Genomic DNA, 63,947 nt, shown 5'->3' on the forward strand with positions numbered 1-63,947 from the left:
TGTCTTCATGAGGTGGAAGGTAAGCATTGTACTTTGAGTGGTCTCTCAGGGAATTGGGCTTTACTATATTGTCTGTAATTTAAGCCATGTATCCATTTTCTAGAGGGAATTACTCATAACCAAAGATTTCTTCTTATTTAATATTGAGTACATGTTGCCTTCATGTCATTATTGGCTAATTCAAGCACAGATCCAGAAGAAATTATGAAAGCATACGCACTACTAATCTCCTAAATAATTTCTGTAGGTTGTCCCAAATGTCTTAGTGCAATTTTAAGTTGCTAAAGCCTAAAGACATTTCGGACACTCTGGTATTTGATTCAGACTATAGTGATTAGTTGCTTATTCTTACCTAAGTTAATATTCAACCACTCTCAGGATGCCAATTTTTTTCCTAAATTTAATTTTATCCCCTAAGAATTATTCTCCCCAAACTTGTATCATATTGTATTGCATATTCTTGGTTAAGGATGATCTCAGTCTCCTTAAATTTAGTGAACTGTTGATAGGTCAGCAGGAAATATCAAATGATACTTAAACAAATCTTTTCTTTTACTATATGCCATCCCTTTGGCTTAATGTAACATCTCTAATCCATAACTAATTCAGGAAATATGGAACCATGGATTAGTGTTTGGGTTTTTCCACTCAAGAGTCCCAGTGCAAACCTTGGACTTTTGTTTCAGAAAGTATCTGTGTGCTCTGACTGTAGTACTTTGTCTGTTTTTGTTATTTAGTTGTAGTATATAACCATGTGTTAGCAAAATTGCCAACCAAATTTCCTGCCATGGTATATGTTCTTTCTAATCCAGAGTGATCTTTTATTGTGGGAATTCATCTACTTCTTGAAAAGGTGGTTTCTATAGAGTGATAATTCTCAGACTTAGTTATGTGACACTTTAGTATATTTAATGATCTCAAAGAATCCTGTCAAACTCATAAGACAAAAATTTAATTCATTTAAGCAATAAAAATGTTTTCTGATGAGATGTGATGAGAGAATGTGAAAATTTCAAAAAAAAATTTTTTTAAGATGTTCATAAGGGGGCAGCTAGGTGGCTTAGGGGATTGAAAGCCAGACCTAGAGACAGGAGGTCCTGGGTTCAAATATGGCCTCAGACACTTCTGTGTGACCTTGGGCAAGTCATTTAATCCCCATTGCCTAGCCCTTATCACTCTTCTGCCTTAGAACCAATACATAGTATTGATTCCAAGATGGAAAGTAAGGGTTAAGAAAAAAAAAAAAAAAAAAAGATGTTCATAGTTTGGGTCAGAGAACCTGTCATATGACACCTGAGAATGCTCCAAGTGGTCACCTGTCTGATCTCTAATAGAATTACTTCTTTATCTGTCTGTCCTTTGGATTCCAGCATGAAATAATAATAACCCTCCTTTTATCTTATTCTGATGTATCATCAAGAATGATTGATTCTCTTTTCCTCTTGATGTTAGTGAAGGGTTTTTTGGTGATGGTGGTTGTTTCTTTGGTGGCAGGCTAGAAGGGGTTTAGTAAATTGTCTTCTGGGATCTTTGCTCTTCCTATAACTGCATATTGACTCAGAAAACCACAAATTAGCATTACCTATGTTGTACTGTATTTTATTAACTTTGGTAAATATTTCCCAATTATATTTTAATCTGGTTCTGGCCTATGGTTGGGGTAGAGGGAAGGGGTGCTCTCCAATTAGACACTTCTGCTATAGATATGCTTAAAATATTGGCCTGATTGCTTTAGTGTGAAGTAAAGACTTATTTTAATTGGGTCATTTAGTCTGTGGTTTTGGGGGAAAAGACCACATAGTACCTTTTCATAGTTTTTGTTTATGCTTACATTACTTGTTATTTTAACATATGAAAACCAGCATGTAGATATTCTTCAAAATACTTAAACACATATAGTTACCACTCAGTGCACACACAGTTGATTGATTTCAAACCAACATTAGTATTCCTTTACTGAAGGTATTGAGGACAGAATAATTTAGGGTAAATCACCAAGAAAATCAGATTCATTGTTGGAAAGCATTATCTATTTTACAGTGGCTTAAATATTCTTCTCCATCTGTACAGGAACAGTTCCTAGTTCCAGATCACACAATCAAAGACATCAGTGGTGCTTCCTTTGCTGGGTTTTATTACATCTGCTTCCAGAAATCTGCAGCCTCTATAGAGGGCTATTACTACCATAGGAGTTCAGAATGGTAAGAAAAATCTCCCTTCTTTTTCAAAATCAAAGATAACAAGCTAATGACAAAAGAGTTCTTGCTATTCTCAAACTCTGGTATCCAATCCAAGTTTTTACTCTGTGCTACAAGAATAAAGAAATCTTCATAGTATGAAGATTCATAAGACAATTTAAATTGTTATGCTTCATGTGTTTGACTGCTATTGAAGGTCTTTTAAAAAGTGTTTACCTTCCAGTGGTAGGTGTTCACCTGTCCATATAAAGTAGGTAATATGGAGCAAAGGAATTAGGTGATAGACATACTTAGGAACACAAGATTTAGACTAGAAAGAACCTTAGAGGTCATTTAGTTCCATGGTGGTGAACCTATGGCACATTTGCCAGAGTGGGACACTCGGAACCTTCTCTCTGGGCAATGCATATCATTACCCTAGCAACAGAGTTTGTTACTAGAAAGCCAGAGGGATGAGGAGCTAGGCTGCTCCCCTCCCCCTCTCCAGGGGCTCCTAAAGACATTTCTCACATCATTCATCCCTCTAAGAGGTTTGCCATCACTGATCTAGTCCAACCTCTGAGCACTGGGGTTTGGGGGGGGGGTGTATTATATTCTTGCTGCTTTGTCAATATTTTTGCCATGATTAGCAAATGACTAGGACTCTGGACAGTGTCAATCAAATTGTGAAGAATGTGCCTTTTGATATTTAAACATAGATTGCTGCTTGATTTCTACAAAATCATATGGACCTCTGATCCACTCATTCTTATAAATTTTATCTATTGTCAATTTTTATATTTTGGAATACACAGCATATGATTATAACATGATTTTACTTCATTCTAATGACATATGGAACCTTTTAAGCCTGGTTAAAGAGCTGAAGGCCTTTAAAAGCACTCATCTTGCATGTACGAGGACCTTTTACTGTCCCTGCTCCATTCCTAATGTTTTATTTGGGAGTGTTCCACTGTGGAATGATGACCAGATGATGGTCCTCAATCAAGAGAAATAGAATTGCAAGACGGAGTTGGTGCTGTTCCAGTAGCATCTTGCCTTTGGGCTTTCAGTGTTTGCTCTGGTAAAGCTATAAAAGTCTTTTGTATTGCCTTTCACAGACCTTTATTACCTTTTTAAAATAAAATATTTCAAAGAACAGTTGAATACCAATAATGTGTTATTCACTTTACAGAAAATAACATGTTATTTCCATGTGGCTCTGTTAACTTTACAAATGTTCCTTTATGAATTATGTAGGAAGTTAGGAGGTATCCTGTATAGTCAGTTCATGATTTCTTTAGTGGGTACTTAGCCAATTTGTGGATTATCTAGGCCTTTGTGTATCCTTTTTCCTGCTGTCCATCCTTTAACTACCTTCCCCTAGAGCACAAGAAATGGATGAAAAGCTTTAATCTCTCTGGGTTATTTTTACCTGTAAGCAACATTAGAGAAGATTTGGCAAGGGTGAAGAGATTGAAACTAAAACAAAAATTTGTTGGATTAGATATGAATTTAATTTATCCATACCATAAAAATTGAGACATCAAAAATTGAGTTAGCGTACAATACCCCAATATTACTTGATACTAAGGTTCAAATAGGTTGTAATGTAAGCTATATATATAGTGAGTTAGTGGAAAGAGTAAATCATTCCCCTTGAGGAACTTCATATGTTGAGGTAGGCATGCTATCATTGCTTTATGAATGACAGAATGCTTAATAAATTTTATGCATTGTTGAGAATCAGCTAGAAAAACAGAAAAATACTCAGTCTTCTTAATTTGGGGAAAATTAAAATGAGGTTTCCTACGAATTTGTGAATTTAATGTGTCAAATAGTTGGCCTCCTCCAACCTAATATTTTATTTATTCAGGCAGGTTCAAACTTAGAGTCCTTTGATAACCACCTCCCATCCTTTATTCTCTCTTTCTCCCTTTTGCAGGTATCAGTCCCTAAATCTGACTCATGTTCCTGAACACAGTGCCCCCATCTATGAATTCCGGTGACATTTGACTGTTCAGAACAATAACCAAGTAAAACTGAACTTGGCAGAAAAGGTTCCAGTCGATCAGGAGAATTGTGTACCTGCCAGAAGCAGGAGATAGTGTGTGCCAGTCTCCTACCGAGCAGATGCACCAGGAGGCGTCAGTGGCAACCCATAGAACTCAAGAGATGCGGCTGATCAGGGAGGGGGGAGGGGAAGAAGCAAAAGGAGTTCTTCCTGCTTCTGAGTGGCAATTTAATTTTAATCTGGTTTTTAAGATACCTTTAAATGCACTTTTCCTTATTGCACAGCTATCTTCTGTATTATGGAAATGCCCCTTTCCCCATTCTAAATCTGAGCAGAGTTGATAGTTTCCAGGATGACACGTCAGCATTGGCTTGGTGTGTGCAGTGTTTTGAACTAACTCTTTCTGATCACAGATTTATGGTTGCACCCCAGTACCCCCAGTCTTAATACCTTGTCTGGTAGCTCAGAAGGAACCACAGCCTAGATACATCTGTGTATCAGCAAAGCTTTGTGCAGGGAATTGGCGAGCCACCACGTCTGCTAATGAAGCACATGGCTGAGGCAGTACTGATTCTTGAAGGGCCTAATCAATCTTTAGTCCCGATTGGTTAATGGGGTCAACCCAAGCTGCAAAAGCATTGGAATATTAACAACTCAAAGCTAAGTAAATAGTTGTTAGGTTCCCTTGGCACACCATTGGGAATAACTAAATTCAAGACTTCCGAGCCCTCAGTTAGGAATGGATCAGAATTCTGCTTACTCAGTACATTTGCTCTGAACTTAACAGATTTGAGGGTAAAACCAAACTCAGTAAAAATGAGATTTTTTTAATTACAAAAATTATTTTTATGGTCTCTTTAACAAGGACTCTATGGCAAATGCACAATTACTCAGAATTACATTTTATCGTTTTCACATTGAAAACAGCGAATGTTGACTTATTAATTTTTATACCTATATATATATATATATATGTATATTTAATCAACCAGCAGTTTTTGAAACTAGTCATCCTGGTACAAAAGTTTGCAGCATTGCATAAATTAGTGCTAAATAAGAGAACTGTTTTTTGGTCAGTTTAACATTTGTACCTCCTCCTTTTGCTACACAAAACAGTGCTTGACAAACCTTTTTATCAGGCAGAAGGAGCAGTTGTTCTCCTATAACAATGACTTTGAGACGTTGGGGAATGAGGGGAAACATTAACCATGTTCAAATAATAACTCGAGGCTTGCGTGCGTGCCAAAGTGTGCGTGTGTTTGTTTTTTGTTTTTTTTTGTTTTTTGTTTTTTGTTTTTTTTTTTGTGTTTTTTTTTTTTTTCGAGATTTCAGAAGCTTCAAAGTTGGCATCAGTTGTATATTTGATGTGTAGCTGTCAGCTTATGTGCAGGGCTTTAGAGATGGCATTTTCTCGTGGTTTCTAGACTTTGATTCAAAGAACAAAAAAGGGTAGCTTTAAAACAAAATGGTCTGTAACCCAAGGGAACAAACCCATATGGAGGTTGTTTGGCCACTAGCAGTATGAGAAAATGCAAAGCCTTTCACTTAATTGAGTAGTAGCAAATACATTTTATTTAGACAGATACACAAACCAACTAACTTATAATTAATGATATATGTACTGTAACATATCAAAAGGCTGAGTTCCTTCAAGGAAATATATTTGGGGAAGTCGTCAGTGGGCATGTGTTAATGTAATTCCAAAATTTAGGGAGCCTGAGAATTTTGTATGAAAACAATAACCAGCTAGTCTGGTCTAATCAGGGCAACTGAACCATCAAAATCTGTCCCCAGTGAATTATTTTTGTATTCAACATGTCTGTTCTCAGAAATTAGTTAAGACTGTCTGATTTTAAGAACAAAGGCACTGAAATAACTGGCATTTCTTCCTTGTTTGTTGCTATGGTTGAACCTAGCTGATTTCACACTAATGAGGGAGACTCCACTGCAGCTTTGCTGATAAGCAGATGAATGAGATTTAAAAATCAAGGCAACAATAACATGAATTGTGTTTGGTTCATTTATTTTAGCAAGTGCTGTTTAATTCCAATCATTTCTTACATTGCAAATTTTTTCATCATTCAGGACCTTACTAATGAATAGCCTGGCATATGCTTCGTAAACATCTCAAAAGGTTTAACATTGTGGAGCCATCCTTACTTTTCTGTGTGGAAAAAAACAGGATGAGACTGCTGCCCTCATGAGTTTGTTGGGTGTGAGATGTTTGGAAGAATTAACTGGTTGTCTGTTGGCTAAATGGAATTAAGGAGAAACTGCCAGTTATAATGAAAAGATAAATAGGTAGTGATACTTTTGCTGGATCTTGTGGACGCCTTTAATGAATATTTGGTGGTCTAAAAATCTTATCTAGTGGGGACAGAGAAACGAATTAAGTATTTCCATCTATTAACGCCTCTAATCATTTATCTTGACTCCTCCTTTACACACAAGAATTTACCTAAAAAACTTTGGAAAACATATCTCCATTTGTAGGTATTTTTATTTTTGATCTGTCAGTAGTTTACATGATTTTGAAACTGTGTGCAATATTTTTAATTGTCACTTGTACCCATAATTAAGAAATATTGCTGAAATTTTCAAATTTCAAATTTTCCATCACTTACTTTCATACCAAACATACCTGATATGTTAGAGATCCCTTGAGGAATTTCATTATTTGTACCCTACTGCCCAGAAAAACTTTTCTTTTGTGGTCATCAGGTCCTAATATTACTGGTTTTTTGGAAAGAATTCCTTTTTCTCTTAACTACTATATAGCATTTCAGCTGAACTCCAAAATAATTAGGCAGTGCTTAAAGCTAAGTTGTCTTAAAGCTGGTTATATTATTATCAAAACTGTAACATCTTGGGTAGCAAAAGGGTATTTAGAATTATCTTTCCTTATGAAAATAGGGAATTTCCTTTCTAAGACCTTGATTTAATTTCCCCCCTCTTATAAAGTGGAGTCCAAGATAATTTTTAAAAGAAATGCCATTAAATATGTTGCATTGCAGTTTGAAACAACTAATGTGTTCTGGAAAAAAAAAAGATTTCATCTTTGAATTTTAAGTTTTTTTATTAGATTTAAGTGAATACAAAATATTTTGTTTCTTTATGGATGAATTGTGGAAAGGGATGGGGTGGGAAAAGTATTTTGCAGAGCTATCAATGTCCAAATAATAAAAAGAAATATATAATAAAGGTAACTGAGCAGTGTGTTTGCCCTATTTTTAAACCAAAACCAAATAAGAAACCAGCAAGGGGCAAAAAAGTTAGGTGCCTTTGTGGATTCAGCACCAGCCTGAAGATGGGATATCCTGGATTCCAATCTGGTCTCAGACACTAGCTGCATGGCCCTTGCCACTCTTCTACTCTGGAACTAATACTTAGTATTGATTCATAAGTCAGAAAATAAGGAGTTTTTTTAGAAAGAAGAAGAAACTAATAGTTGCAACGAGAACAGTTGCTGAGTTTGGAAAGGGAGATATTTCTCTCCAATTGTGACTTTGGAGTCTGGAATTTTTCTTTGTGTATTGAAATTATATTTGATGTGGGAGTTTGTCCAAATAGCATAAAGCTCACTTTAGGTCATCCTCACAGTCTCTCTTAACTTCCAATCCTTGATATTTTCAACTTTGCAGTGCTTCCTTCCACCCCCACAACTCTGTATATGTCTACTTTTAGCTCCTTTAGAAGTTTGAAAGTAAGAAAGAACAATTCTTCTCTTAAACTTAATTTGTTTTTAAATTTAAAAACCAATTTTAAAATCAAATTTTAAAAATTTTAAAAAAAGGAAATATAAAAAAAGTCCTTTCCAATTTTTGTGGTTTTTTAAAATTCCAATTTGTACTTTGGCCTTATAATTAAAAGAAGCAACATCAGATACAAAGCAGGGATAGAGGTTCTGTAATTTGTTTATATAGGACTAGCAATTGATCATTTACATCTATGTCCTTCTTATAAAAACATTTTAAATTCTGTACTCTCCACCCTAGCACTTTTTTCAACACTTCTTTTACCATCATCTAGATCAGCAAAAAGTACCTGTGGTTTTTTTTGTTTGTTTGTTTTTTGGAGATAGATGAAAAGGAGGCATAAGTCATTAGGCTGCAACACAGGACAAAGCTTATAACTATCAACTCAACTGAAAGAAAGGCATTCAAATTGCTTCAATGATGAAATTATAACAAGCTTGATAATTGAATCTGTTGGGATAAAAGGACCTCTGGGAAGTCAATAACAGTCTTGTAATTTTTCCTCTTCCGAAACACCTTTAAAGACAGGAAACTATTTGTACAGGTGGTCTTCCTTTCAAGGCCTTTAACTGCTCAGAAAATCCAAAGTTTCTACTCCATTTTTCTTGTCAACCTTAAAAAAATCAGAACTGTGGTATTTATGATAACAGGTCATTAGTGGGCTAAGTAGAATATAATCAAGAAATATTATTACATTGAGCCACTGCCCTGGGAGGATTATATTCCCAGGGAGTAACACAGACCTAAAGATCTGAGACTTCCCAGCTCTACTGCAGAAAGGTGGGCTGTTTATCTAGATTTTAGGAGAGGGGGGAAGGGTAACATTGACTAGCCAGAGGCTAGAGTGATTGAGAAGTATTTGAGAGCTGATTTTCTTTAAGAGGCTAGGGTGACTGGGAGTGGATCTGGGTTCTTCAGATTTGATTGTCTTTTTTCAGACTCAGTCCTCTGGGGCTAAGGGGCATTTTCTAGAAGCTAGGTGAAACCTACTCAATTCAGCAATTCAGTCTTTTGAGTTCTTGTTTTAACCTCTGGCAGAGTCAGTAATGAGATTAACTAAAATGATGTCCCTTCTTTCCTTGGTTCTCTTATTGTTTTGACCACAGGCAAGTCATTGAAGGTGGAATGCAAAACAGACTGAACACATCCAGGGACTTATTGTTCACTTTTGCCCAACTCTTTATGACCCTGTGGGCCACAGCATGCCATTACTGCCCATGGGGTTTTAGTGGTTTGCCAATTCTTCCTACAGTGGATTAAGGCAGTGGTTCCCAAACTTTTTTGGCCTACAGCCCCCTTTCCAGAAAAAAGTATTACTTAGCCCCCTGGAAATTAATTTTTTTAAATTTTGATAGCAGTTAATAGGAAAGATAAATGCACCCGTGGCCATCACTGCTCTCCCTAGATCACTGCAGCACCCAACAAGGGGCGGTAGAGCCCACTTTGGGAATCACTGGATTAAAGCAAACGTAGGGTGTTACTTGCCCAGGGTCACACAGTGTCTGAGACTGGATTTGAACTCTGTCTTCCTGACTCAAGGCCCAGTGCTCTTTCCACCTAGCTGCCTCCTATATCCAGGAATACCCCAACTTTAAACTCTGTTGATCCTTCAGACCTGATAGTTCTCCCTGATGGAGACTTCATGAGTCCTACTTCATGAGTCCTCTCATCTATGCTGAGTTGTACAACAGTTGTGGTTGGGTAAGATTACAAAAAGAGCAATTGCTTTAGAATCATGGATTTAAATAATGTATTTCTTTTGTTATTTTGCTGCCTCCAAAACATTGTTCACTTGTAGCCAAGACAAAATTTTAGCCCTTCTGATACCTTCCTGAATACTAGAAAGGGAAGTGACTTTGCCCAAGATCACTTAGCTTTTAAGGAGAAATCTATGATTCCGACTTGAGAAAGTAGAACTCACTTTTAGCTATGCAGCCCTAGTTGGACCTGGAGTCAGGAAGACCAGAGTTCAAATCTCTTGACACCTTGAATCCTGGACAATTCACTCTTTCTTCAGTTTTTCTCATCTGTAAAACAGGAATAATAGCATTCCTGTCAGGGTGGTTGTGATAATAAAATGACATTTTCACGGCACTTCACAAATCTCAAAAGGCACTACATGCTTGCTAGTTATTTTCTTTTTTAATGGGTAGCAAAGTGGGTAGGTTATTTTGTTTTGGCTGAAAACAGTCAGTGCTTTTGTATCTTCAAAGGAAATAAGTTCCTTGGCCTTGGAGCTGTTTTTCAGTACTCTTTAGAAATCAGTGGTACCCTAAAACAATCCAGTGAGTTTTTCACGTTTGTGCATATGTTGTGAAAAAAATCTCAGCTCAAAGCAACAAAAGCTTTAAGAGAAAACAAAACCCACCCCAAATTGAAGCCTGGAAAGATTAAGTAGTATTTGCCATTGTCATTCAACCAAGGAGACAAGAATCAAATGGTCAGGTTTTCTTTGTCTTTTTCCTTTTCCTTAAATGTGGTTGATTTTAGTTTCAGGCAGTCCTGGAATTTGTCCACTTTTTCTTTGCTCACATGGTGACTGCTACCTTAAGTCAAACCATTATTACCTTTCCGTTGCCTAATATAAGAGACTCAAAAATTGCTTTCTTACCTCTAGGCTCCTCTATCCATTTCAGCTGTTAGAACTATCTGATATACATGTAAGGCCATGTCATTCCCCTGTTCAAAATCTGATAGGATAAAATATAACTTCCTTGGCCTGGCATGTAATTTCTACCTCAATCTAGTTCTAGCCTGCTTTTTTATCATAGTTTCATATTACTTTCCTTTATACACCCTACATTTCAACCAGGCTGAACTAATCACTTTATAGATTTAATTTTGTTTTTCTGCCTCCCTAAACTCAAACAGTACCCCATCCCCATCCCTTCCCATCCCTGGGCCTCCCTCCTCTTCATTCTCTTTCATGAAGCTTTCCCTGACACCAAGCTAAAAAGCTCTTCATTTATCCTAGACCACTTTGTCCAAATCCTTTACTTCATCCCATTCTTCATCATATTTTACTTATCTACCCCGCCTCCTGTTGAAACATAAACTCCTTGAGGACAAGAACTGAGGCATTCGTCTCTGTATTCCTGATGCCTTGCATTTTGGGATACCCCAGAGTCCCACAGCTAAGCTGCAAAACTATTTGGAAACCTGCATCTCTTGGTCCATAGATCATCCCTTTTTCTGCTAATTTTATGCTGCCTGTGTAATTAGGAAGTAAGGTAAGACCTTTTCTAGAAATTTGTGTCACTTGTTCATTTGAAGAATATAGTATTGTAAGAGTTTGAGCAAGCCTACATTTTGGAATTGACAGATGGAACACGAGGAGGGAAAAAAATGTCAGTTGGGCTGAGTGCAAGGACTTCTGGGAAGAGACCAACGGATTTTTCGCTGTAGGTTGGGGCACAGCTGAGGAGGGAGGTGGATTTTGGGGCACCTTCAAAGCTAATCTGAAGAGTTTTCCTGGAATTTCAGTGAAGATTAACCCTGCCATTTGGTCTCCATCAGTCCCTTAACCCAGTGGAGAATATTAAACAGCCGTTTCTTCACTTTTGGCCAAAGGGGTCTGGACTTTTGGGGGAAGCCGGCCCCTGGGGCCTCATAAATCTTGCCTTAAACATTGCTTTACTACATTCTCTCATTATTTAACTATAATTATAGGTTCAAGAGAAATACTTGGGGATTGGGTCAGAGAAACTGGGTTTTGGGGAATTCAGAAAATATCTGTTACTACCTTACCCAGTTGAAGGACTGATAAAAGGGATTTCAGGGAATTATCTACACCCCCTTTTCCTTGACACCCTCTTCCCTTATTCCTTAATTCATTCCTGAATAAACCTATTGACTTGTTGTTCAGTCAGATCCATGTAATTGAGTTGGGAGGGAGGCAGAACGTGTGGGTAGTGAGGGGAAAGAAAAAAAAATCCATTTTGAATCGGAACCCAGCTGGGGATTGGGGAGGCTTCTGTGGGTACTTGCCCTGCATGAACAACTTGTTGGGGTTCCACTGGTTCTCTATAAAGAACCCTTTAACTACCTAGGCCAGGCACAACCATCAGGGAGAACCCCTAATTTGTCTCCCTAGTAAGGACAGGTGGTTGTGGAGAAGTATTGGCCCTTATTCACAATTCAGGGGTTACCATACCACACCCCCATCACTCATTCACCCCCCCCCTTCTTATAGTATAGACATGAATGGTGAGGACATGAGGTAATATTTGTTTATTGAGGGAATATACCGCAAACTACTTTCTTACCCTGTCTTTGGTCTCTGTCACTTCTATCAGAATTCCTTAAGTGATTATCTCTTTGGAACCCACTCTAGGGAACGTTTGATTTTTGGCCAGATTTTAATTTGTAGAACACTTGACATATTTTGGGGAAAAGAGATTGTATGCCAACATTTGGGTGGATATGTGAAAGGAACAAGGAATTAGAAGTCAGGAGATGTGCATTTTAAGCTCAAATATGGTCTTGACTAGCTGTGTGACTTTAGATAAATAAATTAATAAAACATTTTCTAAGAATCACTATGAAATATCAGTTCCAAGGCAGAAGAGTAATATGGGCTAGGCCAGTGATGGGCAAACGATGGCCTGCGGGGGTGGGGGGGGGTGGGGGGCTTGAAATGTTCTGTTGGGCCAGGCAACATTATTCCTAATCTGACAAATACAATGAGTAGCATACAATACAATGAAACTTCGAAAGCGTTGCCTTAGAAAGAGACTGACAAATAAACATTTCCCTTCCTTTGACCCCCTCTTTAAAAAGTTTGCCCATCACTGGGCTAGGCAGTTAGGATCAAGTGACCTGCCCAGGATCACACAGCTAGGGAGTGTCTGAAGACAGATTTGAACCCAGGACCTCTTGTCTCCAGACCTGGCTCTTTTCACTGAGCCACTTAGCTACCCTAATAATTTAATTCCTCTGGCCCTGTTTGCACATTTGTAAAATAAAGAGAAGTTGAACTAAATGGTCCTTCAGGCCTTTTCCAGTTCTAATATTCTATAATTTTATGCCCTCTCTATCCAGGGCCTGGCCTGGGGGTGGAGAAAGTGATGTCAAGAGTTTCTTTGGCATTTTTCTCTTCCTAGAAAATATTTGCTCTAAGATATTATGACTCCATGGACCAAAGGCACACCAGGACTGGCCTGGGGGTTTTCTTGGCAAAGATACTGGAGTGGTTCACCATTTCCTTCTCCAATGAAGATATTAAATTCAGGGAAGTTTTCATGGAAATGTAATTAGCTGGAGATCTAGGTTCTAAGCCCTGGCCTACGTGCTGTTGGTAGAAGACTATACTCCATCTCCCATTGATCTGCCTTTGCCCTAGCTGTCCTCTTAAGACTGTAATGCCCTTCCTCTTCCCACCTCTTAATTTCTTTTTTTCTTTTTAAAAAACCTTTATCTTCTGTAAATATCAGTTCCAAAGCAGAAGAATGATAAGGGTTAGGCAATTGGGGTTAAGTGACTTGCCCAGGGTAGCACAGGTAGGCAGTATCTGAGATCAAATATGAACCCAGGACCTCCATCTCCAGGCCTGCCTCTGTATCCATTGTGCCACCTAGCTGCCTCCCACATCTTAATTTCCCTGACTTTAAATCTTAAATCACAATTTCTACAGGAAGTTCCCCTTCCTGCTCTCCCCATTAGTGATTTCCCACCCTGAGATTACCCCTCATCTAGCCTATATGCATCTTCTAGCTATAAGATTATCATTTATTTATATTTAGATATGTAATTATAATTACATGGTATTTCACAAGAAAGTGAGCTCTTCAAGAGGTTTCCCCCTTCTTGTGTTTCCTTACTTTCCCTGCCTGGCACATAGGAGTTAATAAATGTTTTTTGATTACATGATAGACACAGCACTTTCTTTACAACCACACGGGTCAATTTCAAATCGTTTCCCCCATTTTATTGAGGAAGAAAATGATGAAATAAGGAAAATGGCAACTACCTAATTTTTAGATAGTACTTTAAGGTTTGTAAGGGTAGCTAAGTGGTTTAGTGCTAGGCCTGGAGTCAAGTTCAAATCCTGCCTCAGACCCATACTAGCTGTGTGACCCTGGTCAAGTCACTTAACCCTGCTTGCCTCAGATGTTTGCTTTCATCTGTCAAATGAGCTGGAGAAAGAAATGGCAAACCACTAGTATCTGCTAAGAAAACCTCAATTGGGGTATTGAAGAGTTAGGCAAGACTTTTTAACAAGTTAATCTTTGTAAGCCTTTTTAACATCATATTTCATTCTCACAACCCTGTAAGGTAGGTGCTTTGGGCATATTATGTCCATTTTTAAAGATGGGGAAACTGAGGAAGGTTTCAGTGACTAGTCTCTTCCGTCACACAGCTAAGAGACTGAGTTGGATTCTGAGTTCCTGACAACAACTTGAGAGCATTCTCTCCATTGTACCACCTAGATGTATAGGATCAGGGATCAGAGAAAAAAGTGCCTCGAGAAGATTTCGAACTCGGGGCTTCCTGACCCCAAGATCATTACTTTATGTAACGCTCCACGTGGTTGCCTAGGCTGGAGCCAAGATCCAAAGCCCTGTCTCCAAGATACAAACAGCGTGCCCTTTGCACGTGCCCTCTCCGGGTTTCAGTTTCGTCCCCCGTAAAACAAAGGGTCGGAGGAAGTCGGGGTTGCCCATAAGAAAAGCTGGGGAAGCCAGCCAGGGAGCCCCGGGAAGGCGTCCGCGCTAGCGCTCTTCGGCAGAGCTCACCTAACTCCCAGGAAAGCACAGCTGGCGGACCACCCCGGACTGCGGAACTCGGCGCGCAGGAGATGGCGCTGTGCGTCGGTCGCCCGAGCACTGATGCTAGGAGCACCCGGCGAAATAGCGGCTTCGTGCCGAGAGGGCGGGCCGTGGGGGGAGCTCTTCGGGGTCGGCTTCCGGTCACCGGCATCCGGCCTTCACTTACAGCTTTTCCTCCGCCGCCTTCTTGGCTGCTGTCGCTGCCCCTGCTGCTGCTACTGCTGCTGCTGCTGCTACCGCCGCTGCTGCTGCCGCCGCCGCCATGGGCATCCTGGAGAAGATTTCGGAGATCGAGAAGGAGATCGCCCGTACTCAGAAGAACAAGGGTGAGTGCCGGGCCTTGGAATCATGGGACGCTCCCGTTCTTTGCGGGCTCGTAGCTCCGCCCCCCCAACTCGGTTTCTCCATCTGTAAAATGGGCGGGACGGTGCGGGAGGAGCAGAGTCAGCGGAGATGACTAAAGTAGGGGCTTCAGCCCCAAAGCCCCGGATTCTTTTTTGAATATGGAGTTGCCTCATTGGAAAGATGGGAAAAGAGCGCAACATGATTGACAACCCGAGGACCTGAATTCAAATTTCGATTTATCTGTTTACTGTGTGGTAAAGTGGGAAAGAGGACCAGATTTTGAGTCTCAGGGCCTTCTGATTTCAATCAGATTCCGGCTTTGCCGCTTATTACCATCATGACCGTTGGCAGGTATTTTCTCTCTGGGCCTGGGGGATTTGAACTAGATGACTGTCCAAAGTTTGTGCCAGTGCGGAATCTTGCATTCTTGTGACCTTGGGCAAATCACTTTTCCCCTAGTCGTGGGGGTGGGAAAGAAAATTGGGCTGGATGGTGGCTCAAATGTCAAAATCCATGATCCTGGGGGCAGCTGGGTAGCTCAGTGGACTGAGAGCTAAGCCTAGAGACGGGGGGTCCTAGGTTCAAATCCAGCCTCAGACACTTCCCAGCTGTGTGACCCTGGGCAAGTCACTTGACCCCCATTGCCCACCCTTACCACTCTTCCACCAAGGAACCAATACACAGAAGTTAAGGGTTAAAAAAAAAAATCCATGATCCTATGAGGAGTTGGAGGGTAAAAATGTATATTATCCCACCTCAGTGCCAATTAATCATGCAGCACACATTTACTGAAGGCCTGCCACATATAATACACTATTCTATTTGCAAGAGGGAGAAGTAATGAAGTATATGTTTTGTTCCCCACCCTGGAAGTAAATAGCTTGGGGAGACCACCACCACCAAAAATCCACATGAAGCAACATTGAATCTAAGGGTAGTATCTAGTTATGTTGTTCCAAAATGCAAAGATAGACCAAAGAGAACTAATAATAGTCAGGAAGGTTGCCTGTAGGAGGTGACACTCTAAGAACCTAGAAGTGTGTCTGAGAAAAAAGAGAACACATAGAGGCAGGAATGAATTTGACCATTTGACAGAATGGTTCTCATTATCTTTCCCTGTGTAGACAGCGTGAGAATGCCATCCCCATGAGATGAAAAGAAAGATTCTGAGGAACTATGGTAAATAAGGTTCTGTATTTTAGGACCAGATTATCAAAGACCTTGTAAAGCAGGAAGAGGAGTTTAGGTGTCCTGTCATGGGAAATATGAGCTATTTAAAGTTTAGGTTTGCCTTCATTATTGGCCCAATGTTTACAGTACCGCCTAGGTCATAAAAAAAGCTTGAAGTCCTGTGTCTTTAGGAAGGACTAGATTTTACCTGAAAGTTATTTGGCATTCATCTATAGTAGCAGTTTAGTCTAGGGATGGAAGGAGAAGAAGGTTCCTTTGGCATAGGAATATAATAGTTCTTGCTCCAAGGAAATGACACTTGAAACAGACTGATGATCTGGTGCTGTAGTTTGAGTAAAATAAAATATAGTAATTGTCAATTGGGTTTGTTCTTTTCCTTTTTAGTTTTGTTTTGGATGTAACCAAAAGATACTACATTTTGAACTTGTTACTCCCATATAAATTGTTATGGTTGCTCAATGACATTTTAAATGCTTTTCTATTCAGTTTAAATATTCTCAGTCAGTGTTTCACAGCATTCATTTATATCTTACCTGCATGTCTTTTGATTACCTGGATTTTGATCTAAAGTGTCTGATTTTGTGATATTTAGCTACTGAGTACCATCTTGGTTTGCTGAAAGCAAAACTTGCCAAGTACAGAGCACAACTCTTGGAACCCTCTAAATCTGCCTCTACCAAAGGAGAAGGCTTCGATGTGATGAAATCTGGAGATGCCCGAGTGGCACTGATTGGCTTTCCTTCTGTGGGTAAGGTCAGTGATTGAAATTATTTGCTTCAGACTCTCATCATGTCTTGTCTGGACGGTTGTGAAATAGCATCCTCATTGGTCACCCTGCCTCAAGTCTCCACTCTCCAATGTTACATTTCCTTACCTAAGAAACTACATTTTTTTCTTCCCTATACTCTGTAGTTCAGCCAGATTGTTTTTCTTCTATCTCTTTCATATAGCATCTCCATTTCCTATCCCCCATGGCACTCTATTTCTTGCCTTTATACTTACTGTCCCCATGCCTAGAATCCTTCCTCGCCAACCCTTCTTAAATTTAAGACTCTTTAAGACCTGTTATAAAAATAAGAGATGGATGGCTAGTTATTATATTGTTGTTATTAATCTGAGGAAGCTGTGTTTGGGATCCCTTGATGGCTGGTGCAGAGACACCCATATCCTGCCACCCAGCTGGATGTTATAATAACTGCCTTTCTTTATAACAGTGCCCAGGCAAGATCCCTACAGGTCAGTGGATGGGTAACCCTTTTAGGCCTCACCTGGGGTTGATTGATTATTACTATTGGGCTCTATCAGCCTTGGATAATGTTCATCTGACTGCGTTTCTCCCTCCCCAGAGTGGTGATGGAATAACTACTCCAGGAAGGTACTTAATAAAATTTATCTATGTTATTAATAAGGGAAAGGAATGATCAGGAACGGATTGGGAATAGGAGACCCTGTCACTAAATCTATGACACTAATCCCTCAGGACTGTAGGCTGTTCAGTAATGCTGGGCTCTTGTTCTTCACCTCCTCTGGCTCAGCCTGGCCATGGCCAAACCAGAGTAAGCACTCTGTTTGGATGACACAAATATTGATGGTCTCTCTCAGCTTCTTACTGCTAGGTGTTGTGCCAGTCCTACAGCCTTCAGGAAATATCACCCTTACCACCCTCTTCTCCTACCCACTTCCCGGTTTCCCCTGGGGCCCGGGGTACCTAAATATCTAGAGGTGGTTTAAATGCCTAAATATCAAGGGAATTCAGAGATTCAGAGGATCCACAGTCTAACCCACAGGTCAATTAATGTCCAAGATCAGGTTGATGTTTTAGTCAAGGATTTCAGATCAAAGCTCTTAAACCAAAAGCTAAGGGTCCCAAAATCAAAAGGGCTTTCTCAAAAGTCTCTCAGGGTATTTATACCCTCTCTGGCCAACTGCCTTTTTTTTTTTTTTTTTTTTTTTTTTTGTCCCTCTCATGGCGAATATTCCGAAGTCTCCAACTGTCTCCAACTGTCTTCAACTGTCAATCAAGGTGTGACTCTCAACTCCCAGAGCTTGAATATGACAGACCCTATAAGACTCAAGTCAGTGGGGCAGCAAAGTGGCTCAGTGGATTGAGAGCCAGTCTTAGAGATGGGAGGTCTTGGGTTCAAATTTGGCCTCAAATACTTCCTAACTGTGTGATTTTGGGCAAACAGCTTAACTTTCATGGCCTAACCTTTACAACTCTTTTGCCATGGAACCAATACATAGTATTGATTCCAAGAAGGAAGGTAAGGGCTTAAAAAAAAAGACTCAAGTCAAATACCACCTTCTTCAACATGCCTTCCCCTGATCCCCCTAGCTCCTGATCCTTCCCCCATTCCCCTTATTACCAGGCCCTTTATTTTTATGTAATCTTTATATATTTATGTACATATTGTATCCTTGGATAGAATATAAGTTTCTTGAATACAGCATCTGTTTACTTTTTTTTTTTTTAATCCTTAGTGTCTGGTATTATAGGTACTTACTATATGGTACTTACTGATTGATTGCTTAGTATGGAACATATTGGATTTATTTATATAAAAGTTAATTATTAATTACATGGGGGCAGCTAGGTAGCTCTGTAGATTGAGAGCCAGTCTTAGAAATAGGAGGACCTGGGTTCAAATGTGGTCTCAGCTATTTCCTAGTTGTGTGATGCTGGGTGATATCACTTAGCCCCCATTGCCTAGCCCTTACCATCATTCTGCCTTGGAACACAGTATTGATTCTAAGATGGAAGGTAAGTGTTTAAAAAAATCAAATTAATTATATTTGCGTCTGTTATCCATGTTGTAGATTCCTAGAATCCTATAGCTATAGGATCTTCAGCATACTACCCTTTAGGGAGACAAATATCTAAACTATTCAGTTTATATTATTGTCTGATTTTGTGAGCCTAACAACTGCAGAATCAATGATCTCCCTTAGAATTTTTGTTTTTTTTTTTTGTTTTTTTTAGCCTAATAGCAAGGAAATGTGCTATTGAAACCCTTTCAATGTAGCTTCAAATCTTATCAGTCAACTGAAATTATTCTCTCCAATCCACACCCCCCCAATCTCTTAAATAACATATCAACTGTTATTTTCTCACTCTTCTTCATTTGACACTGTTGATCAACCTCTTTTCTCAGTTGTCTCTTCTAAGTTTTCATGACACTGCTCTCTATAAATTGTCTTTTCAGTCCCCTTTTCTGGATCACCAACCTTTAACTGTGGTCCTTCCTCAAAGTTCTGACCTGAGGTTTTTTTAAAAAAGATTTTATTTTACCAATTACATGTAATAATTATGTTCCACAAAAGTTTTTTTTAATTATATGAGCCAAATTGTTTCCTTCTCTCTCTCCCTTCCTTCCCTACACCTGGAGATGGCAAGCAATTTGACCTGGGTTATATAAGTATTATCACGCAAAACATATTTTCCTATTATTCATATTTGTAAGAGAATAATCATTTAAAACCAAAACCCCAAAATAAAAACCCAAATAAAGTAAAGTAATAAATAACATGCTTTGATCTGCACTACAACTCCAATAGTTCTTTCTCTGGGGGTGGATAGCATTCTTTGATGAGATTTTACTTTTCTCCTTCTCTACTCTTCTTGGTTACTTCATTAGCTCACATTGGTTCCATTATCATCTCAATACAGGTAACACTACTATGTAAATATCTTTCTCAAGCTCCAGTTTTATCTGGCTATAGGACATTTCTAACTCATATTCTTCTCAAAATCCACCTCTCTTCTTTGTATTTCTATTTCATTGAGAGCACCACCTTCTTTCCAATCACTCCATTCTGAAACTTCTGACTTGTCCTCGATCCCTACCTCTCCCTCGACTCATATATCCAAGTGTTTATTATGTATCTAGGAATTCTGGAAATATGAAGATGAAAAAAGAGCCTACATTCTATAGGGGGGGAGACAATATATACATTTATAAGTGGATACTAAATAAAATACAAGATAATTTTGGGAGGGAGGGTGCTAGAAGATCACAAAACACTTCACATTTAAAGGAGATGAAGTTTGGGAAAATGTGGGTGAGGAGTCTTGTCATTTGTAATTCTACAATCTCTTTTGAACCTGCCCTATTTTCTCAACTCATCTGACCACCACCCTATATTTAGACCCTTCTCACCAAAGTCAGCACCATTGCATCTACTTTTTTTTTTTTAAACAAAATCTTCCATCTTAGAATCAATGTTGTGTATTGGTTTTAAGACAGAAGACTAGTAAGAATTAGGCAATGGGAGTTCAGTGACTTGCCCAGTGTGTCTGGTCAAATTTGAAACCAGGACCTCCCAACCATATTGCACAAAAAGGTGAAGAGGTACTGTTTCATATCTCTTCTTTGGGGCCATCCTTTGTCTTTAAATTTCCCAGCATTCAGTTTTATTTTGTTGTTTTTCTTTCCATTTATATTGTTGTTAGACCAGTGCTTACTTCAATTTATATTATTTAGTATTTCTTCCCATGTTTCTCTATTTCATCAATATTGATTTTTCCTTCCAGCAAAGTAATATTACATCATTACTACATGCACCTCAGCTTCTTTAGCCATTCTCCAATTGATGGGCATCTATTTTGTTTTCAGTCATTTGCTACTATGAAAAGTACTGCTTTAAGGGGCAGCTGGGTAGCTCAGTGGATTGAGAGTCAGGCCTAGAGATGGGAGGTCCTAGGTTCAAATCCAGCCTCAGACATTTCCCAGCTGTGTGACCCTGGGCAAGTCACTTGACCCCCATTGCCCACCCTTACCACTCTTCCACCAAGGAGCCAATACACAGAAGTTAAGGGTTTAAAAAAAAAAAGTACTGCTTTAAATATTTTAGTATTTATGAGTTGTTTATCATTGTTCTCCTTGGGGAATATTCCTAAGAGTGGAATTTTTGGGTCAAAAAGTATGGCCATTTTAGGCCCTTTCTCTTAGCATAATTCTGAATTGCTTTCCAGACTAGTTAGATCAATTAACTTAAAGCTCCATCAACTATGCATTATTGTGCCCAACTTTACCTTCAGTGATGACTATGGAATTATTTTTAAAACAGGGATGGTGGGGAGGGAGGAAAGGGAAATTGCTGTGTAGATATTTGACTTTCAAATGATCGTTTTCCTTCCCTTAAAAAGGCAGAAAATGTGATGGTGAATTTCACTTGGACGGGTTATCACTCAGGGACAAATGAGTGAAATTACAGCATTTTACTTTTCTCCTATCCTTCCCTCTCTGTACATCCCTTCTTCATCCCCCTTCTCTCTCCAGTCTACTTTGTAGCAGGGTTTTTGTTTTGTTTTGTTTTTATTTTGAGTCTGCTGGCCAATAAAGCTAGAGGGGTTGGAAATGTGGCAGTTTGGAATTTTACCTCCTGAATGGATGCTCTCATTTTTCAGTCTACATTCCTGAGCTTAATGACATCTACTGCCAGTGAAGCTGCATCCTATGAATTCACCACTCTGACATGTATCCCAGGTGTTATTGAAGTAAGTTTGATTTAATTGAATTCTAAGGGGAGTAGAGTGGGGAATGCAAGTGTGTGGGTACGTGTTTGCATGTCTGGCATTTGAACTTTTGCTATGGCTTTGTTGAGACTAACTTAGTTGCCCTAAAATTGTCTTGCCTTATAGTTTTGAGGCCTTACAAAATTGTTGACAACATCCATAGGCTATAACAGTGATGGCGAACCTTTTAGAGATGGAGTGCTGGGGCTTGTCCCTACCCCACCCCAAGACTGCCATGCTGCTCCCCACCCAGAGGCCACGTGCTGACCTTCCCTTATCCTACACAGGGGAGGGAGGAAGGGAGGAAGTGCTTCTATTGGGCTGCTGGGCAGAGAGGCAAGTCATATGAGAAATGTCCTCAGCACAGGTTAAGAGGGGGAGGGGAGCAGCTCTGCCCCAGTCCCTCTGCCTTTCTGTTAATGAACTCTGGGTGACTGAGTGCCCACAGAGAGCCCTCTGCGTGCCATCTTTGGTACCTGTGCCAGAGGTTCACTATCACTGCTCTATAGGAATGCTGGATTAGAACTTTAGACTAAACAACTTCACAAGACTACTTCTCCTCACTGCTTCTAGGAATTCTTATTCATTGCATTGAAGTCAAACCAGAGCAGTAAGAACACTCTTCCAGTCATCTCCAGTAGATCTCAGCTCACTAATTAGACCCAGTAAAAAGGATGATTTCATTAAAAAAATTTTTAATGATGCTTTAGATCTTCAGCCTATATTGTGATCTGTTTTAAAACCAGATCATTTGTTTAATTTCAAGAGATATAGGAGGTGGATAGGTGGCTCAGTGGATAGAAAGCTGAACCTGGAGATGGGAAATCTTAGGTTCAAATCTGGCCTCAGACACATCCTAGCTGTGTGATCCTGAGTGGTCACTTGATCCCCATTGCTTAGGCTTTACCACCCTTCTGCCTTGGAATCAATACTTAGTATGAGTTTTTAGACAGAAAGTAAGGATTTAAAAAAAAGAAGAAGAAGAAAGATAGATAGACATAGTGAGCACAGTGCCAGGCACATAATATATAAATGTTAGCTGTTGTTATTATTATATTGTCTTGAAACCCTCTTGATGACCTGATTGTAAAAAGATGTGATGATCTTTAAATGGGTGTAAAATGGAACAAGATAGCTCTTGTCCCAAATCGAAAGTTTTGAAACACTTTTCTTTTTATGCCAGTAGTGGGCTAGCTTTTCAAAGATGGTTTGGGATTGATAAGGTAGTCTATACTAACTTAAAGACTTAAAGAGTTGTTAGTTCATATTAAGAATAACTCTTTTGGGGGCATCTGGGTGACTCAGTGGATTGAGAGCCAGGTCCAGAGTTGGTATGGTCCTGGGTTCAAATCTGGTCTCAGACACTTCCTACCTGTCTGGCAAGTAACTCAACCCCCAATGCCTAGCCCTTACCACTCTTCTGCCTTGGAGCCAATACACAGTAAAGGTTTTGTAACAGACTAAGCAAGTGGCCAAGCAAGACTGCATTTTGATGGAATTCTGAGAACTTAGGAGAGGTGACAGTTGGCTGGAGGCTGAGAATTCTGGGAAGGAAAAACCAACTGAGAAGGACACTCACTGTTCTCTGGACTTTTGGGGAGGACAGGGAGGTGGGAGGCATTGTTTTCTGTGGGATCCTGAATATCTCAAAAAACCTAAATCTGAGATTTTACCAGACCTTTTGTTACTATAGCCAGCCTAATTGATTCTACATCTTCAGTGACCATCTTGGAAGACAAATATTGCAGTTTCCCTTGCTGGCCAAGGAGCCTGAGACTACAGTGGGAGGGAGGCAGCCCTTGGGGGCTAACTAAGCCTAGGTTGGATTTAGATACTACATTCACTCTTTAGCTATTTGTAACTTTTTAGGATAGGAGTTTTACCGAGGTCCTGAGATAGTTAATGAAGATTGAAAGTTACAAAAGAAGTCTTAAGTACTGCTCAGGCCTGGGAAAGACAGAGGCTCCACTTTATCCCTGAATACCTTTGTTCCTGAATAAACCCCTGTTGAGTTATTTAAGACAGAGTTTTGGATAGTGAATTCTAGGAGGGAGGCAGCATCTGGGGGGGGGGGGGGAAGGGGGGGTAGCAAATAGAAGGAGCAACAACCACTCCATATTGGGAGGCACTCACTTTGGGGTTGGGGGAGGTTTCTGCTCAAATAACCTGGCTCTGGGTAATTGACCCGGAACAATTGGGTCTAATTCAACTCACACCTCCCACTACCCCCTCAACCCCAGCACTTCCATTTTGGAGAATCTCCTCAAGTGTTACACACCCAAGGGACTCCCAAGTAAGGAGGGGTGGTGAGAGTAGCTTGGACCCATATACTTTCAGTCAAGGGGGTTTCCAGAGCATACCCCATCTATCAGGTACCCTCCTTCTTACAGTTTAAAAAAACAAAAACAGAAAAATTCTTTCAAGGGGCAATCAACAGAGCATTATCCCATAGCCTCTTACCTTTCATTCCTCTGCTCTAGTACAAAGGAGCCAATATTCAGCTCTTAGATCTTCCTGGAATCATTGAAGGTGCTGCTCAAGGTAGGAAAATTGATTTAATTTTTATTCATCACTGAAGCAGAACCTTGGTAAAGGCAGACTGGAAGAAGAGGTACCCAAGCCAAGCTTTATCTCACAGTGGCTTGAGAGGGGTGAAGGGGATGGTGTTAATGAGATTGTCATGAAGTGCCTCTGTTTTTTCATTTATACTGCTGGCCAAATTTGGGTAATTATTATGACATAGGTCAGAGGTGTTGGAAATTCATTAGGAGTGGTAAGGAAATTTGGACCTGATAATAGTGGTATAACTCTAAGAACAGTCCTTTATTAGAATTATAATCAAAAACTGTAAGCCTCTAGGCTTCTATGTCAGGCTTTAGTCCTAGAATAACATGGTTTAAAATTTTTTTATTTAAAGATATTTTATTTCCCAAATTACATGTAATAATTTTCAACATATGCTTTCCAAAATTATAAGATTCAAACTGCCACCTTCCCTCCTCCCACTCAACGATGCTAATCAATTTGAGCTGGGTCCATACATATATTAATTCATGAAAAGCATACTTCCATATTGGTCATTGTTGTAAGAACACATTCATACAAAGCCAAAATCCCAAAATAAAACTAAATATACTGTAGAACAGGGGTTGGCGACGTATGACTCTTTCTGCGGGAGCCATAAAGTCAATTTTTTTTCAGGCGCTGTTACAGGAGCGCACTGTGAGCACTGTACGGCTCTCACGAAATTACATTTTTAAAAATGTGGCGCTTATGGCTCTCACAGCCAAAAAGGTTGCCAACCCCTGCTGTAGAATAACGTGTTCTTGCAGCTATTAAGATTAGCTTGGAGAGATGGGTAAAGGCTCGACTTAATACACTGTGTTCCCATTTCCTTCCTCAAATCCCCAGGAAATGTCTTTAGCAGAGATTTACTTCTGTGTCAGAAAATACCTGTTCATTTATCAGAGCAGCTTTTATAAGCTATATATATATATAAGCTATCTGAGCATTTCTTTTGGTAGAAAGGGATACTGCTCAAAAGTTCCCCTTCAATTAGAGATGTAGTCCATGCTTCATATGTGTAATTGATATCAAATTGCTTGTTTCCTCAAGGAGGAGGGATGGTGGGAAGGAAATTTGTAATTCACATTTTTAATAAGTGATCGTTTAAAATTTTTTTACATGTAATTGGGAAATACTAAAATTAATTTAAAAAGAAAAAAGAAATATGGTCTTTTCAAGCTATCACTAAACTCTGGCTTCCAGAGTGGCCAAGGTGTCTCTCCCTCTTTCGTTCTCCTCTTCCTGAGCCCTAAAGAGGTCTACCTACAGCTTTTAATTTTTTTTTTTAATCCTTACCTTCCATCTTAGAATAAGTACTTTGTATTGTTTCTAAGGCAGAAGAATGGTAAGGACCAGGCAATGGGAGTTAAGTGACTTAATTGACTTGCCAAATTTGAACTCAGGATCTCTTGTCTCTGGACACAGGCTCCCAAACCACTGAGCCACCTATCTGTTCCCAGCTTTTAACTTTTGATGTCTTTATGAAAACTCTTTTCCCAACAGTTATTGTTAGCAAGCCTCCATACACCTCTTAAAGTCTCTTCAACTCTGAGATACGCTGAATAGAACAATTGTGTATATCAAAGGCTGCAAACCTCCCTCCAGCCTACAAAACTTCTATGTGTGGACCAAACTGGATTAAAATATAATTAGGGGGGATGGGGAGCAGCTAGGTGACTCAGCAGGAGAGTTCAAATCTGGCCTCAGACACTTCCTAGCTATATGACCCTGGGCAAATCACTTATAACTTTCATTGTCTAACCCTTACTGTCCCTCTGCCTTGGAACCAAAATTTAGTACTGATTCTAAGATAGAAGGTGAGGATTTTTAAACATATATATACAGAGAGAGAGAATTAACAATTTAACAAATTAACAGTGCTACATAATGATTTGTGGTTTTGAGTCAATATGTTGCTTCAGGGATCCCCTAATGTAGGTGATAAAGGGGACAAGATTGTTGGATAATCTCTAACGTCTTTCTCTAGGAAGAGGGATGTACCTAATTCCGTATTCTGCTTCTCTCAGGGAAAGGCAGGGGTCGACAGGTGATTGCTGTAGCTAGGACAGCTGATGTAGTCATCATGATGCTGGATGCCACCAAGGGAGAAGTCCAGAGGTCAGTATGGAGGGAGGGAATGGGATAAGTTTGGGCCAGACATTCTCTGCTGAATCAAGTGCTATAGTGATGTCCCAACAGTTTGGTACCAAAGTTTGCTGCTGTCTGCCTGTGCCTGGGTATCTGCTGAGTAGTTCTCTAACTTTTAATAGCAGCGGTGCAGTATATAGCTCCTAAAGAAAGTCTGGCCCGAAAAGCCTTCTCTTGCTGCTAGCCCTTCTCCAGAAGGGTTGGAATCTTTGGTCAGCAGGAAAGGTAGCTCTCAGCTTTCAGTTGGCAATTCATCTTTCCACACAGATTGGATTAGTGACATAATTGTACCAGAGAGGGAATCAAATAAGTTCCTGCCAACATGTGCCTCATTATTAAGCACTCAGGAGTAAAGAGTTGTTTACAGCAGGAGAGTAGAAGGAAAGGTTGGAGAGGGATGTTGTTGTAGGAAGCCCTGGCCAAGGAACTTGGAAAGGGAACTCTAGTTGAATTTTCTACCAGGGCACAGTGAACTTGGCGCAGGGCCTTCATTCACTCTCTACGTAGAATTGGCCAGCATTGCCAAGCTGTTGCTTGAAGATTGGCAGAAACCAAGCCTCAGATAACAGTTCCATTGATTCCCTACCCCTCTGGGCTACAGGTGTTCCCATTTGAGGTTCATGTGTTGGCAAAGGATTCCAACTTCACTCACAGCCACTAATTTGGTCTGTTTTCCTGGCTTTTAACTGCCAAAGACCAATTCTAAGCTCCTTTGGAAAAGGAAGATATAGCTTTTATTTGAGTTTTATCCTCCATTAAATAAGGGATTGGATAATGCTGATATTTTAGTGAAACAGCCCTCTGTGCCTAAGTACAATACTTGTGTTTGAGTACATTCTGCTTAACTGCTTATATGTATTTGAATTTATTATCTGCCAATTTACTGTTTATAATTTTATGTGCCTATTGTCTCACATGTAGCCTCATGAGAGTTGGAATTGTTTCAGTCTTTGTATTGTATGCTTTATACCAGTGATTCCCAAAGTGGGCGCTACCGCCCCCTGGTGGGTGCTGCAGCGATCCAGGGTTGTAGTGATGGCTACAGGTGCATTTATCTTTCCTATTAGTTGCTATTAAAATTTAAAAAAAATTTAATTTCCAGGGGGCTAAGTAATATTTTTTCTGGAAAGGGGGTGGTAGGCCAAAAAAGTTTGGGAACCACTGCTTTACACCTTGCATAGTACCTAGCACTGTGCAGATACTTAATACCTGTTTGTTAATTGATTGAGCTATGTAATGTAGGAAGATCCAGAGTTGAGTGGTGGTAGTCTCCTCTTTTTCACACGTAAAGAAGAAATTTTCATTGCTGTTTTGTACAGGTCCCTATTGGAAAAGGAATTGGAATCTGTGGGGATCCGGCTCAACAAGCACAGACCCAATATCTACTTCAAGGTGAGAATTCTGGGCATAATCAAGGTTTGTTTGCACAGACTGAAAGAGAATAGAGATTCTCCCAAGAATGGTCTCGGTATTGACACACATATTCCTTTTTCTCCCCTTTTCAACAACCCCCAGCCAAAGAAAGGTGGTGGGATCTCCTTCAATTCCACTGTTACCCTGAGCCAGTGTTCTGAAAAGTTGGTGCAGCTCATCCTACATGAGTACAGTATCCTTTTCCCAAAGGAACCTAGAAACGGAGGCCCCCACTAAATACTGGCTACTCTGAATGAGGAGGAAGACAATTTTAGAAGTGATTTATAGGGCCTAAAGGGTAGGAATTGACAGCCAGGACAAAGTGTGATGATTGCTTGACTACCTATAACATGAGTGTCCACTACTATTCTTGGAAAACACATTGTATTGGCCAAAATCAGCAACTTATTTGTAGGGCAGACTCCCTGGGATTTTAAAGTCCTTTTTCATAGGTTGCCTCAAAAGTCTTAGTGCAATTGTAAGATGTCAAAAAGAAAGTTGATTTATTCTCTCTTTTCAGGAAAGATATAGGTAGAAATGACAGGGAGGCAGACTTCAAGGTATAAGTTAGAAAACTTTGTGGCAGTTAGAACTATCTACTAACATCTTGACCTCCCTGTCACTGGAAGCATTGGAGCCAGTATCAACAGTAGGAGAACAGAAGGAAATGTTGGAGAAGGTTGCTATCTGTTGTACTGTTTGTTGAGACTCAGACCAAGGAGCTTGGAAATGGAAGTCATGTCAGACCTTTTGTTAGAGATGGGCTCCTCACTGGGTATGCAGAATGTCCATTTGGTTAGACTAAGACTTTTTAAAAAAATATTTTTAAATTTAAAAACATGTTATAATACTCTCCATCTTAGAATCAGTAGTGGGTAATGGTTCCAAGGCAGAAGAGCAGAAAAAGCTTAGGCAATGGAGATTAAGTGACTTACCCAAGATTACATAGGTAGTATGTGTCTGAGACCGGATTTGAACCCAGGACCTCCTGTCTCCAGGCCTGAGTCTCAATCCACTGAGCCACCTCGCTGCATGACTAAATGACTTATAAGGTCCTTTCCAATTCTAAGATTCTTTGATGTTCATGTGAGAGCCACCTAGTTCCTTCATCAAAAAAAGCATATTCATTGACCTTAACCTCAACCACATCAGAAATCTTCAATGCTGAAGTACTCTTCCGAGAAGATTGTTCCCCAGATGAGTTTATTGACGTGATTGTTGGCAACCGAGTGTACATGCCCTGCTTGTATGTAAGTGGAACCTGAACTTTGGGTGGAGGCTTTCACACTGGGATCAGAGGGTAAAAATGGAATCCCATTCCCTTCAGTAAACACTGGTCATTATATATATCCTTTTGTGTCTTTGATTCCAAAGAAATGGACACTACTGTATTAACTGCAATTTCCTTGTAAGAAAAAAATGATTTCTAGGAAAAGACAAGGAAATTGAACTCTTTTTTTCTTTTCACTGAAACATCCAACATCTCATTTGTTTTGTTTGGTTATAACACAATGGTTGTTTTCAAGTTTAAAACCAGGTCTCTGGTCTATGCAGTCGCATTCTAAGATGCAGAACTCTCTAGTACTTTTTTTTTTAAAACCCTTACCTTCTCTCTTAGAATCAATATTATGTATCAGTTCCAAGGCAGAAGAGTGGTAAAGGGTAGGAAATGGATGTTAAGTGATTTGCCCAGGGTCACACAGCTAGGAATTGTCTGAGGCCAGATCTGAACACAGCCCACTAAACCACCTAGCTCTCCCCTCTAATACTCTTAGAGGCAGATAAGTGGCCTTGAGTTCAAGTCCAGCCCCAGATACTTACTAGCTGTGTGTGACCCAGGGCAAGTCTCATGGATTTGTTTTTCCTAAAGACCCCTCTTTCCCTTTCTCTTTTCCCTTTTGGAGACAGGTTTATAACAAAATTGATCAGATTTCAATGGAGGAAGTTGACCGCTTGGCACGAAAGCCCAACAGTGTCGTCATTAGGTAAGACCCCAGAGATCATGACCAACCCCCAACAGCCATTTCCTGTGGCATTTGTTTTGTAAAGAGAAAGTAAAGCCTCACTTCCATAGAGGTCACACTTCTTGGAAGCCTTGATCATTCTGAACATAAACATAATCTTGGAAGTAAACAAAAGTCCCTGAGAGATGGGGTGAGAGATAGTTATTCTAATATCCATGCAGTTTACATGAGAGGAGAGCCACCCTCAGGCTATCCCCAGAACAATTATATCTAAAACAAACTGTTCAAGGCTATTGACAGTGTCTCCTCCACACTCTGGAATTAGCCTCATGCTATCTGGTATCCACTCCTTCAAGGGTTGTCGATTATGTCATGGAAATCTCCACTGCTTTTTCTTAATTTTCCCATCCCCCCATTCTCATTCCTTCCCCGCTTCTCCCCCCAACTTGACCTGGTGAGTAAAATAAGAGCTCAGAGGAGGTTTTTACATCTTCCTCTTTCTGTTTGCATCAGTCCCAACAGTGAACTAACTTCTCACAGTCACTGGTTTTTTGGGGCTATGGGTACATGTGTGTGATTTATCTTTGTAGTTGTGGGATGAAGCTGAACCTGGACTTCTTGCTGGAGATGCTTTGGGAATACTTGGCCCTAACATGTATCTACACCAAAAAGAGAGGACGTAAGTCAAAGATTTCTAAACAGGCATCATGGTATGCATATAGCTCTGTGTAATGCTAATGCCCCACACCCACCCTGAGTAAAAAGCTATATTTTCATTTGGACCAGTTAATTTTTTGTATTTCCTCAAGTTTTCCTTCCTTCCTTCCCCCCTCCCTTCCCTCTTTCTTTCCTTCCCTTTTTTTTTTTGAGGGGATCTGATTTGGGGTTCCCTCACTTTAAGTTATATCTCATAATCCTACCCAATTGCCACAACTAAAGAAAAATAATTCAGATAATTCATCCTGCTAGTACTGGAGAATAGTAATACAGTGATCCCTCACCTATGGCAGGAGTTACATTTCCAGAGACTCCCACAATAGGTGAAAATCCGTGAAGTAGAGGTAAAGCAAACAGACCAATGCTATAGTCACTGAGCCAGTCAGTGCCCAGGATACAGAACACAGCACTGTGGTTGGTCACTTTTCATTCCATCAGCCAATAGTGTACAATCTCATGTTGGCAAACTTGTGCAAGTGGTAGTGGCATATACTGCATTTTCATTGTGTACAGTACCGTATTCATCCACAAAATCCCACAATATAGTAAAAACTCCATGATATAAATGAACTGCAATTTAGCGAGGGATGACTGTATTATTTTTATGTATAAAGTACAGCCCAATTCAAATCGAACCCTTTTAGTATTTTCTGGACTAAACCTAGACCAGGATTCCTTTGGTAACATTAACATCCCCTCCCAGTTTAAAACCCAGAAGTATAGACCACTGAATCTGCAAGAATTTTAATATTCTAGATCATCAGTTTTTCTCTTCATGGTCCTTAGCTATTTTCTGAAGGTCAGTTAACCTGTCACCTTAAGGGACTATATTGCTGCATTTTTTAATATTTGCAGTAGACTTTGACCTTGCAGGCAAGAGAAGGTAAAATTTGAACTCAGAGCAGCTACTCATTTCTTGCCATGTAAACACAAATGTCTTAAAAGTTTATTTTCCCTTTCATATTTAGCCCTATCTGAGGTGGCAAGAGTGGTAAAAGTGAATTTCTGATTATTTCCTCCCTCTTTGTCTCCTCTCTCTCCTTATCAAAGATTGTTAGATATATTCCAGAAATGTATATATTAGGAGGTGGAAACCACCAAATGATACACAAGTACCATTAAATCAGCTTTAGAGTTGTAGTTGGGGAATAGCTAATATATATACTATTTAATAATATATGTGTGTGCTTGTGTGTGTATATATATTTATATATGTATACACACATAATGCATGAAATATGCCAGCAAGGTCACCAAGTGAAAGAATGTTGAGAGAGAACAGAAGAGAACTCAAGGCAGAACTTGGGATACACCTATTAGGGAGTAGGATGTGGGGGATAATCCAGAAAAAAGATTAAGAAGGAGTGGTCTGATAGGTAGGTAGAGATCTCAGAAAGAGCAGTGTGATAGAAAAGAATGTCCAGGAGACAGTGGTCACTGATATACCCTGAAATACTGTAGAGAAATCAAGGATTAGGAAAGATCCATGAGAGTTGGCATTTAAGAGATCATTGAGACCAGGAAACTGGAAGGCCTGAGTTCAAATGTGGCTTCAGACACATCCTAGCTGTGTGACCTTGGGTAAGTCTTTACCCTCATTTACTAGCCCCTGATTCTCTCCTGCCTTAGAACACAGTATTGATTTTAAGGCAGAATGTCAGTTTTTCAAAAATAAAAAAGGTGGGGTAGGGAAAAGGGTGTCGATGTGAAAACAGAAGAAGGATCTGAAAAGGCAAAGGGGAATTTTGCATGTGTCAGGAGTTTTGTGGATAGAAAAATGTGATACACAGGAGAAAGGAAAGAAGGGAACCCTTCCCTTCATAGAGCTGGTTGTAATTTGGAAATGTTTAACAAAGTAAATAAAAATATAATACAGCATAGACAATGTCAATTTGTAGGTTTCTAAGTATCCAGCATCAAGGATCTGTTTTTATTTTGAGTTTGTCAGCAGTGCTGTAGAGAGTAGCTACAATGTAGAAAGAAAGAGCAGTGGCAATCACAGGAGACAAAAAATAAGAAGGGAGTAAGTTGTAAAAACTATAGCCTCAGAAGTTTATATGTTCAAAGTATGGGTTTTAACCTAGGTAAACTAGAGTACTGACACAGGCGATATGTTTTACTTCCATTTTCTTTGTCTTCTTTGAACATTATGTGGGGGGAAAAAAACAAAAGGTTTACATTTAATGTCACCACTTACTGATTTTTATATCAAATAATTTTGTGTGTTATTTAATATTGTGTATAGTTTAAACTTTTTTTTCAGGTTAGCATAAAAAAATAGCCATTGTAGTGAGATTCCAAAACCCAAGAAAGAAATGAGCAGGGTAACTTTTTCTTAATTAACAAAATTGGTAAATGAAAATCAAGGACTAAGGAGGTATTACAATAAGAAAACTTAATTTTCTTCTCCAGGATTCAATTAAAATTTACTTCTTTCTAGTTTCAGCCACCTCCCAAATGGCAAGGGTTTTGCTTTCCCCACCTACACCTCAGTATTCTTCAAAGGTGGAAAATCTTAGGGTACCAGGAATTCAGAATTTCACAAAGATCAGACTGCAAACATATACACCAGAAACATGAACAAAGCTCATTGCATGGCATATTTGACATGTCTTGCACATGAGCCACTGGGATATATTTGACATTTGTCCTGGTTAAGTTAAAAATACAGCTACTTATTTGGTAGACATTTCACAAACACAGGTACCAAAAAGCTGCAAATCTACCCAAAATGTCCTTGATACAGCCACAAAAAACTATCTGGAAATTTTCCCCAGAAGGTACCCATAGGGGCAGCTAGGTAGATAGAAGAGTGTGGGCCTGCAGTCAGGAGGTCCTAGATTCAAATGTGACCTCAGACACTTCCTAGCTGTGTGACCCTGGGCAAGTCACTTAATTCCAGTTGCCTAGCTCTTATTACTTTCTACCTTGGAACTATACTTCTCTTTATTTTACAAATGTACAAAAAGGACTAGAGGAATTAAATTACTTATCAGGGCAGCTAGGTGGCTCAGGGAATAGAGAGCTAGGTCTGGAGGCAGAAGGTCCTGGTTTTAAATGTGGCCTCAAACAATTCCTAGCTGTGTGACCCTGGGCAAATCCCTTAATCCCACTTACCTAGCCATTGCTGTTCTTCTGTCTTAGAACTGATACTAACACAGAAGGTTAGGGTTGAAGAGGAAGGAGGAGGAAGGAAAAAAATACACTTCAAAGGGTCTAATCTACAGAGTTCAGTTTTTCAGCAGGGATCTTACTGACACTTAGTGGGATGAGACCCATCACTATAATATGGCTGGAAAGGCATGCATGCCTTATTCAAATGGAACAAGTTAGGTCAAATTAGGGATGGAGTAGCATTGTAGGTTAGGAAAAGCTACTCACATGGGGAGATCTAAGAACCAGAGCAGAGAAGTAAAATGGAAAGCATTTGGAAAGATCAATGGAGGAACCTAGACAGAAGTAATTTTGTCCTCAGAATACACTACAGACCATCCTAATGGAAAGAGGAAATGGGTATAAGAGCACAGAGGCCTGATAGATCTGGTGATGAGGGATTGGGGTCACTTTTTGTTTTCTGTTTATGGAACAGAACAGATAATAAATCCTTCATTTGCTTTCAACATAGTTTCATCTTTCAGAATGTAAGAGGGGAAATTAGATATATTTAAAGTATGGTGGTCGCCAGGAATCAGATTAGTGTGATTTCCATAATTAAAAATAGACCCAAGTCAGGATGGCTTTTATGGAAGTTAATTTACAATTAGGAAGGTTGAAGGTAGGGAAATAGAGAAAGAGAGACTCTGGTCCAAACCAGCAGAGGTCTGGACCGGGTGAGGGTTTAGAGCAGGGGTCAGCGACCTTTTTGGCCATGAGAGCCATAAACGCCACATTTTTTAAAATGTAATTTCGTGAGAGCCGTACAGTGCTCACAGTGTGCGCTCCTGTAACAGTGCCAGAAAAAAAAATTGACTTTATGGCTCCTGCAGAAAGAGCCATACGCTGCCGACCCCTGGTTTAGAGGTTAATTAAACAAGGCTAAAGGCCTTAGCAATTAGAGGGGCAAGAGAAGCCTCCCTAAGGCTAGAGCCTCCAGAAACGCCAAGGGAGGCGAAAGGGAGTCGGCCTAACTTACCCATGTGACAATTCAGAGGGAAGCCGCCTGATGTCTCAGCAGAGATCCTTCCATACCAAGTTCAAAGCCACAACTGCTTCCGCAGGAAGTTACCCCCTCACTTCCTGCGTCCGCCTCTAATTCAAGTGGACAAATGGCAGCCTCAACACCTTGTTCTTGATTTGTTACTTATTGTCATGGGTAGGTCACAGATCTCCCCTCCCTACTCAGGGAGGTGGGATGACATTATCTCTGATGGCTAGAGTTTTAACTATGAATGAAGATGAGCTAATTCCATTTACACAAGAAGGTGAGAAAGCCAACAGAAATTTCTCTTCTGGATCTGATGCTTACTAACAAAACAACTTGTAGCTGGAATGGAAATGATGGGAACTTTGGGGGTGAAGAAAGACAAGAGTAAGGATTACACTTTGGAATTTATGTTAAAGAAGGCAAGAAAGTCCAGGCACAGTCTTATACACACCATAGATTTTAGGAGAATAGATTTCAAAGAGGAGATAGTCATGATCCCATAGCCTATAAGGAGGCAGAAAGGTGGCACAGTGGATAGAGAGCCAGGCCTAGGGTCGGGAGGAACTAGGTTCATATCTGGACTCAGATACTTCTTATCTGTGTGATCCTGGTCAAGTCACTTAACCCTGATTGCCTATCTTCTCTCTTAGAATTGTTACTGGGACAGAAAGTAAGAGTTTAAAGAAGAAGACTAAGCTGTTGCCAGCCTACATGTATAGAGAAAATTTCATTATTGAAAATTCTCTCTACTTATATTAATATCACCAGGCCAGACCAAATACTGAGTCTTATACTTCAGTTCAAAAAGCCAAATTTATAGGTTTCAGATGGAGGAGGCATGATAGGACAGCCTTTAATCTTGATAAGATCTAGAGTGGGGTTTACTGCATTACAGGATCTCTGAGTCCACAGTGTAACATGACAGCCAGGAAAGCCAGGGCCACCTCAGGCAGCAATAACAGTCACAAGGCCTATGACTGGCACAGGGCTAGATGATCCTGCTGGACTTTCTGCCCTGCTCAGGCCACCTCTGGAGGAACAAGTTCAAATCATGTGCTGATGTCCTAGAGAGCATTAACAAAATGGTGAAGGTCTCAAAACCACATCATTTTGAAGTTTGATTGAAGAAAGTTTGTCAGAGATAAGGGAAGACGACTTTGGGAGGAAAAGAGATCTATCTCGAGGTTTTGTAAGGCTTTCATGGAAGGGGAATTTTTAGCCCTAGAGGACTGATTACCTTAGAAACAATGGGCAGAAATTGCAGACAGGCAAATTCAGGCTTGAAGAATTTCCTGATTGTTAGTTCAAATGGAATGAGGTAACGAGTTCCCCCTCACTGAAGATAGATGAGCAAAGATCGAATGGCATCTGTTATAGATGGGATTCTTGTCCCCGTATGAATTCAATTCCCCCTCCAACTCTGAGATCCTTTAATTCTGAAAGCTGGTAATTATTTACATCTGGTGAATGGTTTCTTTGACATTTTTCAAGTATGTCTGGACAGGATAGCGCAGGCGTGAGCTTTCCCAAAAAAGAGCTGTTGTTGAAAGGCTGATTGCTTTTAATTCTCTTCCTCTCTCTTCCTATTTCTTACATAGAAAGACCAGACTTTACAGATGCCATTATTCTTCGGAAAGGAGCTTCTGTAGAGCACGTGGTAAGTAAAGGATGAGAAATGATTACTTAATATCTTATCAAATTGTCAGAGACCTCTCCAATTAGAATGCTCTTTAGGCAGTGACTCAGCTCTCACTTAGCCACCATTTTTCTTCTGGCTCATAGTTCCTTTGCCTTATCTTTTCCCGTCCTGGGCCAGAACAGATGACTAGTATTTTGTGACATAGTGGGTGAAGTCTGGAATAATTGAGGAAACAAAGGTTTGGGCTTCTGAGCATATTGATTTATTAAGCAATGCATGCTAATTGCATAGCAAATTGGGTTTAGGCCTCTTCAGCCTGACACTGTAATCCCTAATACTGGGGGAGACGGTTTTTTATGCTTTAAAAGAAAATAATTAACAGGCTATTAACCAGGGAACAAGATTTGGTCATCTGATTGCTAACTGGAGGAAAAATTAGGATTGTCCAAGTTAGGAGGGAGAATGCGAACAGATGCAATTCCCTGAAATCAGAAAAAGGAGGGGTCTCACTGCCCCTTAAGTATTTGTGTTCAATCAAAAGAACATGGAAATGTGTAACTGATTGACCAGTCTGGGGCCAGTTTCTAGGTAAGACATATGAGTTGCTTGAGATGTATCATTGTGATTAATGTATCAATCTTTGGATCTGACTGGGTTTCTGGTCAAGCATCTCTAAGGAACCAGTAGAGGCAGTCCAGTTTCTTAGCTATGTAGAACTAGGTTAAAGCAGTGTAATAAGATTTTTTCACAATTCTTACAACTGAATGAAGTTTCCTCACAAGATAGAAATTGGACAAGACTCAATTGAATAGAAAGGGAACTGAGGAGATCCAGAATTGAGTCACAAGATGGAGTCATTTTGGTTCCCACAATTCCCTCAGTTGACATCTTTATCCTTGACCAGGATTTAATTCTGAAAGCTGGTAATTAGTTATTTACATCTGGTGAATGGTTTCTTTCTCCTTCTCTGCTACACAGCACTCATAGCAAAGCAGAGAAATTCCTGGGTGGCTTGCCCCTGTCAGCCATTTCATCAAACAGCTTGGTCTCTATTGAGACTGTGTGCCTCAAAGTGAGGACTTGGGGCTTTTCAACCCTTTCTTTGAAACTAAAATGTCAATCTCCCAGTAAAGCAAAGTCACAAACAATTTAGAAGTCCTGGTGGTGTCCTCATTCTCTTCAGACGGCAGCATTTACAGTGTGACTTAATTGCTGCATGTGATGTTACCTGGGCATTTATGAATGGCAGTACATGGCTATTTGCCATTCACCTCCACCCTTGGTCTCCACTTGCATCATGGAACTGGGGCTAATTCTTTTCAATAGTGCTCTGATATTGGGAAGATTTATTTACCATATTAGCCTAGAATGCAGGAAGAAAAAAAATTTTAAGACTATGTAATGAGGACATATGTCTATGGTAATGAAGAAACAAATTTCTGTGCCCTTGGAGCATTTGAGGCAGTGCAGTGTTTTTACATTTTTGACTCTTGGGAGCCATCACATAGAAATTGTACCCAGGATTGTCCTTGTAGAGCTTTCTTTTGGCCTTGACTGAAACTTGTAGAAGAAACCCCAGAGATTTGAGTAGGATAAATAGGTTAAGCTGTTTCTGATAACACAAAGGTTTTTTGCCAAGCTAACTGCAGAAAAGGGATGCAGTGGTTGGCATGGCAGTTTTCTTATAGAAAATCCAGGGCTCTTCTTGTCTGTATATCTGTTATTTTCAAAACACCCATGTAAGGTAGAAACAGGGATAGGCTTTTAGATAAAGTAAGTCCTTAAGTCATGTGAGGAATAGGAGAAATAGGACTGGAATCTGGATCTCCTCACTTATTCTAGTCCTCCATTGAACTGATATTTACTGGGTACTTGTTGTGTTCCTGTGTATAAATGGAAGTTATAACACCAACTTCATCAAGTTTATAATTGGTTATAGAGACACAACATGTGTGGACACACACATGCATTCATACGTTAAATTACAAGACAGTAGTATTAAATGATACAAAATAACTTAGGACTATGGGGCAAATCAGTAATACAGAAAAAGAATACATATTTTAGAGAAGCCTTCATAAAGAAGTTAGGACTTCATCTAGCCAATAGCAAGTGTTTCTGTCTTTCCTGAATGATTGGTTTGAGGTCAATTAGAGTGTGTCTCATTGTGATGTGTTGGGACTCTTTTCCTCTTCTGCTGTCCCTTATATTGAGACTCCTCAAATTCTTAGGAGATGTGACTTGTGGGTACCTGGGGCAAATTTCTACTCTTTGAGTCCTTCCCTGTTCTCTCTGAGCCTCCTTCTATTGTGCCATGTCCTGAAAGGCCACTAGTCCACTCTGCAATGGTGGAAAGGCAAAGAACAGTCAGACCCAGAAGAAAATCAGGAATAACAAGAGAGAAATAATGACAAAAGTTCCCAGTGTGGGACTGTGTAGAATAAGTGGCCTTTAGAGTCTTTTGCCACCATAGTGACCCTCACTTTTGAGAGGTTGAAAAAGCATTGGGAGAAATGCTCTCTCTGATAAAAGAAATGTGGAATTGTTTATATTGGAAGCATCTTCAATCGAAACCTTTTTCTCTTCTCATAGTGTCATCGTATTCACCGAACCCTCGCCAGCCAGTTTAAATATGCTTTGGTGTGGGTAAGTCTTTTAGTCCTTATGACTTATGAATTCTCTCTTCCCTCTCTAAAGAGGAAGGCTGACTACTAACTGCTTCCCTCTTCTTTCCCCTTTTCAAGGGCACCAGCACAAAGTATAGTCCTCAGAGAGTGGGATTGACACACACGATGGAGCATGAGGATGTCATCCAGATAGTCAAAAAGTAGCCTCTCTGCTGCTGGTTATCAGTGCCTGCCCCTGCCCCAATCTCTAGAGGGACATCTGATTAACTGTTATCATCTACAAGCCAAAAAGCAGGGGGGAAATAATGGGGTAGGGTATAGGAGGGTGGGGGAAAGTATGTGTGCCCAAGGAAGAAAACCTAGAAAAACCCCAGAGTCACATGCGTGTGCTTCCACAAACCTTGTTCAATAGGAGGATGAGGAAAGACTAAAAAGGAGCCATTGTGGGCCAGAGGGATTTGCACATTGTGGGCATTTTGCTCATATGAGAGAGGTGGTCCTAAAGTAGAGGATCTGGAGAATGGTAGCCAGAAACCAGAACTGACCCTCCCGTCCTCTAGACTCTGCTTAGACCCCCATGGGCTGTTGACCATCTGCCGAAGTAGACTTGTCACCTGGCCAGCAGCTTGCTCGGGCCACTGGCCATGTGGATCTGGGTGGGCTGTGCAGCTTTCCCTTGGTGGGGAGGAGGGGGCGCTAAGAGTTGTATTGGAATCTGTGTTCTTGCCATTAGGGCCTGTTAGTATGTGTTTCTCTTTCATGGAGACTGGTTTACAAATGGTTAAAAGTGTCTTAGTGTGACGTGCTGGGACTCTTCTTTTGCCTTCCCGTCCATTAAGACTTCTTTATTAGGAGACATAACTCGTGGCTTTCTGTGTTAGACCACTTTGGTACCTGGAGCAAATTTCTGCCCTTCAAGCCCTTCCCTCTCCTTTCTGAGCCTCCTCCTATTGGACCAGGTGTCCTGAAGAGCCCCCAGACTATCCTGTAATTGTCACGGGGTAAAGAACAGAAAATCACAACTAACTGGCGATAAATAAACAATTAAAGATGCACTCTGTTTTCCTTTTCGGGCCTGTTGGAAATTCCACCATCTTCAGCCTTGTTCTTTTTTGTGCTCTTTTTGTCTGGTGTGTGTGTGTGTGAGAGAGAGAACACAAACGTGCACATGTGCATGATCAGGTTCTGCTCATTGTACTCTGTATACCTCATATCAGTCTTTGCATATTAACTCAAATTGTTCATACTTATTTTTTAATGTGCCAGATTTTCCAAACAGCAAGGGTCAAGAGAAGAAACCATTCTCCAGCTCGTTCTCTCTCCATAGCAGGCATTTTATCCCAAAAGGGTCGCTAGGTCCGTAGAGGAATCACAAACCCCCAAAGGAGAGCTCGTATCGGGACTTCTGAATTTTTAAATTGTTCAATGACTGAGAGTTCCTGCGGCATCTCTTTTCCTGCGCCCCTACTACTGGGGAGCCAGGATGGGAGCAGGGCAGAGATCCTGTACAGAGAGCTCTGGGGAAGTCCTCGTTGCTCAAAAAGCACGACCGCTCACTGCAAATTCTTAGTTAGCAATAATGGATTCCCAACTGCTGTACAATGACCACACAGCTGTTAGATTTGAGGGTGTTTTGTTTGTTTTTCTTTTTAAAGATTAAAACAGAAGAATTTCTTTTCCAACTAAGAATAAAAGTTGGTACTTCACATGCAAAGCAACACAGCTGCCAGTTTCTAGTCAATAGAAAGCTTAGCTTGGAACATGTCAGGCCAAATTTGAAGTCCACACTTACCCTACTATACCAGAAGTGTTTCACACGCATTCTGGCCCATAACACTCCCAAGAACAGATACAAGAAGATTAAAATGAAATTGGGAAATGTGTAACAAAAATATATTAAAACAAGTACTTTTTTCTTAAACCCTGATTTTCTGTGGGTTAGGGTTAGGCCATCTAGTTTAAGTGTGAACGCAGTTTGAACTTGGATCCTTCTGACTCCAGGCCTGGTGCTCTATTTGCGGAGTGACCTACTGCCACTTGATGCTGTTAATAGGTGGTTTTTCTAAGTTAAAATCCCATATAGTTAAAATCCTTATATACAGTTTAGTGACCCTCATTTCCATTTGAGTTTGATACTGTATTAAACCTTGCCAAATCCACAGGAAAAGATTGCAAAGAACCAAAATTAGAATTGTGATAGCTTGGCTTTAATTTAGAACAAGGGTTGAATGCCATTTTACTAGTCAACCAGTGAGGGAAAATTTCATCCTGAGTTGGTTTGGTAGTTTTGGATGCGGGGGAAGACCAGGTCTTCACCAAACTAGTGCTTATTAGTGAAGTGATGCTGCCCTAAAGAAATGGAACTATTGGAGTTGGGATGGAGATTTTGGGGTTTGGGTTTTATGAGTGTTCTCTTACAAAAACGAACATTGTAGAAATGTTTTGCATGATAATACATGTAAAATATCTATCAAACCTGAATCATATAACTTTAGAAAACTTATGGAAAATTGTTATGTGTAATTGGTAAAATATCTTTTAAAAGATGGTCAGGTCATTTCTGATCAAAAATCTCAAGCATGCAAGATAACAAAGATCAAGTATTTGTGAAGTTTGAATTTCTCTCTGGATTACTCCTGACATTGATGTCCTTTGCTCCTACTTATGTGCTGTAGAACTAACCTGGAAGAAAGCATGGAATTGTGCTGCCTGGCCCACTACAAATTCCTGTGTATTATCTAATGTTTATTGGGCCCTCACATCACCAAGGCAAATGCTCTGTTCTTCCCAAATCAGTTTGCTCTCCCATCCTCCATAGTGGTTGTCTCCATGGCACCTCCTCCATAGACATACCCTCTCTCAGCTGAGGACTTCACCTTGTACTTCACACGTACACAAATTAGATCATTCACCAAGATCTATTTCTTCCCTTTGTCAAATCTCATATCATTCAGATATTTACCTCCATTTTCCCTTTTAGTCCTGCCTTGAATAAAGAAGGAACCTTTCTCTTTGCCAAAGTAAATCCCCTCTGCATGTGCCTCTAACACAGACCAACCAACCTTAACTTCTGTCTTAGAATTAATACAAAGTATTAGTAACAAGACAGAGGGGTTAAGTTACTTGCCCAGAGTTACAGAGGTAGGATTTGTCTAAGGCTAGATTTGATCTGCAAACCTGAGTCTCCACTGCTTTGATGGCCCCCACATGCACCTTTGGTGCCATTTCCTGTGGTAATTTCCCAACAAATTGCTTTCACTCTGACCTCCCATTTTCTCTTTTCCTGATGCCTATAAACATGACCATGTCTCCAGGATCCTTACAAAAGCATTTTTGATCTACATTTGATCAAATGGGGGATACCCATTAGAGCCTAGATTTCTCTTCTCTTTCATGGCTAAACTCTTGAGAGAGCCCTTTGCACTTAATGCCTTCATTTTGTTTCCTCTTATTCTCTTCCAAACCTGGGCTCTTCTCAATTCTTATCTTTTAGTTCTCTGGCAGTGTTTGATACTCCTATTTGCCTTTTTGGCACTTTGTCCTCTCTAGATTTTCCCGGCACTTCTCTATTTTTCTTGGTTGTGCCATCCCTTTTCTGTCTCCTTTACTGGTTCTTCATATCACACCCACTAAGCTGGTAGTCCCCAAGACTGCCCTGGGTTCTCTTCTCTTTTTACTATTTTATCAGCTTTTTAATCCTTCAATTATCATCTATGCAGATGACACCCAGGTGTCTAGCTCTGAGCTCCAGCCCTGCTTCACTGCCTTTTTAGTAGCAGGAAGTATGTCAAACTCGGTATGTTCAAAACAGAACTCTTTCTTTCCCTCAAAACCCTTTATTCTCCTGAACGTGTGTGAGGTGGGCAGGGAGGATTGGCACCTCTGGTGTGAGGGGCAGTGCTCTGTGCGCTGTTGCCCCCTAGAGGCCCACGGAGGAGTAGCACCTCTATTGTGAAGGCCAGTATTCCCTGTCGCCACCTAGGGAGGAGTAGCACCTGTGTTGTGAGGGCTAGTGGTCTGCGCACTATGGCGCCACCTAGCTTACCCAAAGGACTTGCAGAGCCCTTTTCAGAGCTGCTCATCCTCTCTCCCAACTCTCACCTGGGGCTCCAAGAAGCCACACTATTAAGAATCTTCCCAGCAGACAAGTTCAACCAGGTTGAGGGTAACTGGAAGGCCTCAAACCCATTGATGAGCTGTGTGTGTGGTGGTGGGGTGGGGTGGGGGTGTTCTTGATATGTGAATTCAAACCCTAACTCTTCCTAATTGTCTGACCTTAAGCTATCCCCATAATTTCAATGGGTATCAATAAAATGAGCCTTGAATGTTGCAATATCAGACAGAATTAATGATTGTCCTCCAGCCCCCCTCAGAACTCTATCCATGTTTATAACAATAACTGACAGGGAGGATTTTCAGGAATTTTTACCATTTTTCTGACTTGTTATGCATAGGTGTTCTACTTTGGTTATAAAATAGGATTAAATGCATTTATTTCCGCATCAGATTTTTTTCCTCCTCTGTTGAGGCCAAGTTGACTAATTGTGATGTTTGATCATCGATATATGTTCTCTGTTTTTTGATGTGTAGAAAAGAGAGGGAGAGAGTCTTCATTTATTTCATTTGCTGGTGAAGGATTATTATCTCTAGAAACTTTTAGACTCTGTGTTAATACTTACAACTGTTGTTCCTAGTTTTATGAATTTACTGTTTGGTAGCCACTAAATGGCTTACAAGTTTTGTGCCTTCAATATCTTGGTGTGGAAATTGAGACTGATGATAATCCATTTGAGGTACTTGGAATGAAAGATGTTAAGCCGAAAAAAGGGGGGGTATGTGGAGAGATGAGAACATTTTGTTCCAGCAGCCATGAAGGTGGCTGAAGCTGGTGCTGTGGAGTGCCTCGACCTTAGTTGGAAATCAAAGAAGCCAAGATCATCCCCTTTATCCACAGTATTACTAGTCATCCCATCTCTTGCCTTCGATGACTCTGAAAGAAAGAGAGGCTGATGACTTTGTGCAGCTCTGCCTCACTTAAACCCAATTAATGTGCAAGTCAAGTCATCACTCTTGTGATGTCATTGGTCCTCTTTGAAAACCAAGAACAATGTTACTGCTAAGTGCACCGTTAATCTCCCTGTCACTTAGCCCTCATGTAGTCTCGGTGCCCTCCTTGGTGCTTTCCTCTTGCCCTGTGTACTCAGTCCCTTGCTAAGTCTTGTCATTTCTATTTCTACAATATCTCTGATATATGTCCTTTTATCTTCTCTCACATAACCATCATTCTAGTTCCAGTCCTTATCGCTTCTGCACTAGATGGTCTCACTGCCTCAAGTCTCTTTCATTCCAATATACCCCCCATTCAGCAGTCAAGGTGATTTTTTTAATTGTAGATCTATGTCGCCCTCACTCTAGTACCTCTGATGGCTCCCTATTATCTCCAGAATCAAATATAAAAAGTTCTTCATAACCTGTCCTCTTCCTATCCTTCCAGCCTTTTAAAATTTTTTTATTTTTTCCCCTCCCATCCTCTTAATACTTTATTGCTGTTGTTAGTCATTCAGTCATGTGACCCCATGGACAATGACCTAGAACCCTTTTTATACTTTAATCTCTGTTTTCTGTTCTACCAGAGCAGCTAGGTGGCATGGTGCTCGGAGTCGGGAAGATCTGAGTTCAAATTTGGTCTCAAACACTTAGTAGCTGGGTGATCCTGAGCAAGTCACTTAACCCAGCTTACCTCAGTTTCCTCATCTGTAAAATGCAGCTACACAGGAGAAGGACCTGTGTGGCAAACCATACCAGTATCTTTGTCAAGAAAACCTCATGCACAGTATGGCCCATGGAGTCCGGAAGAGTCAGACATGCCTCAAACAACTGAACAACAACAAGGATCTATTTCTACCACCCAGTTACCCTGGTCTGTTTCCTGATTTTCAAACATGAAAGTCTGTCTTCTATTTCCACTTAATTTCCCTGGCTTCCCTCAAATCTATGAGAAGAGGCAGCTGGGTAAGTAAATAGAGCACCAGACCTGGATTAGGAAGGATCTGGGTTCAAATTTGGGTTCTGATATTTCCTAGCTGCATGATCCTGAGTGAATCACTTAGCCCTGATTGCCTAGCCTTTGCCCTTCTGCCTTAGCATATTACTAGGATAAAAGGTAAGGATTTTTGTTTTAGTCTACAAGAGGCAGATTTTCCTAGTCCCCCACCCCAACTCCTAGTGTCTCCCCTTTAATATTACCTTCCACCCACTCTATCTCTTGCCTATCCCTAATTATTTTCATGTGTAGCCTATCAAAAGGCAGATGTCTTGAGGGCAGGGACTAGCTTCACCTTCCTCTGCATCCCCAGGTGGGAGCCTATTTTCAGCCCTTACGAGTTTTCTTGAGGACCTGCTGACATTCAAAGCTTTCAGCACTCGGATGCACTCTCCCTTGCCATCTTTATTTCATATTATTATATTATTCCCCTCACACTCTACATTCCGGGCAAATGAACTTACTTTTCTTACTCCCTGAGCCTTCCTTGCTCCAAGCATTTGTTTAAGTCGTTCCCTATGTTTTACATTTCCTCCCTCCATCTTCCTGAAGACACCTTCTCTAATCTTTCCCTTTACTGGACTCCAAAGTGTTTGCACCTTATTTTCAGTTATGTCTGACTCTTGGAGACCCCATCTGGGGTTTTTTGGGCACAGATATTGAAGGGTTTTGCCATCTTATACATGAGGAAACTGAGACAAATAGGGTAAAGTGACTCACCCAGGATCACACAGCTTTTAAATGGTGAGTTTGGATTTGCACTTGGGTCTCGCTGTTCTAAGCCCAGCTCTCCATCCACTGAGCTGTCAAGGTGTCTGCTAGGCAAACAGGTTAAGCGACTTTCCTAGGGTCATCCAGCTAGAAAGTGTCTGAGGAAGATTTGAATTTAGGTCTTCTGGTTCCAAGCCCAATGTTTTTATCTATTGAACTATCTAGCTGCCTCCTGGAGAAACAGAGGTTAAGTGACTTGCTTGAAACTGTACAACTAGTAAGTGTCTGAGGCCAAATTTGAACTCAGGTCCTCCTGATTCCTCCTCTATCCACTGAGCCACCTAGCTGTCTCTACAGATACCTCTGTAATACCATTTATTCTTGCTTGTTTGTATTTTTGTCTTACCAAAAAAAGGTTTGCAAAGCTCTTTGCCTCTATTGTCTCATTTTATCCTCAGAGCACCCCTGGGAGACAGGTGCTGTTATTATCTCCATTTAACAGAGAAATAAACTAAGGCTAGGTTAATTGATTTATCCACAGTAGAAAGTGTCTGGGGCCATATTTGAATTCAGGTCTTTCTCACTGCAGGTCCAGGGCTCTATTCACTTGTGCCATCTTTCTGCCCTATTATACTGTAACTCCAAGAGGTCAGGGACCTGGAATTTGTCTAAACTATGTATCTCCTAAAGTATATAGCATTGTGATCCACACATTTTTATCTATTTATTTTATTTAAATAAGCATTTATTAAGATACTTGAAGTATAAGTGAATAGATGTATGAATACATTCTGCTTAAACTGCCCCTAAAAAAAGAGGAGAGGGGGGTAGCTAGGTGGCACAGTGGATAGGGTACCAGGCCTGGAATCTGGAAGACTTGGGTTCAAATCTAGCCTCAGGCACTTCCTAGCTGTATGACCCTGGGCAAGTCACTTAACTCCATTTGTCCAGCCCTTGCCATTCTGTCTTAGAGTAGATACTAAGACATATTTTTTAAAGGGGAAGTGAGGGGCTGGGACACAAAAAGGGGGAGCTTTTAAAGCAAGATCTTCAGCTCTGTGGATAGAGGGAAGAGAACTCTGGCCAGCCCCATAAGATGGGAGCATCCAAGGTTTGCTGTTCCCTCCTTCCTTTGTCAGGGAGAGAAGCAGCTCTCTCCATTCAGGAGGCAAAATTAGAATAATAGCAGTCATCAAATATGCATTGGATCCTGCAGCCATAGGCAGCTGCCCAATAGCTCTGTGAGTTGGCGCAGGCCCCTCTGGGATATAGAGCTGTATTCCTACCAGGTGGCCCTCTCTGAGAGGAGTGGGCCATGCCAGGGCCCCTGGAGCGCCATGGGAGCAGCAAGTATTAGAGCCGGCCGTGTAGGGATGCAAGCTGGGAACCAGTGACGAAAAGCAGGTGAGTGGGGCCCAGGGACCCCCTGTCTTCAGTTAGAAGGGAACAATGTCCCACCCAAAGTGGGCACCCTGAGGGGGGGGGGGTCCTGGCATAGCCTGGGGAATCATGTCTACACATACCCTCTAATACAATGGTGGGGGTGGTTGTGGGGTGGGATTGGAGAGGGAGCACCTGGGACTAGGACATCCTTGCCCATGTATCTCCCACTCAGTCCCAATTTAGAGGTCTTTCTTAGCGATGGCAGTCTGAGTTGGGATGGGGTGGAGGAAGCCCATCAGCTAGACCTGGGGAAGCAGAGCCGAGGTCTAGGATGGACAGATGCCCCCAGAGCCCTCAGGAAGGGAAGGCAGATCAAGGTCGATGCTGTATCAACTCCCTCCCCACTGCTGTTTATAAGGGGGGGGGGGGCAGATTTCAGAAGAGAAATAGCCAAGGACTTTTCTCTTTTGAGACTGCTCTATTCTGGGAGCATCTTGCTTAATAAGACATTAGTGCTCTGTGGACTGTAGAGAAACCTCCAGGTACTGATTATGGCTTCCTCAAAGGCCTCAGGGGTCAAGAGGGAGAACCATAGTTAAGGGGGTGTTTGAGATGATTGTGATTTTGTGAAAAGAATGCAGGAGGGAGCAGTAAAATGACTCAGATTGAGAACTAGCCCTAGAGATGGGAGGTCCTGGGTTCAAATCAACCTCAGATATATTTCCTAGTTGAGTGACCTTGAGCAAATCACTTAACCCCCATTGCCTACTCCCTTACCCTTTTCTAACTTAGAACCAATATACAGTACTGAATCTAAGATGGAAGGTCAAGGTTTAAAAAATTAAAAAAGAATACAGGAAAAGAGTTAGAGAAGCTTGGTTGTAATTCTAGAGCTGGAAGAGTCTTTAGGAGGGAGCACTGTTCCCATCCTTTGGAAAAGGTAAGTAGATTGGGGTTTGGTAGAGTGAGACAATAGTCCTGGGGGCCAAGGATTCATCCCTCCCATTCCGACCCAAGTGACTGAGGATAGAGAGCCAGGGAGCATGCACTTGTGTCTGGGTGAAGCCACAACTGAAAATCATAGAGGTATCATGTTCTTCTCCTCCTCTTTCTGCATACATGGCCTCTGTCACAATTCTGGTGCTCAGAGCTCTCTGGGTGCCTGAAAGCCCTTGATGTAACCCAGATCTTCAGTTTCTTCCAGTGTGCGTGCTCCTTTCTTCTAAAATCCTAGAATAGATGCATATTCCTTTCTCTGCCTCAGAGATACATTTGGGATTCTAAAATCAACTCTTAGGTTGATGAAGCAGTCACAGAGAGTTGCAATTGTAAAGAAGCAGTCCTCAGCTATTTCAGAAAGACCTTTTTATTGCAGTACCAGAAGACTGAGGCCCCAGAAAATCTGTAGTCAACAAGCAGAGGGGAGATAGACACATACATGACTCCCTTGGCCTCCTTCCATAGGGCTGTCATTCCAGCTGAGACACAGAAGCATAACCACAGTGACACAAGAAGTCTCTTAGGGATAATAATAGCACAGTCACACTTTTCTCAAGTCTAAGGGGTGGGGGGTGGGAAGAAGGAAACAAGCATTTATTAAACATCTGCTATGCTCCAGGAACTCTGCAAAGTGCTTTACAAATATCTCATTTAGGGGGGAGTTGGGTGGCTCAGTGGATTGAAAGTCAGGTCTAGAGATAGAAGGTACTGGGTTTGAATCTGGCCTTAGATACTTCCTAACTGTGTGACCCTGGGCAAGCCACTTAACCCCCATTGCCTAGTCTTTACTGCTCTTCTGCCTTAGAACCAACACACTGTATTGACTCTAAGATAGAAGGTAAAGGTTTAAAAAAGCAAAGAAACATCTCATTTGATCCTCACAATAGCCCTGGGAGATGGGTGCTCTCATTAACCTCATTTTACAGTTAAGGAAACTGAGGCAGGCAGAATTTAAGTGACTTGCCCAAGATCACATAGCAATAAATATCTGAGAATTCACCTGTATCTTAAATTGCTTCCCAAAGAGAAAAGAAATTGCAATAAAACTTCACAATATTAGGCAATGTGTAGCTATTGGGGAAGTAGTCCAATCTTCCTCTCCTCCTTAAATCTCCCATTGTATACACTTCTCCTGTGCCCATAACAGTGAGATAACAACCTGGCTCAGATCTGTCTTCTGTCTTAGGGTTGAAGTTCATAGTTCTCAGTGTCCTTGATTGTCCCTGTCTGAGGTGCTTATATTAGCCCCTCCTCCCCTTTTCTCAACCATTACTTTATATCTCAGTAAAGTCCAATAGAGAGACAAGAGATAGACAAATAGGGTTAAATGACTTGCCCAGAGTCACACACCTAGGAAGTGGCTGAGATCAAATCTGAACCCAGATCCTTTTGACTCCAGGCCTGGTGCTCTATCCACTGTACCACCTAGTTAGTTGCCTCAGTAGCTCCTTCCCAACACTCTTTTATCATCCTTCATCCCATCTCCAGGGAAGACAGTCAGTAACTTTCTGGATGTCTCTAGTGAAAGCTATCTTACTAGGGAGCAAGCATGAATATACTCAACTAACTCCCATCTACATACCTCTAGGCCAGTGACATGTTAAATTGAATGCTCCAGAAGCAGATTAAAATGTAATTGGGAAATATTTAACAAAAAGTAATAAAATTGCAATAAAACATAGATAATATTACACTTTAAAGCTGTCAATACGCAGCCTGCAGGGCTTTTTATAAAAGTATGGATTAGTGGCTCCTAATTGAGTTTTAAAACCCTTTTCAAGAGTCTATCCCTTTTGTTAATCAAAGAATACTGCAATCAGCAGTCCATTATCTCCCATGTCTTAACTCCCTCTTACATGGAAGCTGGTACCTTCCACTCATGGTATGGAAATTCAGTTGAATGCCAATTTAAGATATAAAATGTGTAAAATTATGTGAACTTTCTATGTTCATGATAATCTTAGATCAACCATCACCCGATTTAATCTCTAAGTAATAGTGACTGGATCCTAACATATTAAAGTCTAGAAGGTCTAGTATCTGAGTCAAGGAAAAAAAAAGTCTAGATCTACTCTCCAGATTGCCAGTAGGGTCTTTTCTTCTCCATCTACTAGTTATTTCTTTTTAAAATTTCTTTAATTTTCATTTTCTTTTTTAAAACATATATAATTTTCTTATAATCTTCTTATAATCATTTTATAATAATAAAAATCTTCTTATAATCAATATTAAGTATGGGATCAAAGGCAGAAGAGCAGTAAGGGCTAAGGCAATGGGGGTGGGGATAAGTGATTTGCCCAGGGTCACACTGTTAGAAAGGAGCTGAGGTCAGATTTGAACCCAGGACCCTTCCCCTCCCCAGGCTTTAGGCCTATTTCTCAATCCACTGAACCATTTAGCTGCCCTCTACCAATTATTTCTCCTGCTGCTGTGCCTACAGTAATTCTTGCTGGATCATGCTGATTCCCCTTTATAGTCATAGATATATTTTAGAGACTGGACCTGTAATTTCACTGGTATAGGAAATTTCCCACTGTGGAAACTCTCTTGACTAAAGCAGGTTGGCCCTTTCTCTGGAAATTATAATCTTACAAAGTTATCAAAAACAACCAAGAAATTAAATGACTTGTCCAAGAATAAATAGAGGTGGGACATAAGCCCTGGTTTTCTAGACTTTTAATCCAGTTTTCTATCCATTATGCCCCCCTGCTTTTATAAAATATCTTTCAGCTGCATAAATAGGTAAAGTCATGGGCCACCTGAAAGGGCGAGCCCTCAAAGGTAGAAGGCATCACTTTTTTGTCCAAGAAAATAACAGGAACCTAGTTCTGTTGTGAAATATGTGGTAAAATGGTGTAGGCACTTTCCGATGACTTAGTTTGCTTGTTCTATGTTTCCATCAGCCTAGGGGTGGAACAAACAGTCTTTTCTGAAACTCCAGAACTTGGTGGAAAACTATAGGCCTCATTAAAAGCAGTCTGCATGGGAAGCCCAAAGAGGCAGATGTCCTCTTGCAGAAAACATCATATGACCTGAATCTTCAGTAACAACTTGGAATAGGGGACCAAATGGAAGATCCTTAAGAAATGGTCTAAAGCCATTTCAGTGGTGGTGGTGGTTGTTTTTCTTCAATTGTGCCTGACTCTTCATGCTCCCTTTTGGGGGCAATGACACTTGAATGGTTGGCCTTTTCCTTCTCCCTGCAAACAGAGGTTAAGTGACTTGCCCAGAGTCACACAGCTAATAAGTTTCCAAGGCCAGATTTGAACTCAGGGAGATAATATTTCCTGGATCCAGGCTCATCACTCTATTCACTAAGCCATCTAGTGGTGCCCCCTTAATGGTATATGTCCTTTAGGAAGGGGATAAAGCTCAAATAGAGTCAAGGTTCATTCCATACTATGATTGAGAAGACCATATAAGACCTCTATGGCATTTATTTGAGTGTCCTAATGTACCAACATCAGTCATAGCCTAGAATAGAAGTGTCTAGCACAACCTCTGAGCTTAATGGGGTCCATGACACTCCCAAGGGTGGTCCAAATTGAAGTACCTATCTGATTTCAATTTCTTGATACATTAGTTAAAAACAAATATGTCATATATGTATATACAAATATAAACGTGTGGTTTTTAAAGTCAATATGCAGCCCACAGAGATAGATTCTTTTTTTAATCTTTTTTATAGATTAAGAAAAATTTTCCATGGTTACATGATTCATGTTCTTTCCCTCCCCCTCATCCCACCCCTCTCCGATAGCCAACATGCAATTCCACTGGGTTTTACATGTGCCATTGATTTTCCTTATTATTTTTATTATTATTATTATTATTATTATTTTCCTTATTTCCTTATTATTGATATTTGCACTAGGTTGACCACTTAGAGTCCACATCCCCAATCATATCCCCATCAGCCTATGTGATCAAGCAGTTGTTTTTCTTCTGTGTTTCTGCTCCCACAGTTCTTTCAGAGAGATAGATTTTATTGTACAATTTACTGACTCTCATTTCTATTTGAATTTAACACCACTGGTCTAGAGCACAATGGCAGACATCCCACAATAAGTTGCTGTTTTTTAAAAATAAAAAACAATGTTATCTTCCTTAGAATCAATACTGTGCATCAGTCCCAAGAAAAAAGGGTGGTAAGGGCTAGGCAATGAGGGCTAAGTGACTTGCCCAAGGTCACACAGGACCTTGAACCCAGGACTTCCTCTCTCTAAGCCTGGCTCTCAATCTACTGAACCACCCAGCAGCCCCACACAGGAATAGGTAACATTTATATACAACTTAAAATTTACCAAGCACGTTCTACACATTATCTCATTTGATCATCACCACAACCCTGTGAGGCTATTATTGCCACATATTTTGCAGGAGGGAAACCAAGGCCGAGAGAGGTTAAATAACTTGTGATGACTTATTCAGTTCCACAGACAGATTCCTGGGCCTCCCCTCTCCCAGTTAGCCAGCATCCTGGTGGATGTCGCAATAGTCTCACTACAGTGCGGCAGCAGCGAGCGTCAGAGGAGCGGTGACGAGAGCCGTTCTCGCCTCTATCATTACTAGCCCATCATCTAGGAGGAAATAGGGGCGCCGTCTAGGCTGCTCTTGTTCCAAACTTCATGGAATCACAGTGGAATACCAATTCGAGACTTGAAATATGTAAATGTATATGAACTTTCCAGATCCAGAACAATCCCGGGTTGTGTCACGAGATTTGGTTGCTAAGCAACAACGAATCGGGGCCGAGCATCTGCTCTCTAACGCTTAGGCTGGGCTGTGTACCAAGAAATGTGTGTGACCTTTGAGGACCTACTGTCAAGACTCGCACAACCGGGCACGGGCATTTTTCAGGAGCCATTTGGAGATAAAATTCACGATAATAATGTCCGTTTGGACTAGAACAGATCTGGTTCTCCTGAAAATAAGCCAAATTCTTGTAGCCTATAGACCATAACAGGGACAGGGCTCTTCCCTGCTCCACATTCCCACTAAGTGATATCAGCCCAGTTTCTAAAGCAGCTCAGGTTTTGTTGGTTCATCCCTCGTAATTATTATCATTGAAGCCAATTGACAAGAGTAAGTGGGTTGGCTTCAGCCTCTGTCTCTTCTTTCCTTTCTGATTTTGAGCCGGGGATACCCTTTATATTCCACCAAAAAAAAAAAAAAAAAAAGACAACCAAGGTTCCGGTTTTTCACTAAGGTCATGAAAACTCTGAAACCAGGAAAACCTGTCCTGCCCATTATCTGGACTTGTATGACATCCCTTTTCTCAGTAAATACACAAGGTTTCTATCAGCCTTAAATACTATGGAGGAAAGTGGACAAAAGTTTGATGCCCTAAGAAATGCCTTGAATAGATATTTTTCTGATTTTCCCAGGAATCCTTGTCAAATAGGGAGATGTTTTCCCCTAGGCAATTTATGTTTCAAGTTTATCAAACACTAGGTTATTAAAGTTCCTTTGTTTTGTTGATTTTCCTATCTCATCTGCTCCATTGATCAACTTTTATATTTTTTAGAACAATACCAAATAGTTTTTTCAAACATTTACTAATATTTATTTTTTAGAAAAGTTAACATGGTTACATAATTCATGCTCTTACTTTCCCCTTCACCCCCTCTCTCCCCCCCCCCCCAGCTTGCCCTGCCCCATGGCTGATGCATATTTCCACTGGTTTTAACATCCAAATAGTTTTTTAAACCCTTGCTTTCCATCCTAGAATTGATACCAGGTTTGATTCCAAAGAAGGAAAGTGCTAAGGGCTTTTGAGGGGTTTGTCCAGGGTCACTTAGCTAGGAAGCATCTAAGACCAGGGATCTTCTATCTGTAGGCCTGGCTGTCAGTCCACTGAGACATCTAGTTGCCCCCAGTACCAAATAATTTTGATGATTATTGTATTATAAAATAGCTGGAGGTCTGGTAGTACTACTCCCCCTTATTGAATTCTCCTTCCACAACTCCCATAATTTCCCTTGATGATATGAACCTTTTATCCCTCCAAATGAATATTATTACATTATTTGGTTCTATCTGGTATCATCTTGATTATTCAATTAGTATAGCATTAAATTTATAAACTTGTTTTGATGACATTGTCATTTGAATTATATAGTCACTGCCTAGATGTGAACACTGAATGTCCTCATGTTGTTTTTTATTCCATTCAGAAACAGATATACAGCGTGCTTTGGCAGATTGACTCCCAGATGTTTTCTTCACTTTGTTATTTTGAGTGAAACTTCCTCCTACTTCCTCTTATTAATTTTTGTTCTCTCTAGTAGAAATGAAATTGACTTTGGATTGGTAACCTGTTACTTAAATGAACCTGTTCATTGTCTCAGCTAGTTTGCTTGCTGATTCCCTAAGATTTTCCAAGTAAATTCATCATGCAATCAGCAGAGATAACCTTGTTTCCTCTTTGCTAATCATTATGTCTTTAATTTCTTCTTCTTTTGCTGCTGTTGCTAACATTTTTAGAATTATGTCACTTTTGTCTATTTACAATTTAAAGCTTTCCATGATCTGGCTTCAGCCTATCTTTCCAAGCTGATTATACCAGGCTCAGAAAAAAGGGAAATATTCTGACTTTACTCCTGTATTTATTGGAAAATCTTCCAGTATTTACCCTGGGCATAATGGTGCTGGGGAGGGAGGGGGAAGGGCATGATTATAGGTACTTTTTATACCATATTTTATCATATATTTTTTAAAAATCTTTCTGCTTTAGGCTTCTGTTTTAGGCTATGTTTTAGGATCTTGGTATAAATAAGTGCTGTGCTTTGTCAAAAGCTTTTTCTGCCTCTATTGATACAATCATATAGTTTAATGATTAATTATGTTAATTACTACTAATATGATTAATTGTATTAATGTTGTTTCCCTAACAGTGAACCCTCTTTACTTCTCTGGCATGAACGTAACTTAATAGTAAGTGATTTTTTTGAATAAATTGCTATAGTCATTTTGTCAACATTTAAAAACTTTTGAATCAATATTCATTAATGACGTTGTTCCATAGTTCTCTTTCATTGTTTTCTTTCTTAGCTTAAAAATTAAGGCTAATATTTATCTCATAAAAGGAGACCACTGTGGGGGTGGCTCAGTGGATTGAGAGCCAGGCTCAGAGATGAGAAGTCCTGGGTTCAAATCTGACCTTAGACACTTCCTGGCTATGTGACTCTGGGCAAGTCATTTAACCCCCATTTTGCTTAGCCCTTACTGCTCTTCTGCCTAAGAACCAATTCACAGTTTTGATTCTAAGATGGAAAGTAAGGGTTTTTAAAAATAAAAATAAAAAATAAAAGACCACTTACTATCCTTTGTTCTTGCCATGTGCCCATCATCTCTTTCTGTCATAAAACTTCTTAATGATGTTCTTCACTTCTGTTTTTCTTGTGTTCCTTGTATGTGTAACAGCCCACTCACTCCCTTCATTGATCTCATATTTAATCCTTTGGAAGAATAGTGTTTTATGTCTTACTACCATACAGCAACACTGGGAAAATGTTATTATAGAAAATATGTCTTTGCTTTCATGGAAGTTTGAAATTAGTAAAAGAATTTTGCCATTTTCCCAAATAAATTCAGCCTTCTCTCCTCTTCTTCACTACTGGACTCAGATCATGTACAAGAGATAGAAGTTGTTGGACTATCTCTATATCTATAACTTGAATAAGAGTGAGTGACTTTTTGCATAAATTGTTCTAGTCATTTTGCCAACATTTAAAAACTTTTGAATGAATAGTAATTAATTATCTTGTTCTTTGGATCTCTTTTGTTACTTTCTTTGTCCCTGCTTTAAATATTTATTAGAATTATGTTTGCCTCATAAAAGATTACTTACCACATGCTCATTTCTTTCTGACATCAAATTTTCAAATTTATATTGAAATCTGTGAAATAAACATTCTTTACATAATTGATCTTTCCTGTGTATCTGGTCAGGCAAAACTCTTTTGAATGATTATAGTTTGGGTTTTTTTTGATGGGGGCTCTGAAATCTCCTATAGCTTATTACTGTCAGCACAATGTAATCTACAAAAAAGAATGCCTGGAGGATCTCATCATCCCCAGGGAATCCTTCCCTTCCTCAACTTGGACTCTGCAAGGGAATTTCTCCATCATAATGGCAAATATCTTTGGATAGCATAAATCTTCTTGCTTTCATGCTTATCTTGATTTTTATTGCCAGAGGGGTTTTCCAACAAGGTCATATCTGTGGTATCAAGTATTTTATATATTACAAATGTATTTAAATATGTACATACTGTTTTTAGAACTTCCATTAGGATATGAGTTCCTTAGAAACAAATAATTTCACATTTCCCTTTATATCACTAGCTGTAAGTACAATGTCTCACTATAGTGGGTGTTTAATAAATGCTTGTCGATTGAGGCAGCTAGATATTTCAGTGGATAAAGAGCTGGCCCTAAAGAAATGAATGGTCATTAGCCTAGCAGTGTGACTTGGACTAAGTCACTTAATCTCAGTTGCCTGGCCCTTACTTTTCTTCTGCCTTGGAACTAATAATTAGTATCAATTCTAAGAAGGAAGGTAAAGGTTTTTTAAAAATACTTATTGATTGATCTCTTAATTGATACACACCTCGAACCTGGATCTAAGTCACTTGTCAAAAAGCCTCAAAAATGGCTACATATTTCCTTAATAGTAGCCAGCTTTTAACAACAGGTAACCAACATACTTCATTATTGCTCCTTAGATTCCTCACTTCATGCCAGCCCATACACTCATCAAGCATGGAAGTGTAGCGCTGTCCTTTGCCATAGTACTGACACTGATCACTGATCTTGTCTCAGCTGTGGTCCCTGTTCGGAGTTCTGACACATCACAGATGTATTAGGAAGAAAGCATTATGATAGAGTATGCAGAGAATGATGGATAACCCTTAATTGTCATAAGGCTAATTATATTTTAAAAAGGAAGCTGGACCCAAACAATCTCTAATCTGATTTCCCTGGTGGGGGGAGGGGCGGGGGAGAGAGAGAGAGAGAGAGAGAGAGAGAGAGAGAGAGAGAGAGAGAGAGAGAGTGAGTTAGTTAGTTAGTTAATTTTAGGGAAAAGTAGACAGGACAGATCAGGTGATTAACACCTACTATCCTAGTATCTGATGAAATGGCTAACCTGCAGCTCTTGGATATGATAATGATGCTTCTTAGCATTACCTTCTGGGAGTGCAAATGGAAAGTGTTTGGCCAGTAATAGCCTTCTATGTTCTCTGACCTCTCCTAACTTTTCAGACCCCTCTCTTTGTTAAGTCCCTGTCACATCACAAAGAACCTATAATCCTTTATCCCAGATCTGTGGGACCTTCATTTCAGCTTATTTCATCATATTACTCCAAGATGTTAATGGAATACAAAGTGTTGACCCACCAAAAAATGTTTAAACTGAATCAAGCAATTCTTATAGTCAAAAAAACCTCTCAAGACTCAAGGAAATGATGCTTTATTGATGGAATTTCAGGACCATGAATGAAAAATGAGGGACATTTGGAAGAATTGTGGGTCTATGACCAGATTTGGACCTGGAAGAACATGTAGTCCAACTTTGTAGAGAAAACTGGGAACAAATTTTACTTGCCTGAGGTTACACTCATTCACTCAGTCAGCAAGTATTTAATAAGCATATGCTATGTCCCAGTAGCAATGGGAGTACAAATGCAAAAATTCAATGAGACACCTCAAAGAGGTTACATTCTACTAACAGAGATGCAACATATTTACAGATAGTTACAGGACATATACAGAATTAAATGTTCATTGATTTTTGTTGGATAACAACTGATTCAGTGAAATCCTGTTGAAGGGGACTAAGGGTTTCAAGTGGCAAAGTTGAGGAAAGAGCCCATTTAAAGCATGAAGAACCACCTGTGCAAAGATTTGGAAGTAGTAAATTGAATGTTGTATATGGGCAAATTGCAAGAAGGCCAGCCTAGTCAGATGAAATTTGCCTGGTGTAATCAGCCTGGAAAGATAGGCTGAAGCCAGACAATGGAAAGTTTTAAATGTTAAATAGAAGAGTTTGTTTCTTATCCTAAAGGCAATGAGGAGCCACTGAAGATTTTGATCAGAAGAGTGACATGGCCATGGGACCTTTAGTAATATTAATATGGTGGCTACGTGGAAGAAGGATTGGTGAGGGAGAAGGTTGCTTGAAGTAAGACCAATTAGGAGAATGTTGCAATAGTTCAAGCAAAAAAGCAAGGAAAGTTTGGACTAGAGTAAGTGAAAGGGATAGATATAAGAGATTTTATAGATGTAGAACAGACACAACTTGGTGACTGTGATCGGATATGAAGGGTGACTAACAGTGAAAAATAAACGATGACACAATAAAGGTTCTGTACTTGGATGACTGAAAGAATGGTGGAACCCTTGACAGAAATAGGTAAATTAGGAAAAAGACTGGGTTTATGGGGAAGATTAATTAGTTCTGTTTTGGACTTGTTGAATTTGAGAATGTATATGGAATATATGAGAGAAAATTAAAGATATGAGCAAAGAGATTGAGAGATGAGGGCTATACATGTAGCTTTGGGAGTCATCTGCTTTGGGGTTAAAAGATAGTTGAAACCATAGGACCAAAATGAAATCACTGATTAGTGTAGAAAAATAAAAGGTAATGCCTCAGGTCAGAATTCTGGGACTCACCTATACATAGGCAATAGGACATAATTATAAACATGTAAAGGAGACTAAAAAAGGATTGGTTTAGCAATTAGAAAGAGAACCATAACAGCACATTGTCACAAAAACTCCTTAAAAAGAGAGTATATAGAAAGAATGAATGTTCAATAGAGTCAAGCGCTGCAGAAAGATCAGGAAGGAGGAAGACTGATTAAATCCCACTGGATTTAACAATAAAGTGATTTTTTTCCAAGGGTCAGTTAGGTGGCTCAGTGGATAGAGAGCCAGGCAGGAAGATTCGGGAGGTCCTGAGATCAAATCTGGTCTCTGACACTTCATAGCTGTATGACCCTGGGCAAATCACACTACCTAGCTCTTACCCCTCTTCTGTTTTGGAACCAATACACAGTATTGATTCTGAGATGGAAGGTAAGGGTTTTTAAAAGAGAAATCATTGATGACTTTAGGTAAATGAGTTTTATTTGAGTGGTGGATACAGAAAGGGATTGAAAGGTATGTGGAGAAGTGAGAAAGTGGGTCCAACAAATATAAAGAACTTTTTTCTAGGAGTTTCACTGTGAAAGGGAGGAGAGAATTATAGGATGATGTCTTAAGACAATGGTGGACCCAAGTCTTAAAGATGAGAGAGACTTCAGTATGTTTGTAGACATCATGGAAGGGAGCCAGTGAATAAGAGGCAGATCAGGGACTAACAATCTACTGACTCCTAGGGTATAAGGGTTGTTCAGGTAAAACTAGCACCTCTGGTGTGAGGGCCAGTGCTCTGTGCACTATGACACCACCTACCTGCCCTGGGAGAACTCACACTACTGGTGTAAAGGCTTTCCAGGACTGCTCATCCATCCTTGGTGTCTTCATTCACCCAACTTTCACCCATGGTTCCAAGAAGTTGTAGCATGCACAGCAGACAAACCCTTGTATAAAACTGTCTCGGGAGAAGGGCTAAACCAGAGGGAGGGTAACAGACAGAGAGGCCTCAAACCCATTGGTGTCTAACCCAAGTATTCAAAAACTTTCCCCAATGGAATGGGTGGAAGAGGATAATCTTGTTCCAGTGGCCATGGAGAGCTTAGAGCTTAGTCAAACATTGAAGAGGCCAAGGTGATCCACTGCATCCTGGGCCATCACCAGGCAACCTGACTTTTGTCCTGCCATTGGATTTCAAAGACTCTGGAAGAGAGTGAGGCTGACAACTTTGTGCTACTCTGACTCACTTAAACCCAATTCACAAGCAAGTCAAGGCAACACCCAATACTGTCATTGGTCCTCTTTGAAAACAAAGGATGAACAACAACCGATTTCTAGGATGATGTCTTTGCCAGATATCACATAGCTTCTCAGTAGTTAAATCAACCAAGATTTCTGATGTACATGACTTCTCCTTCTCTGTTATTAGCTTCCTGAGAGTGGAGACAATGTCAACCCCTTCTCTGTATCCCTTGAAGAACTTAACCCAGTGCCTTTTAAAGAAAATTGTTTAATTGAAATATATTTTGGTCTCCTATTACATGCTTAAAACTGTATTCTAGGATATAAGGAAGCTAAAGATGAGTAAGGGTGATCAGCTTTTATTGTCTTACATTCTATTTGGGTAGAAAGGATGTAAAAAAATACAAGAGGTATTCACATCATATGCCCCTGTTTTCTGGAATTTTGCTCCAATTTCTTAGAAGAAAAGACACCGAACCAATCTGAAGGAGATGGGCAATACCACAATTAGTACTTTGACTTTAATTATTGAGACTCCTTTCTCCTTTGATTATTCTGCTTTCACCCCACCCCATTCCCCATTTCTAAATCCTCTTTTCCATCTTGTCCATTTTTGTTTTACCTATCAGTTAAGAATTGAAGAGGGGACAGCTAGGTAGCTCAGTGGATTGAGAGCCAGGCCTAGAGATGGGAGGTCCTAGGTTCAAATCTGGCCTCAGACACTTCCCAGCTGTGTGACCCTGGGCAAGTCACTTGACCCCCATTGTCTACCCTTATCACTTTTCTGCCTTGGAGTCAATATACATTATTGACTCCAAGATGGAAGGTAAGGGTTTAAAAAAAAAAGAATTGAAGACTGCCTTCTTTGAGGTTCTGGATTCAGACGCTATCAGCTTAGTTTCAAAAGACTCCAATGTCACCCTCCCTCCTACCTCCTACTTGTACCCTTTGGGGTACAGGCTGGTGCTTGAGTTGGTGACATCATAGCCACTAGGTGTCACTCTGTCTCTACTTAGTAACTTAGCTAAAGGGTCAGAAATCAGGAAGGGTCTACATGTATGAATGAGCTTTTAGACTTCTCAAAAAGTTAGAAATAGAAACGGCTTTAAAAATTATTTACTCCAAACTCTGTTTAAAAAAACCCAAACCCTTACCTACCATCTTAGAACCAATACTGTGTATTGGTTCCAAGGCAGAAGAGTGGTAAGTGACTTGCCCAGAGACACACAGCTGGGAAGTGTCTGAGGCTATGTTTGAACCTAGGACCTCTTGTCTCTAGGCCTGGTTCTCAATCCACTGAGCCACCCAGCTGCCCCCTCTATTTTATAGAAAAGAAAGAAAAGGCCCAGATGAGCAAGTAAATGCTTAAAGTTGCATACTGAATTAGCAGTCAATCAATCAACAACTCTCCTTTGTACTGTACTGTACTGTACTAGCTGCTGGAGATACAAAGACAAAAACAAAATAGTCCTTGCCCTCAAGGAGCTGACATTCTTTTAGGAGACATGTATAAATAGAAGTATGTACAATATAGACACAAGACAAATGTAAGCTCCTTTTAGTGGAGAGCCCTACAAGATATCAAGAAAGATTTGAGTAAGAGATGGTAATTAAGTCTAACTTTAGGAAAATGGGGAATCAAAGAGGTGGAAGTGAGAAGGGATTACATTCCAGACAGAAAAGACAACCAACATGGTGGGAGGAGATATAATGTGCATAAATCACAGCAAAAAGATCAGGTTGATTAGACTGTGGACTGAGTGAAGGAGATGCCTCACGAAGTGGAGACCATCACCATTGTGACCCAATGGAGACAGCTGTCAATAGATAGCAGATGTCAATAGATAGGAAAGGGGCTGCCTCATTGTAACAGTAGAACTAAGTAGGAGAAAATGATGCAGCTGGAGAGTATTTGGAAAATCTCACAGTTGATCTTAAGCTACTAACTTCAGCAATGGTTCATCTCTTTATCTTCACCATTCTGTTTATATTAGATTGTTGCCAGTTATAGAATACCATGCTCTGGGAAGAATCAAAATTGCAGATGACAAAAAGATCAATGAAAAACTGAATAGTGGTTGTAAGCATATTGTTAGTAGTGGCTTACATGTGAAAAGTGACATTAAAGATATTAATTAGTAAGGACAGTATGATCAGCAAGGCAGTCATGTAATGAGAATGAGGGAAAATAGACAAAGAATTATAGATACATAAATATTCTTAAGGTATTAAAAGAGGATTTATAGAAAACAGAGAAAATCAATTCCTCTCTCTCCTGATTTGATTTTTGTTGTCTGAATCTTCATGATTCCATTTGAGGTTTTCTCAGCCTCCCCCGCCAATTACATGTAAAAACAGTTTCCAACATTTTCCGAAGAATATTGAATCTCAAATTTGCTCCCTCCTTCTCTTCCCTTGAGATGGTAAGCAATCTCATATGGATTTTATGTGCATAAAATATTTTTCCATATTAATCATTTTGAAGAAGGAAACTCAAATAGAAAAAAAAATAAGAAAGTGAAAAAAGTTTGTTTTGGCCTGAATTTAGACTCAGTTCTTTTTTCTCTGGAAGTAGATGGCATTTTTTATCATAAATCTTTTGGGATAGATTTGGATCATTGTAGTGCTGGGAATAGTTGTTATTCTCAGTTGTTCATTGTAAAGTATTCCTGACACTGTACAATGTTCTCCTGGTCCTGCTTATTTCACTCTGCCTCAGTTCATGTAAGTCTTTCCAGGTTTTTCTGAGCTTCTCCTGCTTGTCATTTCATATGGCACAATTTCATTCCTTTACAATCATATACTATAACTTACTCGACCATTCCCCAATTGATGGGTATTCCCTCACTTTCCAAATCTTTGTCCCCCTAAAAAGAGCTGATCTAACTATTTTTATAGTTATAGGTCCTTTTTTAAAAAAATCTCTTTGGGATACAAACCTAATGATGGTATTGCTGGGTCAAAGAGTAGGTGCTGTTTTATAGCTCTTTGGGCAGAAGTCCAAATTGCTCTCCTGAATGATCAAATTGGTTTACAAATCCCATTGGGGATTTTCTTGGCAAAGGTATTAGAATGATTGGCCATTTCCTTCCAGCTCATTTGACAGATGAGGAAACTGAGGTAAACAGGGTTAAGTGACTTGTCAAGGGTCACTTAGTAAGTACCTGAGGCTGGATTTGAACACAGTTCTTCTTGACTCCAGTCCACTATCTATCTATTCTATCCACTAGCTGCCCCTAGCCACTCTCTAATTCTATTATTGACTATTAATTGACTATAAACCTTCTTCATAGCTTATTTAGGTACAAAGTAAAGCTTTGCATTCAGAAAGACCTAGATTTAACTTCTGCTTCAGGTACTTACTAGTTATGTGACCCTACATAAGTCACTTACCCTCTAGGCTTCAGTTTCCTCATTTGTAAAATGAGGGGGTTGGACTTGATAAGCTCTGACATTTTTCCCAGCTCTAAATCTATGATCCAATAATCTCATTGTCTCTTTTTGCCCATTACCTTCTGTAATTTCATCAGCTGAGCTGGGGAGGGAGAATATTATTTTCTCTGACAAACTCAGCCCTCTTTCAAACTTCCCTCTTATAATTAATGGCACCACTATCCTTCCAGTCTCACATTCATAACTTCAGTATAATTCTTGAGTCCTCACTCTCACTAACCCCACATATCCATTCAGTTGCTAAATCTTGTCATTTCTAGTGTCAGCTTTTCTTGTATCTGTCTTCTTGGCTTCAGTCACAGAGTCCACCTTCTTAGCTAAGCTCCTAATCACTTCTCATCTGGACTATTACAATATCTTTCTCATTTGTATTCCTGCATGATTTGTATCCCACTCTTATCCATCCTCAATGCAACTTGCCAAAAAGTAAGATCGCTTCTCTCTCTCTCTCTCTCTCTCTCTCTCTCTCTCTCTCTCTCTCTCTCTCTCTC

At 40.1% G+C, this 63,947-nt stretch overlaps 2 protein-coding genes across 2 annotated transcripts in view; both read left to right on the top strand.

The window, feature by feature from the left end:
• The window catches only part of DRC3 (dynein regulatory complex subunit 3), a 92,521-nt gene extending 86,978 nt beyond the window's left edge, over positions 1 to 5,543 (top strand). Inside the window, exons 12-14 of the mRNA XM_044679929.1 lie at positions 1 to 19; positions 2,071 to 2,201; positions 4,123 to 5,543. The exon at positions 1 to 19 is cut by the window's left edge and continues 83 nt beyond it. Coding sequence (XP_044535864.1) covers positions 1 to 19; positions 2,071 to 2,201; positions 4,123 to 4,186 — 214 coding nt within the window. The 3' untranslated portion in view covers positions 4,187 to 5,543. The remainder of the gene's footprint in view (positions 20 to 2,070; positions 2,202 to 4,122) is intronic.
• Positions 5,544 to 14,975: 9,432 nt separating this feature from the next.
• Positions 14,976 to 40,036, top strand: DRG2 (developmentally regulated GTP binding protein 2). Its single transcript, XM_044657577.1, has 13 exons — positions 14,976 to 15,039; positions 16,842 to 17,002; positions 21,657 to 21,746; positions 24,245 to 24,305; positions 26,357 to 26,447; positions 27,797 to 27,869; positions 27,993 to 28,083; positions 29,043 to 29,140; positions 29,799 to 29,875; positions 30,445 to 30,533; positions 36,314 to 36,372; positions 38,947 to 39,000; positions 39,099 to 40,036. Exons 1-13 carry the CDS (start codon positions 14,976 to 14,978, stop codon positions 39,183 to 39,185), a joined length of 1,095 nt encoding a protein of 364 aa, XP_044513512.1. The 3' UTR covers positions 39,186 to 40,036.
• Positions 40,037 to 63,947: the final 23,911 nt, after the last annotated feature.

Source organism: Gracilinanus agilis, chromosome 1 (genome assembly GCF_016433145.1).
Source record: "Gracilinanus agilis isolate LMUSP501 chromosome 1, AgileGrace, whole genome shotgun sequence".
NCBI lineage: Eukaryota > Metazoa > Chordata > Mammalia > Didelphimorphia > Didelphidae > Gracilinanus > Gracilinanus agilis.

Coding starts and splice junctions, on each gene's coding strand:
- DRG2 (XM_044657577.1), top strand. CDS start 14,976: ATGGGCATCCTGGAGAAGATTTCGGAGATCGAGAAGGAGATCGCCCGT. Junction 24,306..26,356: donor CATTGAAGGTGCTGCTCAAG/GTAGGAAAATTG, acceptor TGCTTCTCTCAG/GGAAAGGCAGGGGTCGACAG. Junction 30,534..36,313: donor CTACACCAAAAAGAGAGGAC/GTAAGTCAAAGA, acceptor TTTCTTACATAG/AAAGACCAGACTTTACAGAT.